The following is a 72,089-nucleotide window of genomic DNA, read 5'->3' as shown; positions in this document are numbered from 1 at the left end:
TTATAGTCAAGTCATATAGTCAAGTCAATGATTTTAAATGACATTTAAAAAGACTCTTTTGGCCAGTAAATGGTTAAAGTGATGTTTTTTAAATATGTAAAATCATATATTTAGTATGAGTTTGACTATGTAATATTAAACATATAATATATATATATATATATATACACACCTATCTGTACGAATAGCTAGCGTATAAATTGATATAAATAGGATGAGAAGGGAATATACCACAATGTTAATAGATATTATCTCTGAGTAGTAGAAAGACAGGTGATTTTTATTGGTACTGATCATTTTTTAATATTTATTTATTTGGCTGGATCGGGTCTTAGTTGCAGCATGCAGGAGCTTTTGTTGCAGCACGCGGGCTCTTCGTTGTGGCATGCAGGCTTCTCTAGTTGCAGTGTGCAGGCTTCTCTCTAGTTGTGGTGTGTGGGCTCCAGAGCGTGCAGGCTCAGTAGTTGTGGCGTGCGGTCTTAGTTGCCCCGCGGCATGTGGGATCTTAGTTCCCCGACCAGGGATCGATCCTTAGCATTGGAAGGTGGATTCTTAACCACTGGACAACCAGTAAAGTCCCTGGTACTGATTTTTTAATTATAGTAAAATATACAAAACATAAAATTTACCATTTGAATCATTTTTAAGTTTACTTTGGCATGACATACAATTCACATTGTTGTGTAGCCGTTTCTACCATTCTTTTCCAGAACTCTTTTATCTTCCCAAACTGAAGCTAACTCTGTACTCAGTAAATAGTAACTCCTCTTTCCCACTCCCCCCCACAGCCCCTGGCAACCATCACTCTATTTCTGTCTCTATGAATGTGACTGTTCTAAGATCCTCATCTAAGTGGACTCATACAATATCTGTTCTTTTCTGTCTGGCTTATTTCACACTTTCACTACCTCTGTCTTCAAGTGTTCTTCTGAACCCTCTTCTCAACTAGGACCTTTACCTTGGTCCCTATCCTTGCTGGTCCTGCATCATCCAGTTTTTGCAAGAATTCTGTTAAGTCAGTTTAGCAAGAAGCCCCCTAACCTTAACATCTCCTCTTAGGAATTTCCCATCCACTGATCCCCTCACCCTGCTTGTTGGTTGTAAATCCCCAGCTGACTTTGTCATATCTGGAGTTGAGCCCTCTCTCTCTCCCCCATTGTGATAGTCTTAACACCAACTGCAACAATCTTGAAAAAGTACTTTTTACCATTTTAGCAAATGTCAGAATCATTTATCTTTAGCAGCCAAAATTGCACTCATTTTTAAGGCTGAATAGTATTCCGTTGTATGTATTGTTAAATTAATTAAACAAAGGGCCATTAGACTGAAGCGGCCCTAATCCATGGTAGCCTACATAAGCAAACCAAAATCTGAGCCCGTAAACGCCTCAAGGTTTTGAAATTGAAACCTAAGGACAGTCAGTCACAAACAACCAACTAGGCTTTAAGCTATAGCCAATCAAATAATTTCTTTGCTTTGCTTCCTCCTTTTCTCTATAAAAGCATTTCCCCTAGCTGCTGCTGGTAGAGCACTCCTAACCACTTAAAGTTCGGTGCTGCTTGATTTGAATCGACTTTTGCTCAAATAATCTCAAAAATTTTAATACGCCTCAGTTTATCTTTTAACAGTTCATACCACATTTTGTTTATCCATTCATCCATTGATGGCTACTTGCATCCTTTCCACCTTTTGGCTCTTGTAAGTAATGCTGCTATGAACAGGCGTGTACCAAATATCTGTGCAAGTGTCTGCCTTCGCTTCTTTTAGGTATAGTCCCAGAAGTGGAATTGCCGTATCGTATGGTAACTATATGTTTAATTTTTTTGAGAAACCAGCATACTGCTTTCCATAGCAGCTGCAATATTTTACATTCCCAATAGCAATGCAAAAAGATTCCAATTTCTCCCCATCCTCTCCAACGCTCGTAATTTTCTCCCTTTTTTTTTTTTTTGATAATAGTCACGCTAATAGCTGTGAAGTAGGATCTCATTGTTGTTTTGATTCGCATTTCCCTAATGATTAGTGACACTGAACATCTTTTCATGTGCTTCTTGGCCACTTGTGTATCTTCTTTGGAGAAATACCTATTCAAGTTCTTTGCCTATTTTTTAATTGGGTTTTTTATATTATTATTGTTGTTGAATTGCAGAAATTCTTTAATGTATTCTAGGTATCAATCCCAGATAGTTGACTTGCAAATATTTTCTCCCATTCTGTGGGCTGCCTTTTCACTTTGTTGCTAGTGTCCTTTGGCACACAAAATAAATGTTTTTGTGTATTCCTAAGTTTCCACAATAAACATGTAATATTTTCAAAATAGAGAGAAGAACTTTAAAAACTCTCTATGATGCTTATAAAGAGTTTTCAGGGCTTCCTTGGTGGCGCAGTGGTTGAGAATCTGCCTGCCAATGCAGGGGACATGGGTTCGAGCCCTGGTCTGGGAAGATCCCACATGCCACAGAGCAACTAGGCCCGTGAGCCACAACTACTGAGCCTGTGCATCTAGAGCCTGTGCTCCTCAACTAGAGAGGCCGCAATAGCGAGAGGCCCGCACACTGTGATGAAGAGTGGCCCCCACTTGCCACAACTAGAGAAAGCCCTCGCACAGAAACGAAGACCCAACACAGCCAAAAAATAAATTAATTAATTAATTAAAAAAAAAAATTAAAAAAAAAAGAGTTTTCAGTGATATGAATAAATATATATGTAATATAATATTGCTAATTAAGACACAAGAAACTCAATTATAAATATAATCAGATATCAATAATTAATAACTATATATATATATATATATATATATATACCCAGTACAAAAAGGATCAGGAAAAATATCCATGATTTTGTTGTTTTCTCTGGGTCTTGAGATTATGGGTGAGATTTGTATTCTTTTTACTTTTCTGTGTTTTTCTAACTCCCTATTATAAATATGCATCACTTTTAAACATAGAGGAAGAAAAAAATGACATTTAAGAGGTGACAAAAAAAACCCTGAACACTCAAGTATCAGATAAACTTTTCAAAAGCACAAAGAAAAGCAAAAATGATTTTTGGTCCCTTCTTTTTGTCCTTAGGGTCCCAGCCCTTCTTTTTGCAACTGACAGCTGAGTTCCCTTACCTGGGCACTGGGAGTGAGGGAGAGAAGCACGTCTAAACGTCCCTCTCCCTCAGAAGCCGGGTCTTCAATATGTATTTCCATCTCGTGCTAGCAAGACAGAAAGAGCAGCAAATTCTTGTAAGAGATGAAAGTTTACAGTTCTATTTCTGAAGAGAATTGTGACTGAAAACTGCTACTGCCTTTATATAAAAGAGGACTTGCAGATGACAGACATTTTCTTTTACTGAGTTTTTCATTAGCTCACCTCAAGGTATGAAACTCAGCAAACACTTTCATATGCTAATCTCCAGGATGAAAGAGTAGATATAAACCACTGATCTTAAGAAAAGAACTGTAAACAACAGGGTCTTAATTCACGATTTCACTACCTCCCCTGTCACTGCTTGGGCAGCAGCCAGAATTTACCTAAGGTGTGTGTACCTATGTACTTTGCAGTAGAATTCATCACATGCTCTTTACTGAATAATTAGGGGACTCTAGGCTGCATCTGACTACTGGACCGCAGGCTTCCTTGAAGGCAAGAGCAGTATTTTAAACCAGGTGGAACAGGTTACATTCTTGAGGCCAGAGCAGTTCCCCAGATCAGCCACAATCAGCTTGTATAGTCCTGGGAAAGTCACTTCATTTTTCTGTGGTTCAGTTTCCAGAGAGGAGTCCAGAAGCAGGGCTCCTCCTGACACAAGTGCCTGGCTGATTCTCTCACCCTGTTCAGGTCTCTGTGCTCAGAGTCACCTTCTTTCTACCAACGCTTCTATCTCAACCATCCCAGCCTGATTTCGTCCTTCCTGGCGCTATCACTTCCTGACGCTATCCTACATGTTTATTTGCTTATTTTTTTATGCTCGTCTCTCCTGTAGAGTGCAAGTCCAATGTCGACAGGTCTTTGTTGTGTTTATTACCCACTCCCGTGTCTAGCGGCATATGGTAGACGCCCAGGAAGTATTTATTGCATGATGTCATGAGTCAACAATCATTCAACAAATCAATCACTAAAATAAGTTAGCTTCTACCTCCTTCATGTTCTGAAGACAACATGAGACTATTTTTGTGAACTTTAAAATTCTATATCATTTTCAAAGATTGTTCATTTTGTATGCCCCCAGTGTCTAACTCAGTACTCTGCATATAGTTGGAGATTAATAAATCTGGTGAATGGATGAATAAACTAGCACATAATGTACTTACAGTCATTCAACTTCCAATTATCTGCATTAACAAACAGGAGGCAGGCAACAGATAATTTGAAACAGAAGCTAATCTGAAGATGAGTCCCATTGGCTGGAGCGTGTGCCGTATTATTCACAGCTCGGTCTACCAATAATCACAGTCGGTCTGTGAGCCAGCGGCTGCTCTGAGCTCAGCGTACCTGATGACTCACCCTCCAGACATTTCAAGTCCCCTTTGCCATGTGTTCCAATAATGTATTCATTTCCTGCTGTCTTTTGAATACTGGCCTGGCCTGAGTTTCTCCATCCCATCCCTTCAGCTCTGATTTACAAGCCGTTTCTCAAAGCCAGAGGCATCCAAATGCGGCCAGAGCTGGGGCAGGCCCTGCAGAAAGGCTGCAGCAGAACTTGGGGGAGGCTGGGAGGGTGACTCCAGCACAGTACGTTCTCTTCAGCAAGACTTTGGCTTTTCCCCGGGACATCAAATGTCTCCTGCAGAGCAGCAGACTTCCTGGAACCCTTTGCTTTCTTCTTCTCTACTTATTACAAGTGCAGCCAACAGCTATCATTTATTTCTTGAAGCTGCTTTTGCCTTGTTCATGAATTATCTCATTTAAAGCTCAGAGCAGCCCTTGAGGATCCATAGAGACAGTCTTTCTTCTCTGACAGATGAGGAAGTGAGGTTCAGAGAGGTGAGATTCCCACCCAGGGTCACACAGCTGGACGGTGATACAGGATTGGCCACTTCACCGCTTCTGCCCCCGTACATCATCTCAATAATCTGATGTTACCTTTAACTGGACGTTTCTCCCAAAAGCACTGGATTCTTTAAGGAGGTTTTATTAGCACTTAGGAGCCCATTTCCAATGTAGTAGTGAAGACTGATGAGAAAATAAGTTCAGGACACCAAAATTTGGTAGGAAGTTAGATGACAGACTTACTGCTTTGGTTATGTTTTGCTCAGGCCAATATTGTTAGTTTGTGCATATAATCAATAAATATTTATTGAGAGCCCACTCTGTACCCAGCAGTGTTTTAGGCTCTTGGGAGGTACAACAGTGAACAAAACTGATAAATATCCACCTATGTGGATTTTACATTCTAGTTGAGGGACACAGAGAATAGAGGTAATAGACAGGGGAAAGATAGGGTAGGTTAGCTGGCAATACAAAAAAATGCAGTAAGGAAGGGGGGTGGCGAGCCTAGGCTTGGTGGGGTATATTCAAACAAGGACTCATGAGAAGATGGTATTTAAGGAAAAATCTGGAAGAAGCAAAGGAGTGAACCATAAGGATATTGGCAAAAAGAGCAGTCCAGGTAGAGACAACAGCAGACTCAAAGGTCCTGGGGCAGAAATGTGCCTGAAGTGTTGAAGAAACAGCAACGAGGCCAGTGTGCTAGAGAAGAGTGAGAGAGGGGCGAGTAGGTGAGGGACGAGGTCTGAGAAGCTAAAAGCAGAGGGTTAGATCATATTGGGCAGGGTCCACAGAGAGCACTCAGTGTGTCCACGAACTGGGCTGGGAAAAGAATCACAGCTGCATCTTCACATCTAACAGGACATGTATGGTAGTCTTGCCAGAGACCAACAAGGGTTGAAGGTTCTTATTCAAGTTAGGCCACTATAACCTTCACCCTAATGTGTCTTTCAAAAATTAACTTTTTGATATTTTTTAAAGTATTTTTATTATATACTGCATTAATAATGAAGTGCATATATCACTATCTCCGATTTTGCTGTTTAATAGTTTGATACCTCTGTTCCACTACAATTGATGTTATGGACTAAAGGTTATGTCCTCCTAAAATTCCTATATTAAAGCCCTAAGCCCCAGTGTGACAGTATTTGGAGATAGGGGGGCCCCTTGGGAGCTAATTAGGTCATGAGGATGGGACCCTCATGGTGAAATCAGTACCCTTAGCAGAAGAGGAAGAGAGAGATTTCCAAGGAAAGGCTATGTGAGGACACAGCGAGAAGGAGGCCATCTGAAACCCTGGAAGAGGGCCTGACCATCCTGATCTCAGACTTCCACCCTCCCGAACTGTGAGAAATACATTTCTGTTGTTTAAGCCACCGAGCCTAGGGTATGTTGTTATAGCAGCCCAAGAAGACTATGACAGCTGGTTTCATTTGAAGTCCTGTTTATTTTATTTTATGCATTTAAAAACATCCCAAGAAGGGATCTGTAGGCTCCATTATGCTTCCAGAGGGTTCCAGGGCATAACAAAGTTTAAGAATCCCTCCCATGGGATCTTTTGAGTCATTACAAGAACATGGACTTTTTTTCCAGTTGGGAGAGGAGGTCATTGGTGAGGTGAATGGATGTGTTACTTGAGCTGACATATGTTTAGGGATCAGAGTGATTTCATAGTTGAGAGTATATTTTGGGCAAAAGCAAGGATACCAATTAGCAAGCTACTGCAATAATCCAAGAAAGAGATGACGATGGCTTAGACTAAGGTAGTTATTTTTATTTTTTCTTAGGTCAAACAGTAACTACTGAATGAGAAGCAGACAAGGCCAAGACTGAGAAATGGCCAAGGCATTGAAGCCTACGGAGATCATTGAGAGGTGACTACAGAGTGTAGCCTGGAAGGAGACAGCAATTATAGCAGAGTAGCTGAGTACTTGTTTCTATAAACAGCATCCTTTCATCATTAAAACATTACAAAAAGCCATTTATGGGGCAGCCTAATGCAGACAAATGAGACAGTAGAATTAGCAGTAATTAATCCCAGTTAAATCCAGTCTGAGTACCTGTGCACACCCGACTCCCAACTCCCCACCCTCTCTCTTCCTTCTTAAACCCCCCCCATCACTTGAGGTCAACTCTTCCTGATAAGATCGGGCTCTTTCAACATCAATTCAAATGGCATGAAACAGCAGCACACTCAGCTAGGGGCCCCAAGATGGAGGTCTGCTCCAAAAGGACTGGGCTCCAGGTGGGAAGCAAGGCATGCACTCAAGACCAGCAAAAGAGCTTAAGCAAGAACTATTGTGGGAATAAACGCCAAGCAGACAGGAAAGATTCCAGGAGCTCAGGGCAGGGAGGATGTGCTATTGGGTAGGGGGGACCTGGGGATCTTCACTGTCAGGAGGGGCTTGGCCTGACCCTGGAGGGATGAACCATTTGGGAGCTTCCTTCAAGCCAGGAACACGTCTTAATCACCTTTATAACTTCCATGCCTAGCTTGCACCTGTTGCCCAGTGAATGGAGGCCATGGAAGAGAGTAGACCCTCCAGGTAGGAGTCACGTGTGAGCAGAGACAGTGAAGAAGGGACACAGGGACATTCAGATGACCAGGCCACTACACGGTTTATGTCAGGGTCAGCCAACCCGCAGCCTGTGGACTCAATCCAGCCTGCTGCCTGTTATACAGCCCGCAAGCTAGAATGGGTTTTACATTTTTCAAGGGTCGAAAAAATATCAAAAGATGATTCATCTTAATTGTTTTAATTTTAATTTTGAAATTCAAATTCAGTGTCCGTAAAGTTTTGTTGGAACATCGCCATGCCCATTCATTTACATATTGTCTGCGGTTGCTTTGGTGTGACAATGGCAGAACTGAGTAGTTGTGACAGAGACCATCTGGCCCACAAAACCTAAAATACTTACAATCTGGCCCTTGACAGAAAGTTTGCCAAACCCTGCTGTGCGTGAATGGCTCGCCCTAGAATTATGCAGTGCACAACCTATATCACCAGACGTGCAGCCCTGGCCTGAGATCTTAGTACTGACTCCAGGTTGGTTTCCACCTTGTGCATCCTTTAACTTAGGCCGACCCCTTACCACTCTGCTCCACTCATATGCCTTCTTGCACATCAGAGATTTTGCACACACTGCTGAGACTGCCAGGAAGTCTCCTACCGGGTCATCACATGCCAGAATGCCCCCTTATCATTCAGGACTCTGTTCAGATGCCTTCTCCACAGAGGAGCTTTCCCTCACCATCCACTTAGGGCTCTGACTTCTCTTCTTCCCACCATTTATTGTTCTCTGAAATGGCCTCTGTGCGCATTTGTAAACTTGCTTACGTCCATCTTCCCCACCAGAATACAATCACCTGCAGAGGAAACCCTGGGTCTTGTCACTGCTGTGTCTCCAGCTCCTGTCATGTAACAGGAGCTCGAGGACTGTCTCTCAAATGAATTTAAGAATTCCATGCTGGGCTTCCCTGGTGGCGCAGTGGTTGAGAGTCCGCCTGCCGATGCAGGGGACACGGGTTCGTGCCCCAGTCCGGGAAGATCCCACATGCCCACATGCCGCAGAGCGGCTGGGGCCCGTGAGCCATGGCCGCTGAGCCTGCGCGCCGCGACAGGAGGGGCCACAGCAGTGAGAGGCCCGCGTACCGCAAAAAAAAAAAAAAAAAAAAAAATTCCGTGCTAATAGAAATCTTTAAAATACCCAGGGACACAAGAGTTTATGATGTTATTCTATGTTTTTAAGTGTCCTAAGCTGTAATCCAGAATGAAGAGGCTCAGCAATTATATTTTATTTGTAAAATAACGGCTACTGAGGAAATTGCCCATTTCATCATTTGGTATCCATCCCATAAAATGTTCTGTGAGAAAGACCTTACAAAATGTAATGCTAAGAAAGTAAAAATTGTTGACACTTCTTACCGACACCTACTCTTCCTGACTATAAGACTAAGAGAGCCGTCACATTTCCCGTTCTGAATTGGCTTCCAGGAAGCTGAGATGTTATTCTATTTTTATATATGTTTGAAATTTTACTTAAGAAAAAGTAAAAAAAAAAAAAATTGCATAGAGCCAACCTACCATTCAGGTGTAAAAGCAAAATGAAAACATTTTAAACAAAAAGCAAACAAAAGCCACAAGGAGACACCACGGCAAATTACAAGACTCGTGCCATTCCCGTTCTGCCGTCTTCTGCCAAAACTGGGTTTTGGGTCTAAGAAATAAAGACCATCTCACAGAAAAACAGTGTGATACCCAGGACTCTTTCAGTTGCAAGTGTCAAAATCTAAATTCAGACTCATTTAAGAGAAACAAAACAGAATGTAGGGCTCAGAAAGCCGGAAAGTCCAAGGGGCATACTCCCTTCAGGCACAGCGGGATTTAGGGATCTGATGGCTGTCTCTGGGTCACGGCCTCTCTCAGAGCCGCTTGGCTGGCCTCACTTCACTCTCAGAAAGCCTCTCTGCGTGGCTGCAGGATCTCATGGTCCTAAAGGGAAGGAACACATCCTTCATTCCTGCGAGGACTGTCAGGAAAGCTCTGGTGACTCTGACTGATCCAGCTTGGGTCACACGCCCTTCGGGAACCAATCACTGGGGCCGAGGAGGTGGAGTCCTCTGGCCAGCCTGGGCCACTGGGGCAGAGTGGCATGAATACTGTGGAACAGGAGAAGGAGGGTCCCCCCAAAGAAAGGGATGCTGGGCTACGCATAGGAAACATGGAATGGGGTTTGGTGCTAGGACCTGACTTTCGCAATAGACTGTAGAGGAACAGAGGTCAGGAAACTGACTCTGGGGGTAGAGCCAGGCAGGTGGGTACCCAGCCAAAGATTATGGAGCTCAGGAGCTGTTCCTTCTGTCAATCTTGGAAGTTACTAGGTGACTTAAGACAAGAAACAAGGCCACTCAGTGTACCATCCAAAACCAAGAAAACAATTCAGACCTGAGGATGAAGCCAGCACCAGGAGTACCGCAGGTGAGGCAAGAGCTTTGACGCAGGGTCAGCCCCAGAGCCCAGGGACTGTTCAAATTCAGGACTGCACGGACACTGAAGGAAGCAACAGACGGGGTGACCGACATGAGCGACTTCGCACCTGCCTGGGTCCAGGACGTAGAAGTCAGCCACCACACAGCCTCAGTCCATGCTGCACCATGTCCCTGGGGACAACGGAGGCAGCAGAAGCAGGAGCTTCACGCAGATGTGCGCAGTCAGAAAGGAAATGGCCAGGAGCCTTCAAACAGGAAAGGGAACAGGAGAGAAGCCATAAAAAGAAAAAGAATTGGAGCTCAAAATGACCCCCTGTCCTGCCTCCCCTCTCATGATTAGCTTCCCCATCTTCTATCCAACAGGCCTGCAGTTTTCTCACCTGCAGAAAAGGGAGAGTAACAGCATGTGCTTCGTGGGTTTCTTGAGTGGAATGAAAGACATAGTTGATGCAATGCAGTTAGCACAGTGCCTGACACAGAGTAAGCATTCAGTACATGCTTATTTTTCAGTATTTATAGTAGTAGTGATATTAGATGTGTACTGGGGGTGAATGAAGGAGCGGATGAATTCATTCGCAGGTAGCTACATGGCTCCCTTCAAAATGACATAGCCCCCCGATTTATACAAAGAGGAGTTCCTCTTATTATTTTTCTAGTTAACTGAAAAAAAATCCAATTTGTGCAAACTCTCCATCCGCCTCTTGTTGCATCCTGTGCAAACGGCTTCCTTAATTAAAAGATCTTAATCACAACACAGCTTTTCCCACAGAGCTTTCCGAGGGGAGGCAAGATCTGCCAGGGTGTGTCCTGCAAAACGTCGGAGTGAGGGAGTCACCTGCCTCTGCAGGCGCCTTGGGAACTCCATAGCATGGGGGTCCCTCTCCCCCAGTCTCAGTCCCCACTCCTACCTGGCATCACCCCTTTCCTCTCCTCCTAACAATCTTCATTCTCTTTGAGACTCTGTCTCTTCTTCGTTGCCCCTCTGTCTCAACCTATCTTGGTCACTAGGTCATCCTGACCTCTGTGTTCCCTCACTATCTCCCTTTTCCAGGTTCTTCATGTTGAGGCTGGTGACAGGTGCTGCTTCCACAGCCTTTGGACTTGGTTACTATGGAAACTCCTCTAGAAACCAACACATTGTTCAGTTGATGATGCATCATTGCATAGCTTCCACCTGGGGGCCTTTCCTCCAGTCCCTCCTTACATCTTGCTCAGACCCAAGTGTGTTCAATTTCCTCTTTTAAGATATAGATATACAGCCCCAGATTTCCCTCCTCCAAGAAGTTTCGATCATGGTCATGACGACGACGACAATGACGATGACGATGATGATTGCTAAGTCCTCCCAGCTTGTATAGAGCTCCCTCCAATCCCCAGCCTCTGAGGCCATCACTGGCATGGTACATTTAGCCCCAGCTGGCCCGTGACTGAGCCGCAGTCCTTAGAGAGACTCCACCACCATGAATCTGTCTGTATCTGCCCTCCCTGGGAGCAGTCAGGTAACCATTGAATAAAATGGGGTTAGCTTTCCATGGGGTCATACTTGAAGAGAGTCTATCACAGCTTCATTTGACATACTTTAGGCCAAAGTTGTGACCCAATCATAGTTTATAAAAAGAGGTGGTTTGGTCCAGATGTCCAGGAGAATGTAGATTCTGGGGAGTCTGAGGCAAGGGTTAAAGTTAAAGTCAGGGAACTTGTTGTTGAGCTCCGGGCACTGAGAGGGTGGGAGGACCCTCATGTCCAGGGAGGCCAGTGGGACCTGCAGATCATCTTCTGGATGGATATCAATGGTGGATGGGCCACCAGGGAGTGTGAGTCAGGAGGAGTGGGGAAGGAAAGGACAATATTTTCAACTTAAAGAGGACCATAGAGATCTCCTATTCCATGATTTTTCATGTAGTTTTTGAGCCTCAGAGCCTTCTTCAAACAAAATATTTTGCAAAAGCCCCAAACAGATGTTGTCTGATTTACTTCATCATCTAGTTCAGAGAAGCCTTGCCTAGCTTATAGAAATCATCGTTTTGTAGGTCAAAGTTGGTAGAATATTGACAATTTCATGTAGTTCAAACGAACAGAAATGCTTCAGGATACATTTTTATCAATATTTACCAGCGCTGGCAGCCTCACCACTCACTTTTACTCTAAGTCTAAGGAACCACAAAGTTTGCCCTGGATTCTCTATGCTTTTCCTTCTGTGAACATCAAACAAACTGTCAGCCTTGGTTCGGATGGTGGTTTTCCAATCATTACCAGAACATGATAGAAGGATCAAACACAGGCTATGCTATGGAACATGAGTAGGTGCTTTGAGAATCCACATTGTCCCAGAGACAAACAGGGGAAACGTGTGTATTCACGCAGCTGTCATTTCTTCCCCACATGCAACTATTTTCACGGGATGAAATTCATGCAAGTGAATGTTTTATAACCCAAGGAATACTCTCTCCATGGCAGCAGAGGCAGACAGAGTGACTATACATTGTTTCTTTATTACTAAACTTATATTACTAATTACAAATGTAATAAAAATCCATTATATAATACAACAGAGATAATACAGATTTAAAAAAAGAAAAAGATGTGTTTCGACCACCAACAATCCTCTTCTTTAGAGAGAGCTGTTGTTAATAATTTGATACATTTCCTTCCAATCTTTTTTTCAAAAAAATAGAAATACACTGCAAATATAAGTAAACATTGGGTGGCCTATCTTTTTAACAAAAGTAGAGTCACACATACTTATTGATTATAACTTTTTTTCACTCAGTATCATACTGTGACCATGTGTTTATATCAGCAAATATGCCCCTACATCAATATTCTCAATGACTGTGTGGTGATACATTGTACAGTATAAATGATGAACTATTTAGCCGTATGCTAATTGATGTACATTAAGAGTCTTTTTTCCTTTTTATTATAAACATCACGTTGATAAAAGTGCTTGTACACATATCTCTGTTTATTTGCCCAATTATTTTCTTTGAAAAGGAAAGTAGCATCATTGGACCAAAACAGTACACACTAGTGTGGACACTGTTGGTTAGCTGACCAAGCCCCCATCCAGAGCACCAATCCCTAGTCACATTGTGCACTGACCACGGCTTTTATTTTCTGTATCTGATGACATCTGGGGCCTTGCTGACTTTGGAGAGACAGCCTCCCCACCTCCTTCCAGGGTGAGCTACTTCTTAATGATAGTAAAAGACTTCTTACTATCATTAAGGCACTTTTCAAATAGGAACCAACCAGCCCAGAGCGCACACCCCACCACCTCCTTTATTGGGCTCTCACACTTGGGGTCGCTCCCCACCTACCCTAATACCTCAGGGCCAGGTATCAGGCAACTTGGGACAGCCCCTGGGCCCCAGAGCCCACTGAGCTTATTCAAACTAGCCAATCAAAGCCTGCTGACCCTTCCTCAGCCGTTCCTTCCCATGCAAATCACAATGTCGCTCACATCTTCCCCTTTGTCCCTCTGACTCCTGACTGACCCTGGTGCTTCCCCACGTGGCACGTCCCTTTCTCCTGGAACCCATGAGTTACAAACAATCTGTTCAATGGCACTCATCTCCAGTTCCTGTTGGCCTTACTGTACCTCGAATTTTCTATTAACACACTACACGGGCAGGGGGTGGGACAGAGGCCTGTCCACCTCTCTTTCTTTTTTGACTGCTGCAGAGCCTGCACACGGAAAGTATTGGGCTGGCCAAAAAGTTCACTCGGGTTTTGCCAGAAGACGTTATGAACGAAATTTTTGGCCAACCCAGGATGTTGGCATGGCATGCTCTGTGTTTCAGAGTGACTGTTCTCTGTTAACAGGAGGAGGGCTTGGGCCCAGCATTGACCACTAACAGAACAGGCTCATCAACAGCCCCACACCTACCACCTTCTCTCGTTACATCTCCATCTGCCGCTCCCTCGAAGGGAAGCTGTATGACATCCTCTCCTGCCACATCTTGCCAGCTGGCTTCCCATAAACGGGTATGAACCCCTGGTGGGCAGGCTTCTTGAACCTGTACCTTGATGCAGTTCCAAATGCATGGCTTAGCTCTATGGGCGAGGACAGAAGTCAGAAAGTGAAGGGAGCAAAAAGAATGCATTAGACCAAACAAGTTGGTACTATTGGAAGCGGTGCAGAAAACAGTTTAAATCATAGGTGTTGGAGTTAGACAACCTGAATTAGAGTCCAGTTCCATTATTTGTTGTTTTGTGAGTTTTGGAAAATTTCTGAGATTCATTGAAGGTCAATTCCTTCATCTCTAAAATGGAAAAAAAATATTCTGTCTTATAAGGCTGCTATTAGAATTAAATGAAATCATACATGTAAAACACTCTATTAAAATTCTTTCAGTTGCAAGTGACATAAATTAAGGCCCAAAACATATATTAGGTCATATAACCTGGAAGTCCAGAGTGGTTAATTTCAGGCAGTGCTGGATCCAGGGGCTCTAAGGGCATGACCAGGCCTCAGTCTTTCTCTCTGTTGCCCTTGGCTTACGGTCCTTTGCAGAGAGACTTTCTGCATGTAGTACCTAACCGGCCCCTGGAGACCCCAAGCCCACCTTGTCCCTATGGCTTGTGATCCCAGTAGAGCAAGGGTGATTGACCTAGCTGGGTTCCGGTAGGAATCCCAGGAAGGTCTCCGATTGGTCCAGCTTGACTCACGTGTCAGCCCTCAACCAATCATCTCTGCGGTCAAGACCAGCCATCTGGAGAGTAACACCAGGAGTGGACTGGGTGGTTGCCTAAAGGTGGGGATGCTGAGACCAGCACCTCTTGTCCATTACAAGTTTTGGCAGAAATTGGAGCTGAGTTTACAAACTGGTACCCTTTGGGGAAACTCTGACCAGCAGACATGTTCTGTGTGGCTCGCAGTGTTCTCAGCAATGGACATTAATTGACCACATTAAATATTGCTATGGGGAGTGTAATTTATCACAACTCTCATGAAGGGCAATGCAGCAATAACTATCTAAATTAAAAATATACAGTAAGTCCCCTGCCTACGAACGAGTTCCGTTCTGAGAGCACGTTCATAAGTCCAATTTGTTCGTAAGTCCAACAAAGTTAGCCTAGGTACCTAACTAGCACAATCGGCTCTATAGTACTATACTGTAATAGGTTTATAACACTTTTCACACAAATAATACATAGAAAACAAACGCAAAGAATAAAGAAAACATTGTTAAGCTTACAGTACAGTACCTTGAAAAGTACAGTAGTGCAGTACAACAGCTGTCATCCAGGGGCTGGCATCGCGTGAACAGGCAAGAAGAGTTACTGACTGGAGGAGGGAGAGGAGGTGGGAGATGGTAGAGCTGAAGGGTCGTCAGCAATAGGAGACGGAGGGCAAGCTGCAATGTCACTCACGCCTGACGTGGATGGCACAGGATCTGGTTCCTTGCTGGATTCACTTCTATCTACCCTCTTGAAAAAACGATCCAGTGATGTTTGGGTATTAGCTCTTTTTTTCTCGGCATACCCTCATGACAGGGTAGCACTGGATTGCATTCTGAACGGCTGCTGCAAACTTCGTGTACCGTTCTACATTCAGGTCCTGTACCTCAAAAACTAACAGTGCCTCCTCAAATAAAGAAAATCCCCTTGCTATTTCCTGTGTCATGAACCTCTTCAGTTCTTCAGCAGTACCAGCTACATCGCTGCTGCTTTTACGCTTGCTTCCAGACATCCTGGGCTTGAAATAAAGATACTGTACTACTGTACTCTATACAGTATTGTACAGTAAAGTACACAAAAGCACAACCACTTGTAGAGGATGCACACACCTGACAATATATGCCAGACACGTGAACTAACTTATGTGATTGGACATATGAAGGCATGTCCACATCTTTGAAAGTTTGCAACTTGAAGGTTCGTATGTAGGGGACTTACCTGTATGCTTTTGACCCAGGAATTCCACTTCTAGGAATTTATCCTACAATTCATTCACACATATATATTAATAGTTCCAGGAAATGACTGCATAGAAAGTTGCATACAGTTTATAAGAGCAAAAGACTGGAAACCACCTAAATGCCCATCAACGGAAGATGAGTTGAAGGAAGCAGGATAGACTGATTCAAAGGAATTTTAGAAATGAGAAAACATGACAAAAATTATCTTGAGGACCTGATATTGACCAATCCGTAAAATATTTATTTTGTTGGGAGAAAAAGCAAAGTGCAGCACAGGGCGTATAGCATGACGCATTTGTTTAAGAACTGGGGAACTCTGTGTGTGTGTGTGTGTGTGTGTGTGTGTGTGTGTGTGTGTGTGCGTGCTTTCATGTGCCGGGAAGGATTCAGGAGAAATCGGTAACACTGGTTATCTGCTGGGGAGAGGGGTAGGTCTGGAGGATAGATTGAAATGTCAACTTTCCCCTGAATATTGTATTTGATTAGCTTCTACTTACGTTATATTTTTGAACCATGTGAATATATTACCTATATTAAAATAAAGTAAAAATATCATTAACCAAATAATATAATGTTAAGTACTTTGTAGGGCTGAGGTTTATATTTGGAGTTCAAAACACAGCCTGGAATCTCAAAGGAAAAAGACCTCAACACATTAACTTCTTCATCTCTTCCTCCACATCGCTGAACATCTAGGTGTTTAAGAAACACATAGGGTTGGTTTCTGTGGGGTGAAGTGAATCAGGGTAGGCTTCCTGATCGAAAATTCCAACAGGCACTTGAAAGATGAAGAAGAGCTCAACGTGTGCAAAAGGAGAAGGGTTTCCAGGCCAAGGGAACAGCACAGACTAAAGCCTATGCATTTGCAGAAAACATTATGAAGGGACCAGGCTAAATTCCAAGAAGGTGGAGGAGGCTGTGTGCTGGGAGCAGGCAAGACTAGGGAGGTCGGCTGAGTCAGGTCACTACGAAGCGCTCAGGCTCTACCCCACAGGCAACATGAGGCAGGGCAGTGTTCCATGCCACGTTCAGCAGGGATGAAGGGAGCCAGGCCTGACCAAACCACAGCCCCAGGGGCTAATGAAAAGGCCCAGCACCCGGGGACCAAAAATGCCCCCTCTTTGTTGGCTTGGTTTTCACAGGCCGTGTTTGCGGTCTTCCAGTTATAGCATTCTGCCTTAGAAAGGAAGAAGCCAATTACCCCTGCCCCTTGGAGCCAGCTGTATTTATCTCTCCTCCTTCCAAGTCCCCATCTGCAGTGGGTGGTGCAGGGTGCCTCCCAGGGCAGGGCCAGCCCAGCCCACACCTTCCTGTTTGTGACCCACAGCATCTTCTGTTTCTGGAAGGCACCACACTGTGTAGCAAAGCTGTAAAGAAGCCAGCCATCCTGGAACCTCACCCTCAGGCCCCAAGGCTCTCCTTGCCCTCCTCCACCTCCCCTCCCAGACCTCTCTTCTCACAGTTTCTGTCTGCTCTTCCCATCATATCTTGTCCCAGACATGAATTATCCCTGTCCACAAGGATGACTGGGTCGACCAGATGACCTGTCTGCCCTGCTGTCTCACCAAGGGGCCATAGACTGAAAACACCTGTGGGAGGTGCTCTGTTCCAGGAAAGTGTCCTGAGGTGGGGCAGCATGAGGAGGGAGCGGGGATTTGAAAGGGCCTCAGGCCCCCTGAAAGCCCACCTCCCATGCTGGCTCCCGCTCAGCCCAGAGCAAGCCCAGCCGGCCATTGGGGACTTTGATGTTCTACAGGTTCAATCTGAAAGAAAGACTCAACAAAATAACACTTTCTCACTTTTAGAAAATTACACATGTAATTCCTATTGATTATTTTTTTTAAATCAGAACATAGAAATCAGCAAAAGAGAGAGAGGGAATATAAAACAACCCGTGAACCAACTATCCTAAAACACTGATGCTTATTGTTTTGGTATATATCCCTAAGGTTGTTTTTTATTTTTTTTCAAAAGTAGAATCATACTGTGTATTTTGCTTTATAACCTGATTTTCCACTTACCAAATCATAGCCATCTTTCTACAATTTTAGATATTCTTCTACAATATCATCTTTAATCAGCTTCGTAGGACCCCACTATTTAGATGCACCACAGTGTATATAACCAGCAGCCCTCCCTTACTACTTTATTCCAATTTTTTGCTCTTGAAATCAGTGTTCCAGTGAATATTCATATACTGGTACCCTTTATGCTTGCTCAGTTATTTCCTTTATGATCAACTTATAGGAGGAAAACTTCTGGCGGAAGGGCTTGTGCTCTTTTAGGCATTTGAGTTATTCTTCCAAATGATAAACAATAAAATTTCTCCACAGAATGATATCCCATCCCAGCAGCTTGTCAAAGGTATGGTCCCCTCGATTGACCATACCTACCCTGGGGATGGGAGGTGACCATGACCAGCAGAGCAGCCTCAAGGAGGGACGGAGAGCCACAGGGAGCACATGAATTAAGCTGTGGAAGGAACCCAACCCGCTAGGTCAACAGCTTCATTTTCATCATGGTGATACTTATGTGCTAAAGCACTGCCTCAGTCCTCATAAGTCCCCAAGGAGGTAGAAGCTCTGTTTCCAGCTGAGGAAACTGAGACTCAGACCGGTTTGCATGCCTGCTCAGTGTCACGTAGCTGGCAGGAGTAGCTGCCTGCTCCAAAGGAAACCATCTGGTCCTGCCACGTCCTGAAAAGAGGAGGGTGCTGACTGCAGGGCAACTGGGAGAGCCCTCTTCTTGTCCCCTACCTACTGGGCCCCAGGTCACTGGCATAAACACAGGCCACTCAGAGCCAAGGGCAAGTTCCCAGGTGACTTCCTTACAGCAGCTTTCCAGGAAAGGCTGGCAGGAAGGGCTGGAATTCAAATTCAAACCATTTTCCTGTGCAGTTGGTGGTGAGAGACAGTGCTGACGTTTGGGTCATTCGACTCACAGATCCCTGTCGTGTGCCCAGCACGTGCCTAGACCACCCCACTAGAGACAGTGGCAGATGTAGAAGAACTTTAACACTCAGGTTTCCTACAGAGGCTGGAAGGAATGACTGAAGGCCACGAGTTGTGGGCTGCTCCTCTCACCCTTGGACAAGAATCAGTGTTGGTTTTGATATTATGATTGGAAGCAGCTAGATAAACAACAGTATCTGCAAAGCCAACATCCACTTCTTCCCTGCCCTTCTCATCTTAAGAATCTGATCCCCATGTAGAAACATAGCTTCTATCGTTGAATGGTTGTGCCACCTGAGATGTAGCTTCCAGCTACAGGCAGAAAGGCACTGGCAGACTCTGCCTAGGAGAAATATTCCTGTCACATAAGAATCCCCCTATTAATCAAAAATCACATTGTGGCTTCGAGAATGAAGTTTCCTTGACTACTCTTTAATAATAAGCCCGAGATAAGATAAAGTTGGTAATTGCGCGTTCTCTTCTGATGGGAGATAATACAAAAGTGGTATAGAAATTTGGCTTGACTTAAAAGAGTACATTCACTTGGCTAATAGGCTTCCATTATGTGGTCTTTACTTATTCATGCATTACGATTTTTGCCACATCTGGAAAACTTTAATTGGAAGTTACTTATTACATTGTTCCTGAGTGTTGGCCGCAGAGGAAAGTTTTCGATAATCAAAGACGGTTGAATGCGGTAGAAGCCCGAGATTTTCTAGACAGTGAACCCTGAGGAAGTAGACCACCTGCACCAAGCACGGGAGAGGGTTTCTCCTCAACAGATGACCTTCAGATCAGAGATTAAGAACGAATTTCAGGTTGACAAAACTCAAATTTTTTTCAGCGGAAGAAAGTGCAATAAACGGATTCTAAATACTATGTTGACATGCGCATTTTATTTCTTTTATAATCCATGTTGCAGAGGGCAGCTGACCCTCAGCTACTGTCCACAGGCAAGGGAGAACAATCAGATTCAAGGAAATCCTTCCGTTTATAGGTTTGTGAGATTTTTCCAGCTTTCAGGTTATGCCTTAATCACCAGTCATTAACGCCATTGATCAATCAAATCATATTTACATTGCTGACACCAGCGTGCCGAACTCAAGTAGCACTTTCACGAGGGAATATTCCTGGTTGAGATGCAAAGCCCAACAAACACCTAACATAATTTGTGTAATTGAAATAGGAAGTGCAGCTCGACAGGCATTCAGTGGTTCCCATCAGCGCCACCTGGGGTTTGGTCCTGCCCTGGAACTCATCTCACAGGTGTGGACTGACTCAGCATTAGGTTATATCTGTGTTCCAGAGAGCTCTGTGAAAGCGTTTCCCTGGACCTCACTTACGTTGCAGAACAGAAGAGTTAGAAGCAGATTTGTCTGTCCAGGTCATTCTTCAGCTTTGATTTTAACCATAAAATGAGAATGTGTTCATTTGCATCTGGAAGTATATGTGAGCCATACTCAATCCAGATGGCAGATCTACGAGAAAGGCTGGCAGAGGTTTACCATCGCCATCGTTATCACCATCACTGTCTGAGAGATGCCAAAGCCAGAGGATTCTGCTCGTGCCCAGCACCGCCCAGCTGGTAAGTGGTAGAGCATGTCAGGAGCCCAGCCTCCTGACTCCTCCTACCCTGCCCCAGAGGTGCCAACTGCGTCGGAGGGACCCAGGGGTAAAGTCCTCTCTACACAAGCAGATGGTCCACTTTGGGCTAAACGGAAATCTGTAAATCAACTCTTCCCTTCAGATTTGGCATGCAACATATTTATAGAGCTTGGATCCTTCCTCAGAGAAGCGTCTTGTGAAAACTACTTTCTGTAGCTAAGCTTGAGTCTAAGTTCTGCCTGCCCTTAGAGGTCTCTTGAATGAAATCTCAGGAGACTGATAAAATGAGATGGCAGCCACCCCTGCATACATTTTTATGGTGGCTCGTCCATCTCTCCTTTCCAAAATCGCCACCATTAATTAAGAGCACACGAGAACAGTACCTAGTCTTGGCACAGACTGGTGAAAAACTGCACCAAAATAGAGAAAGCATCTCACTGCACGTCCGCAAGGCATGATTCCCAGGAGCTTGTGTGGGGAAATCTAGCAGAAAGCAAACGGAATATGCTGTGGAGGGCCTTCCAGCTGCTACCAGAAGCAATGGAAATCAACACACCCCAGCTAGAGCTCCTGGGATACTCTGGCCTCTGTCACTTATTCACTCAACAAACAGTGTTGAATATCCCCCTTGCACCAATCAAAGAGACCGCCATCACACCCCTAAATGAGCTCACAGTCTGGGGTTGGGGGGAGGAGTTGGCAGAAAAGTCACTACAAGATTATTGAATAATCAGCTTTGGGGGTCACAGTCCAAATGGGATAAGAAGAGACCCCAGAAGGGCAGACCTCACCCAGACTGGGGGGCAGGGAGGTGGGAAAGCCTTATCCATGGAGGCAGTGCTTGAGCTGATTCTTGAATGATGGGTAGAGGCTATCCAGATGGTCACACGAAGGAAGGCCATTCTAGCAGGGCCACAGCACGTGCAAATGCACGGAAGCTAGAGGAACGTGAGGCAGGCACCATGGGGGTGCTGAGGAACTGAAAAACCTGCCCGAGTTCTTTAGCAACTCCAGGAGCCCATCCTCCCATCGGTGGAATACTCTAGGACTCATGAATGTTTACTGAACATGACCAGCCATCACCAGAGCCCTGGGCACTCAGATGCTGGGCAGCTAGAGCCTGGTTCAGCATCTGACACCAGAGGAAGGTCAGTGTGGAGCCCATACCGGCCCATGTCACACTAGAGGTCCCTGGAGAACTTCCTTGAATTCTCTCTTCCTCGGTTTCCTCATCTTGCAAATTGGATTAATAACACCTTCTCCGAAGTTTTTCCGAGCATTTAAAATAATGCCTATGACACACCTGGAGCAAAGGTAACAGGAGCCCCATATACGATTGTTTCATTGCTGTTGTTATGATGGGGCATCTTGGCTGGATCTGGGATGATCCTGGAGCCACAAAGACAATGCCATCCATCCCACACTCACCTGCTGATTTTGAGTTAATGGCAGGCTTATGGGATGGCAGTGTTCATATTTCCAGAGACCTGAAAGCTGTACTCTGCCTTGTCATGAGGCTTACCTCTCCTTCAAAGCCCACAGAATCCAGACACCACCATTTTTCTCCCCTGGGCCTTCTGCCCATGGTTCCCTGTGATTTAAAAGAATGCACCCTCCCTTTATTATTAGTTGGAGCCAAAAAAGAATTGCAAAGGTTAAGTCTGTCGGAGGGAAGAACAATGTCACATTCTCAAGACAAATAGAAATGTTGTTGGAGAGTCTACCGTTTGGATTGATGGTACCACCTCCCTGCTGCCCTAAGATTTGAATCAGTAGTTTTTCTTCTCCAGCTTTCTTTCTCCCTCAGGTGCTTCCTCTTTTACCAATCAATTTTAGTGGGTCTTTTGAGGTAAGAAAATTAACTTTATTTATGACAGGGATGGCTGTTCTTGCCCACTTTCACTAACTCTCCACTGCTACCCAATAGATCCTGCCATTAACTCAAAATCAGCACTGAGGGTCCCGCATCCCAGGAAAGCCCTCAGCCCCAGGCAGCCTGGGACCATTGGGCAGCCTTGCTTGGGTACCAAGCAGTCCTTATGAATCTCAAGTCCACCGTGTATTGTGACCTTGGGCAAGTTACTGACTCTCAACCTTCATTTCTCATCTGTAAAATACTGATACTATACCCATCACACAGTGGTGAATGCTTGTCACATAGTAGACAATAACTAAAGGACAACTGTTTTCTTTATTTAGTATCATTGTTCTCTCCCTTTCTGACTCTGAAGGGATGTCCTATTGCTGAGGACTTTCGCCATCCCCATGAAGAGCCCATGCAGGTTCTAACTCCTAAGCATTTGTTGACTCCAGTCTCCCTTACGGGAATAGCAGCCTTCTATTCTACATCTCTATCAACCTACTGTGTCTCTCCTCCAAAACCCTGGGCAAGAGACACCCTCCTTCAGGAAGCCTTCCTAGATTGACTCTTCCTGGGTCCAGTCACGTTCTTTTTTGGTCTCCCAGCAGGAAAGAGAAAGCACACTCAGATGAGATCCCAAGGAGAATTTTAACAGAAGGACCATGTACAGAAATATGATCCACCATGGGAAACCAAAGCCCCAGAGATCAGCAACAACAGAAAGCTGTATCCACCCCTTGGCCTGAAGGGAACTGTGTTCTCGGAGCCTGGTGAGAGCTGGAGCCAGGCTGGAATTGGCCAGACCCAGAAGCCAGAGCAGCCAAGGGGGCCTGGGTGATGCAGTGCATGCAGGTCAGCTGGGGCCCCAGAGCACAGGACAGGGGTCTGGGGTGGGGGCATGAATGAAATGCCCATCGACAGATGAATGGATAAAGAAGATGTGGTACATGTGTATAGTGGAATAGTACTCAGCCGTAAAAAGAAATGAAACTGGGTCATTCGTAGAGATGTGGATGGACCTAGAGTCTGTCATGCAGAGTGAACTAAGTCAGAAAGAGAAAAACAAATATCGTATATTAATGCATACGGGTAGAATCTAGAAAAATGGTACAGCTGAACCTATTTGCAGGGCAGGAATAGAAAGGCAGACGTAGAGAACGCACGTGTGGACACAGTGGGGAAGGGGAGGGTGGGATGAATTGAGAGATTAGGTTTGACATAAAAACACTACCATGTGTAAAATACGTAGCTAGCGGGAACCTGCTGTATAGCCCAGGGAGCTCAGCTAGGTGCTATGTGATGGCCTAGTTGGGTGGGATCGGGGGAGGAAGGGAGGGGATGTGTATATGCATGTGGCTGCTTCACTTCGCTGTGTGGCAGAAACTAACAAAATACCGTAAAGCCATTACACTCCAATTAAAAAATAAAAGACTAAAGCACACCCCTGTTAGTCCAGCTCCTCCATTAGGCTCTGCAAACAGGATAACGGGGGAGGAATCTGCTATTTGTGAGACACACATTTTCCATTTGAGGATCCGTGGTGGAGGCTATGGTGTCACATCCCACGATGTCCCCATAAACCTTAAACCATGTCTTCGTCTCCCTCTAGATTTCCCACTAGCTGGCAGAGAGCTTGTCACTTATTGAGCACCTACTATATGCCATGCACTGAGCCTCATTTGATCTGCACAACAATCCTGTAAGGGCTCCTGGTTTACAGATGAGGAAACTGAGGCTCGGAGAAGCTGAGTCTTGCCCAAGATCACTCAGCTAGACCTGCATCCAGCTCTGGCTGTGAAACCATCAATTTGTGTCACAAGACTCCATGGTTTTCATGAAAGAGCACCAGTCCTAGCTCCCTCCACCCTGGCCGGCTGCCCACAGGCCTTGTTCAGGCCTTTACTCTTTATCTACGTGCACAGGGCTGGTTGATGGGATCTACTCAGCCTCCAAACCTGAACCCAATGTTAGGTGCACCCACACAGATGGGCACTCTGTGTGGTATTTGTCCTGTTATCACCTCCTGAATGGTGTTGGATAGAACCAACCACACGATGCACGTCCTTCACCTGGAACTTACCTTCCACGGGTGAGACACCGGAATGAAGCCAAGACAAGCTTCGTCCACAGCATGGGAGTCCAGTGGTCTAGCCTGGAAAGGGACCCAACTTCTCAGCCTCAGAAATGAGAGGAAGGGAATTCTCTGGCAGTCCAGTTGTTAGGACTCGGTGCTCCTACTGCCGGGGGGCCGGAGTTTGATCGCTGGTCATTAAGATCCCGAAAGCCCTGTGATATGGCCCAAAAAAAAAAAAAAAAAAGAGAGAGAGAGAGGAAGAGAGGAAGGTTCTGCCACTCTCTGTGATCCACACCATGAGGAACTCCTATACAAGAAATGGGACTAAGTAGAGTGGTCAAAACAGAAGGAAGACTGACAGATGTCCACTACTCGGTAAAGTCTTTTAAAAATAAACAAGATTCTCACTCCATGGAGGCTTTTGGACATGGTTCTGCCTGAACTGGGGAGAGAAGAGGAGATGGGCTGACGTCCGCCCCAGCTTTCTTTCTGAGTTCCGCGGTGAGCAAGCTCCGGGTCAGCGTGAAGCGGTGGTGGCTTTGCTATTTTCGACAGGAGCACAGAACAGACCTTGGAAAGCTGTGTGGTCCATCTCCCTGCTTCTGAACGCAGCCAAAGGGTCTTCCTGGTCGCCATGCCAAGGCCCTTGCCCGTCTCACATTCTTCTTTCCATCTAGCCTCCATCTCTCCTGCTGCAGTAGGGCAGCCCATTTCCTCTCTTCCCAACCTTGTGGAGATGGAGAACAGCTGGGCCCTGATCCTCCAGAAAATAACTTTTCAGAGATTTGTTTTAGTGGAAACACCAGGGTCCTGAAGAATTTTCCCCTTTGTTTGAAAACAAATGACTTCCTCCTAGGGCCGCTCTGAGGGGTTTCCACCTGAGCTGTGGTAACTTCAAAGGCACCCCACATTTCTGTTGCAGAGGCCGGGGGGCTGTCTGGGACCTCCTCCAGCTGCTTCTGCCCGAGGCTCTGCAGCCTCTGCCTCAAACCTACCCCTTGGCAGCCGGGGGCAGGGTCCCGTGCACACGTGTGATGGACTAGGTGTCTGCATTTGCACAGATGTGTATAAAGGCTTGTGTTTGAGAGTGCGTGTGGGTATCCAAAACGCACTGCTCCCTTTGCATTGTTAAGAGCTGGCCTCGGAAAGCAAAGAGACACGAGGGGAGACAGCATTCAGCGGAGTTTCTTCACTTTCAGTCTGTCATAAGTATTTATGACCAAGTTACAACAAGTCCTGAAAAAAGAAGCTTTTAATGGAGACACAGATACTTACTGTTGTGTTAATTACAGGCCTCTGCCGGCCCTTCCAATATACGCTCCATGTTCATTTTTTAACGCTTTCCAGGGACCCTCTTCTTCCTTTTTTAAAAACCGTGCCCAGTGAGCAGCTGCTTTCTATATGCAGCTGGGCCCTGCAACAAACAACCGTTTCTCTTTTAGCAACTTTGTCGAGCTTATTGTGAGATTCATCTGACTGCAGGTGCCAGGTAAGAACAGAACTCTGTTCGCAAAGACCAAGGACCCTGCAGAGGGTGGGGAGGGAGGTCCAGAAACCAGAGTGCATGTCGGTGAGAACTCAGGAAGGAAGCTCAAGGACCTGCTGGGCCTGGGCTGGCTGGGTCCACCCTCACCTGGCTGCAGGACGGTACCACCTTTCCATCGGGACTCCACACCTGGGTCCCAGAGGAAGAGGCTTTGTGGGCAGAAGAGCAGAGCCTTTCCATTGCCATGTCCCCAGTGACATAAAATCTCACAAACAACCTCCATAAATCACACGCTGACAGCTACCGGGCTTGTCCAACGCTAAACACAAGTGGACTCTCCTTTTAAGTCAAGTCTTAAGTTGTAGGCAGCACCATCACCCTTCAGCAAACATCTGTAGTTCATCTTATCGTTTGAAGAAATATATGAGTTTCACTGTCATTTTTTTTTTTTCTTTAAGCCTTTTGCAGCTTCTGCTGCTTGATTTCTTTGAAGACCATCTGCTCCATATAAAATTGGGGGTGGTGGGCATGCTGTGCACAAGGAACATTTGGGAGATAGCTGTATAGGCTGCTAGAAAACGCAAATCCCGTGAAAGCTGTGTCAGCGATGCTGGCCAGGCCACTTGCCCTCCTGAACCCCCGCCCCTCCATGAGTGTTGAACTTGGGACACTGCTGGCTCTGGCCGCAGCGTGTTCTGGTTCTGCCTCGTGGCCATGACTCTACCGCTCAGAACAAGAGTCCCAGCGTTGGTGATTCTGAGAAATCTCAAAGTTGGAAGATACAGTGCTGGGGTTGACGTCCCACACTCCCCTAAAGATACCCCGTGGACTGCAGGATGCAAAGGGGGACCCGGGGGCCTTTGGTGATGTTTCTCACAAGCGTGGCAACAAAGGCCCTGGTCTCGGGAGTGTATGTCATGGCACGAAGTTACCACAGGGGGGTAGAAGTCCTGTACTCAGGCCTTCTTCTCTAAGAAGCAGAGGGGAAAAGAAACCAAACTCTCTGATGCAAAGAATGACAGCCGGCAGCCAGAGGCTTCCTGCCCCTCCTGCCCCAGTGGAGGTGTCGGAGCTGAAGCTGGCTTCATGGAAGCACCAGATGTTGAAACATTTGACCCCTGAGATCATCGCCACCCCCAGCCATGCCCGGCTGGGTTTCCTCGGCCCTAACATGGCCCAGGCAGCCTGCATTGCTCAAGTTCCAAGAGTACCGCTCCACTTGCCAGGAAATGAATTTAAAGGATGCTTTAGGCAGCCAGGGTGGTGGCTGTTTAGCCACGAAAGTAAAGCTAAAACAGTGATGCTGACGGAGATTTCATTACAATCCCAGCTCTTCCTGCACCCTGGAAGTTTCTGTCCTTCTTACGTTGACCAAAGAGGTCCTTATAAATTCCAAAGCTTCCAACATCCAGTTTCATTTTGCCATCTGTCCCACGAACTCCAAAATGCTTTAGTAAAACAGACTAAAGCATTTACGGTTATAATCCTTATTATTAGCAGTACCAGTTTTACCACTAGAATTTACAGAAAAGTTTTGTGAAGTTCCAGCTCAGTCCTTTGTGGGACCCCCCTACTTTTCTTTCTCCTGCAGGGCTCTGGTACACGGCCACAGAAAAAGATTTTAAGCAATGCACTGAGCCACAGGTTTTGAAGTCTCATTTGAGCCTTTGCCCCTGAAAAGATCAACGCAAACGTCGTCAGTATTGCTGTGGTTTGTAACAGAAGGCCCTTCTCTGGCTGTGTCCAGCTGGGTACTCCAGCCAGGTCTGGCCTTGCCCACGCTTCGAAGGCAGCGTGGGACCACAGTGGGCCACGTTCATGTAGCAAGGAGCTGTCACTGTCCCCACCCCTCTTCCCAACAAGGCCAGTGGAAAACCCAAAGCGCGAAGATTCCTTTGAACAACAGCAGATTTACCCAACTCTGTCAAGTCTGAAGATTTATGGGACAGAGGAAACTTTACCCGAAGGAACCAAAAAAAAAAACTTCTTGTGTCAATCACCTCCTACAGGCCGAGAAAATAAACTTGCTTGCAGTTGTTAGCTGCTTGGTGGAGAGTTGCAGAGAAGCTTCTTTGAAAAGCGGATTCAGCGGCAACATGGACGGGTTGGAGTTACAGTAAGCCTCCCTCGCTGCCAGAGTCACCTTTTCTCTGTAGCTGCCTGGGAACCCCTCGTGTTGCTCTGCGATTACAGCCGTGATTTGTTGGTGCTCTTTTATGTGGAAGCGCCTGCATCTGAGGTCTGCAGCGCTACCTCCTCGACAGTTCCAGATGTTGTGAAGATGAAATACCTCCTGCTTGAGGAACTGTGCAACTAGGAGCCCCAAAAGGTGTTCTGAATGCAGTTTAAAAAGGCATCTGTCTTAACGTAATTTCAACATCTTACTCACCTATTTATAAGCCCTGTCAGGTGGTTTTTTGGACCCTCTCAGAGTATTTTAAGAGGCTCAATTTTACATCAACATAGTTTAACCGATGAAGCTTCAAACCTTTGCCCCGTTTCTCTCTCCGCCTGGGACCACCCATTCAACCTGCCTTCCAACACTGTGAATATCTTTCTACATCAAGCTTGAGGCAGAAGGGCCTCCCGTCCTTCCCTTGGGCCCATCACCACCAACAGGGCTCAGCGTTGGGAGGAAGGTGGAACAGTCCTGGCCATGACTGATTCAAGATTCATTGGTGAGGGGGCCACAAAAAGCCCCACTTCTCCCTCAGACCTCAGTTATGACTCACCACACTGTCGACCTCTGCAAATAGGAACGAGACCTGACCTTTAGCAGGACTTTGGAGTCCTGTCTGAGCTGGAGTTTCCCTAGGTGAAAAACTGCTCTCGAGACCACCCTTTAGAAGACCTGTCTCGCTAGTCCTGTTGCAGAGTAATGTTATTCTTGGGTCATTTAACTTCACTCTCAGGAAGAGTCAAGAACGGTGCTAAATTGAAAATCGCTGCCCTCTGGAATGGATTTGTGCCAGAATGGACCGAGCTGAGCATTCCTGCCTTGCTGGACCATGGTAAAGGGACTACGGTATGTAAAATTCAGCTAAACATAGCTGTGTTGACTTCCTACATTCTTGGTTGTCTGTCTCACTATAAAAGTTTAAGACCTAGGAGGGAAACGGCATCCGTGCTGTGGAATCGCTCTCACTCCAGGGCTACGCGGGCCTCTCACTGTTGTGGCCTCTCCCGCTGCGGAGCACAGGCTCCGGACGCGCAGGCTCAGCGGCCATGGCTCACGGGCCCAGCCGCTCCGCGGCATGTGGGGTCCTCCCGGACCGGGCCACGAACCTGCGTCCCCTGCATCGGCAGGCGAACTCCAACCACTGCGCCACCAGGGAAGCCCACCCTGGGGTGGTTTTAACTGGTCCCTCTCACGACGCTACCAAAACAGAAGGCAGCAAACCCCGAAGCCGGCTTGTGGTAACCTGAACTTGTAAATCACTCTTCACATGTTTGCCACTCACGTGGTTGAAATTAGCCTTCCCTTTTCCCTGATGTCATTAGATGAGTCCTAAAACTGCAGTGATGTCATCTTAGCTGATCTACTTTCCCTACTGGGGGCTCTTCCCCAAATCCTTCAACCCATGTGGATAATAGTTTCTCAAGCTGCAGTCTCTTGACATTTCATCTTTTGGTCCCAATATCCAATTAAAAAACAAAAAAAAGATGTTCTCACCTCTTCTTACTCATTGGACCACATATGTCCACCAGCCTGCTGGAAGAGGGGGGTTCTAGAGATGAGAAATAGAATACACACTGTCAGCATGACTGTCTTTAAACCACTGGAAGCCCTCTTGCTTTTGGGAATGTGAGTTTCCAGAGTTGCTTCCCTGAAGGAACGTGGCAGATGGTGGCTGGGCTGCAGAAGCAGGTCAGCAGGTGAGAAGGCCAGGATGCCATGACGGAGGGGCCTACACCCCAATCCTGTGTGCACAGAGAGGAGAGGGACTGCCAGCATGGTCAGACATGAGCAAAGACATCTGCAAATGAACAAATCCCAGCCTCTAGGGCTATGTCTTGCTGAATGAGGTAGAACCAGAAAGTAATTTTGATTAGCGTTCGTCCAAGCTGTTTATGATAGGAAATTACACAACTGCACTGGAGGCTAGAATTTTTACTCACCTATTGCTGCCTGCACTGCTGTGATTTCACAGCAGAAGGCAGGCGTGTCAGATGGCAAGGTCCCCTTTGCTGAACCTCTGCGCCGTAAGAGTCAATGTATAAGGAAACCTGAAAGAAGATATTTTTAAATTACAAGCTCAAGAAAACAAACCAGAGTAAAGACAGTCCCTCTTTCATTTTTTCCCCACATTAAAGGAGCAAAAAGTAAATGTGTCCCTTCTTGTTGCGGAACCAATCCACCAGCAGTCCTAACTGAGAGTGAAATTTCCTCTGTGTAAGACATGAAAGAAATACTTGCATCAAAATGTTTACTAAGGGTGATGGGATCTTTATTAAGACTGATTTTCCATAAAGGGAAATAGCTCTAGATAAAAGGAGCATTCTAAAAGTGGCATTTATAGGAATTTGTAAATCTGGGCCTGAATATCTTCATACGCATCCATGCAATTTTGCAAACAATTCATTTTTTTCTCTATTTGTGCTGCCACCGATATAGCGCTTTCTTAGTTATATGCAGCAATGACGTTTGCAGCCTGCTGAATTTTCTGGGACCTGTAGAGAGGATAGGAAATGCTCAAGAGTGCCATTTAAAACATGCAACGCACTTTTGAAATCGGTAAAGTCAGACCAACAAATCACCGGCAGCTTCTCTTCTTATCTACCAGCCTTTGTTAGAAAAAGAGTGCCCACAGGGTCTAGAACTGGAAACACTTAGAGAGATTGTGTCTTTTCTGTCTTCGAGATTTCTCTTTGTCTCCTTGCCTCCGTCCAGTGGATGAGTTTGCAGCGCAAGGGAGATAGGCAGGGAGGTCTCAGCCCAGAACTGGGGGAAGGGCCCAGCCCCCTGGTCCTCCAGAGAGCAGGGCTCCCAGGACCTGGCGAGGACAGACAACTTGATGAAGCTAACGAAGGACAAAAATACCTACAGCTAGGCAAGGGGAAGAACTCATTTCTTATCATTTTAGCCATCTCGATTGGCTGCCGAAAGAGAAGCTATCATTCCAGTTTTCCAGAATGGCTGTGCAGACGGGGCTAAATCAGAGCTCTCCAAACCCTGCCATCTGGCTAAAACCTGAAAAACTCACTCTGCAAAGTGCATGATTTCCCAATCCTTCCAAGTCATTCTTCATTTATTTGAAAATATCTGAATTTCTCGCCACTCGTACATAGATGTTTGATGTCATTCTGAGGAAAGCCTAGATGGATATTGATTGGATATGTTACAAACTTCTGAAGGATAAAGAAGGCTCCTTTAGCCACAAGAAATCCAAATGTCTTTTTGGCCACAGCAACCCAGGAATCTTTGCAAACATCTGGAAGCATACAGTCTGCTCTGCTTCTCCCCCCCCACCAGATCTTTGGTTTTGTCAATGCAGTGTCCAGCTACGCGTGCAGCCTTAGGACTCAACCTGTACCCCCGTCAGCGTGAGGAGGAAAGAGGTCGTGGTGCCTAGCCCAGCCCTGGCCCATGGTTCACACTTAATCAGTCCTCAGCGATGTGGTGCTGGTGGAAGATCAGTGTTAGCACGCAGATGGCAGCTTCCCAGGGACCGTGCTTGGGGCTTGATGTGCCCTGTTTGGTTCGAGCGGAGCAGCTGCTTCCCTGAGCCTGGGGATTTCTCACTCGGTGAAGGAAATCCTTTAAGTATTTACAACCACTTAACAACTGCCTATATCCTGACAGTTTTACCTCCCAAATTTCTCTTGATGCATGCCTCTCGGCCTCCGTGCCACCCCCACCTCTGACCTCTGCCTGCACTGATCTCCCTGCTTCCGGCCCAGCCCCATGGAGGTCCCTGCTCCAAGCAGCAGCCGGGGCCATCTCTTTACAATGCAGATCTGCTAAAAAAAAAAAAAAAAAAAAAAAAAAAAAAAAAAAACCTGTAGTGGCTTCCCACTGCATTCAGAATCAAGACCCAAAACCTTACGGAAACTTCTAGGCCCTGCCTGACAAAGCCCTTGCCTCATCCCAGCCACCGTCTCTGGACCCCACCCGTACTGGCTTTCTTGCGTTTGCTCAGAGCCTTTGCACATCCTGTTCCCTCTTCTTGGGGTGTGCCCCCCTCCCAACCCAGCCTTCGCCCCGAGAGCTCCTGCTGGCCGTTCCTCTCACAGCTCCAGTGCCATGTCCTCGGGGGGGTGGTCTTCCTGACAGCCCTTGACCAGGTCAGAGCTCTACTCTCCCCCCACCACACACACACACACACACACACACCCCTAGAGCAACCCCTATGGTGCCCTTCAAAGCGTTGCCCCTTTTGTGAAATCATTTGATTATTAGGGGTTTTCCTTCTAGACTGTAAGTCCCATGAGGGAGGGACAATGACAGCTTTGCTCAGTCTTGTATCTCCAGTGCCTAACACAGTGCCTGAAGAAGCTGGTGTATAGTAGGTTCTCAATAAAAATGGACTGAGTGAAGGAAAACTTGGCCGACAGACAGGAGGAAAGAGGGAAAGGAGGAAGAATGAGAGGGAGGGAGGGAGAGAGGGAGGGAGGGTGGGGAGGGAGGCTGGCTACAAACAGTAACAACCAACTCCAACACTACATGAATTCCTCACCATTTCTAAATCCCCAAATCCCTGAATCCTATACATATCACTTCTCTTCTCTTCACACACTTTTAAGTGACTCAAGAATGCAGTGCTACAAAGAGGAGAAGGAAATGAGAAGAATGGCTGGTTCTCGTGATGACTGGCCCATTCATTCTTTCCACAGCTCGCCACGCAAAGGGCCCTGTGCTCAATGCCGAGGAGAAGCGTGTGGCACAAGGGTGGGAGCTGGGGGATCTCAGCTGAGTCCACCTTACCCAGGACCTTGACCAAGTCACCCACCCGCTCTGAGCCCCAGTTTCCCCCTTTGTAAAGTGAGGAGGTTGGTGACTCCTAACGACACTTCCAAAGCTAGTGTTCTATTGCCCCACACTGGATAATGATAATAATAATAATAACAAAAGTATTATTAACTGAGTGCTTAGTCGGTGCAAGACACTGGAGTTTCCCTACATGACCTCATTTGATTCCCAGCTACCCTGTGAGAGAAGTACAGTTATGCGTGACTATTTTAGAACTATGGGAAACTGAGGCAAAAGCGGTTGGCTGACTTGCCAGTGGACAACAAGCTAGGCAATGACAGGGTTGAGATGTAAAGAAACATCCCCGACTCTCCTTTGCTACACAACCTCAAATTGCACAATGCCCTCCAACAAGTCTAGAGGTGGCCAGTCTCAGGGTCACCGTGCGAGACGACAAGGCACATTCAGTTCTGCGTTTAAAGCAGGAGACTGTCTCCACGTGGGGTGACCGCCTCCCGTTGGTGCCTGGGAGACGTCTTATCCAGATGTGCGACTGCTTAACTGGACTTCGAGCTCACAGGTGCAAAGTGATGGCATCAGGCAGCACGCTCTCACCTGACCAATGTTCGCAGCTGCTGCGGGCATCGTCCGGGAGCTAGTTTCCCCCACTAGACAACTTCCTGACCCAAACCTTCCCTGGTTGTCTCCTGCCTCCATCTGAGGTCATGAGCTGGGGGCTCTCAAGCCAGATATGATTGCAAATAAATTTTATTTGGCCTCACAACATCTGAAAATTGGAAGATTTTACATAAAATTCCAGATGTGACTTCGCTTGAAAAACCAAAAGATCTGGCTACAATCCCACATGGCAACAATCAGCTGGAGCTGAGCAGGAACTGCCCCTTTAGATAGACAGGCTCTCTTCTCTCTGGCTGACCTCAGAAGCCACCACACCTTATTGTCTCGCAAGGACCCTTGCAGGCCTTTGAGTTTGGCAGCCCTGGACCTCAGGACAAAAGCCAAAGACTTTAGCCTGGCATCCAAAGCCCTTTGCAACCCGGACCCTAATTTCTCTTTCCAGCCAACGTAAAACCCTTCTCCCCATCTTTCTGGAGTGGGCCTGCCTTGTAGGCTTATTTTATTTTATTTATTTTATTTATTTATTTATTTTTTGCGGTACACGGGCCTCTCACTGCTGTGACCTCTCCCGTTGCGGAGCACAGGCTCCGGACGCGCAGGCTCAGCGGCCATGGCTCACGGGCCCAACCACTACGCGGCATGTGGGATCCTCCCGGACCAGGGCACGAACCCGTGTCCCCTGCATCGGCAGGCGGACTCTCAACCACTGCGCCACCGGGGAAGCCCCTGCAGGCTTATTTTAATCACACCTCATCCTATGGGTCTTCCCTCTCTTCCCAGAGAGGGTAGGTAACTGCCCCTACCCCCAGTTACATTTGCTTCTGTAACCTCGGTTGTCTTTCCATTTGCATGTGGCCTAACTGCTCAGCTGGACAAAGAACAAAAGGGGTGAGGACCCTGTCTTTTTCGGGTCTCTGCACGGGAGAGCTACTGAAGGAGGGCCTGTTGCCTGATTCCTTGCTGCTAATCAACTTGTGATCCACGGCCCAGCCACTTTGGCATTGCCTGGGAGCTCAGTAGAAAGGCAGAATCTCAGGCTCCGCCCCACAGTACTACATCCAAATTTGCATTTTAACAAGATCTCCCAGGTGGACAGTGTCACGATAAAGTCTGAGGGGCCAGGGCCAAGTCAAAGCCAGGCTCAGCTGCAGGTCCGGGCTTCGCCCTTAAGCCCACCCCTTATCTCTTCTCCAGGCTTTTCAGCTTTTCCTGCGTCCCAACAGCAGACTCAGCGCATGGCCAGTCTCTGAAGAGGGCAGAACAAAGGGGCTCAGGGCCCCAGGAGCAAAGGCCCTGCACAGGGTGAGCGCTAACCCTGTATGAAGGCCTAGAAGGTGGCCCCCAGGTCTCCCCAACCCCGCTGGGGTTCCGCCCCTGTGTAACCCCCTTCCCTTCAGTGTGGGTCACACCTGGTGACTGGCTTCTAACAAACAGGAATATGGCAAAAGCACTAACACGTCACATCTGAAATTAGATCACAAAACGCTGATTTCCGACTCTCTCTCTCTCCCCCCTCTCTGGCCTCACTGTGGAAGAAGAAAGCTGCCGGGTGGGAGGAGCCCTATAGGCCCATGTGGCAAAGACCTGATGTCTCCGGCCAACAGCCAGCGAGGCCCTGAGGCCACCTACAGCCCTGTGAGTGAACTTGGAAACAGACCATCCACAGTGGAGCCCTGAGATGCCCGCAGCCCCAGACGCACTTTGACCATATTCTCGTGAGAGATTTGGACGAGGGGCACCCAAAAGCAATGCCCATATTTCTGGTCCACAGAAACGGTGGCATTAGAAGTGTCTGTTATCTTAAGCCACTAAATTTTGGGTAATTTTTTTAAAATAAAAGACAATACATTATATAGGCAGGTACTATGATGCATCCGTTTTATCTATGATAACACTGGAGCACAGGGAGGTAAATTAACCTGTCCCAGGATGCAGAGCAAGTAATCGTCAGAGCCAGGGTTTGAATCACAGCAGTCTGGCTTCCAGAGCCCATTGACTGAGGACCACATGATGCTTCCATAAATGATCGCATTTGATAAAGTATCTATTTGTACATCTGCTTCTCTCATCAGACTGTGCTCTCCGTTTTAGTTCTTCGTGCCTGGCCCCTGGTCAGCACCCAGCACACACAGAAAGCACTCAGCAATAATTGGCCAAATGGAGCCAGGAGGGTGGCAGTGAGCAGTGCAGGCTGCCCAGTGACTGTGGCTTTGCACCAGAGATGGGAGATGCAGTAGGGGTGGGGAGAAATGTCCCCGGAGTCCTCATCAGCCCCAGGTCCCCTGCGTGGAGATGGAAGCCGATTTTTCGCTGAGACATACAGCTCCAAGCAAAGCATGCTAGATTCGGCCCAAGTTTTATATCCTTGATATGATCTCCTAATCTTTTTCAGGTGCATCTCACATTCAGGAATCTTTATTTGGCTTCCAAACAGCAAGTTGTCTCTTGTACCAAAAAATATGTGACTTGTATCTGTTTATCTTAAGTAACCACTGAAAGATATGTTTATAACTTTATGGGAATGTCCTACAAGCCTGTTAAACAACATCTGTTATTGTTGTGTGTACACTTTCGGATCATATATTTTTTAAGATGAACGGTTAGGGAGAATTTTTTTTTTCACTTTTCTGGGGCTAAGTAAATGTGAACTCATGTCTCCCAAGCGTGTAGCTTTGCCCGAGAGGGTGGGAAAGTCCAGGGAGCAGACCCTGGGCGGGGGTGGGGTCAGGTGAAGATTGAGCTGGCCTTGGGGCGGGGCTCCAGGGCCAGGAGGCAGGAGGTGCAAGGAGGGGATGCACGAGGCAGGAGGGACAGGGGTGGGGTGGAGATGGGGTGGGGTTGCCTCTCCACCCAGCTCAACAGATCTGTGTGATGATGAGAGCATGCCATTAGCACCAGGTTGAATTCTCCCGCTGCCGCTTCTGCTGTGGACTTTGTCTCTGGGCCTCAGTTTACGGATCTACAAAATGGGAGTCTTAATAAACCCCTAGACAATACAAGTAGGGGTTTGCCTCGAATACATTCTCTCAAAGTGACACCTTTTCCACACTGTTTAGGTAATAGATGAAAAGGTATTAAAGGAACCTGCTTGAGAACAAAATGTGCAATGCTGAGAAGGGGACTAAAGGGGCACCTTTTTCTGTGCTAGTCCCCCCACCCCCTGGCTTGCCCTCCTTAGGTGGAACCTGTCTCCCTCACTGGAGGTAGGTCAGGAAGGCTTTTCTGGAAGCCTGCAGTGTCCTTGGCTCTATGAAACAGATGCAAGTAAAAGAAGAATTTGGTACTGCCTGGGGGTGCTGAGTCCGTTCCCTAGTGTCTTGCAATTCCAGGCGTACCTACATATGCATGCTTTTTTTTTTAATTAATGGGCTTTTTGAGCAGTTTTGGATTTACAGAAAAAAACTGAGTGAAAATACAAATTCCCATATACCCCTTCACACACTCCGATTTCCCGTATTTTTAACATCTTGCACTAGTGTCGTACATTTGTTACAATTGATGAGCCAATACTGATGCATTATGATTAACTAAAATCCACAGTTTACATTAAAGTTCATGCTCTGTACTATACATTCTGTGGGTTTTGATAAACGTTATAGTATCATATAGAAAAATAGCTTCATTGCCCTGAAAATCCCCGGTCCTCCACCTATTAATCCCGCCTTTTCTCCTCAACCCCCAGCACTCGCAGCCATTGATCTTTCTCCATCTCCATAAGTTTGCCTTTTCCTGTATGTTCTATGGTTGGAATCATATAGTATGTAGCCTTTTCAGATTGGTTTCTTTCACTTAGCTATATTCATTTAAGGTTCCTCCATGTCTTTCTGTGGCTTGAATGCTCACCTCTTTTTATCACTAATATTCCATTGTACGGATGCACTGTAGTTTCCTTATCCGTTCATCTACTGAAGGACATCTTAATTGCTTCCAAGTTTTGGCAGTTATGAATAAAGCTACTACAAACATTTGGATGCTGTTTTTTTATAAACAAAATTTTCATCTCGTTTGGTTAAATACCAAGGAGCACAACTGCTGGATCAAATGGTAAGAGTATGTTTAGTTTTGTAAGAAACTACCAGACTGTCTTCCAAAGTCGTTTTACCATTTTGTATTTCCCCCAGCAATGAATAAGAATTCCTTCAAAAAGAGTCATGTACCAAAATGTTCATTGCAGCTCTATTTACAATAGCCAGGAGATGGAAACAACATAAGTTTCCATCATCGGATGAATGGATAAAGAAGATGTGGCACATATATACAATGGAATAATATTCAGCCATAAAAAGGAACAAAACTGAGTTATTTGTAGTGAGGTGGGTGGACCTAAACCCTGTCATACAGAGTGAAGTAAGTCAGAAAGAGAAGGACAAATACCGTATGCTAACACATATATATGGAATCTAAGAAAAAAAAATGTCGTGAGGAACCTAGGAGTAAGACGGGAATAAAGACACAGACCTACTAGAGAATGGACTTGAGGATATGGGGAGGGGGAAGGGTAAGCTGTGACAAAGTGAGAGAGTGGCATGGACATATATACACTACCAAACGTAAAATCGATAGCTAGTGGGAAGCAGCTGCATAGCACAGGGAGATCAACTTGGTGCTTTGTGACCACCTAGAGGGGTGGGATAGGGAGGGTGGGAGGGAGGGAGACGCAAGAGGGAGGAGATATGGGAACGTGTATATGTATAACTGATTCATTTTGTTATAAGGCAGAAACTAACACACCATTGTAAAGCAATTATACTCCAATAAAGATGTTAAAAAATAAATAAATAAATAAATAATATCTCAATAAAGCTGTAAAAATATTATTACCCAAAAAAAAAAAAAAAAGAATTCCTATTATTCCACATCCTTACCAACATTTGGTGTTGTCAGTGTTTTGGATTTCAGCTCTTTTAATAGGTGCGTAGTGATATCTTGTTGTTTTAATTTGCAATTCCCTAATGACATGTGATAATGAGCATCACATCCATCATTTTATTTTTTTAATTTAATTTAATTTATTTATTTTTTATACAGCAGGTTCTTATTACTTATCTACTTTATACATATTAGCATATATATGTCCATCGCAGTCTCCCAATTCATCCCACCGCCACCACCACCGCCCCCGCTTTCCACCTTGGTGTCCATACGTTTGTTCTCTACATTTGTGTCTCTATTTCTGCCCTGCAGAAATCTCTACCATTTTTCTACATTCATCTGTACCATTTTTCTAGATTCCACATTTATGCATTAATATACGGTATTTGTTTTTCTCTTTCTGACTTACTTCACTCTGTATGACAGTCTCTAGGTCCATCCATGTCTCTACAAATGACCCAATCTCGTTCCTTTTTATGGCTAATATTCCATTGTATATATGTACCAGATCTTCTTTATCCATTCGTCTGTCGATGGGCATTTAGGTGGCTTCCATGACCTGGCTATTGTAAATAGAGCTGCAGTGAACATTGTGGTGCATGTGTCTTTTTGAATTATAGTTTTCTCTGGGTATATGCCCAGCAGTGGGATTGCTGGGTCATGGTAATTCCATTTTTAGTTTTTTAAGGAAACTCCATACTGTTCTCCATAGTGGCTGTATCAATTTACATTCCCACCAACAGTGCAAGACATCCATCATTTTAAATAATGAAATAAAGGAAATAAGTAAAAACATAATCTGCCTGCTCTAAAATGTGTGCTATGCAATTGTGTATTAGTGTACAAATACCACTGAGGATCACAGGAGATAATTGTTCAGGCCTCCTTGTCAAGAAAGCTAGGCTTCTCTTAATGATCAACCTGCTCATTTTCATAATCAGTCATACGCTTTGTTTACTTTTTTCTTTGGCTACCAGGAATCTCAAAATGATCCCTAAAATTGACACCAGATTTATTGTAGGTATTTCTGCACACCAACTTTATCCCTTATTTTATCTTATAGTCTATCTCTATTTTTAAAATTTCCTAATTTATTTGGAGCTGAGGAATGGACGAGGAACTAAAGTAATAAATATATACACACAGGCTTCTATTGTGTTGGACCACATGTTGAACAGGCTTGAGCTGCCAGCTCCCTCCCTGGGTCCAACCTAGAAGAGAGGAAGAGACTAGTGACCCCAGAATCTATCACAGAAACTGTGGGAACTCCTTGAGAAAACAAAAAGAAAACAAAAAAAATGCACTCCTGAAGCTGTGGCCCTGGGGGTGGCCACTGATGAGTGATGGGAAATGAGAACTAATCATAAAATAAATGAAATAAATAAGATAAAATGAGAGGAAATTTGCATGAAGAAATTATGCTCGCCATGACATGCCATGAATTGCTCAACACAATTTTGTACACCTCAGTGCCAAATAACAGAAAAATGAAAAGACCTATCAAAATAATAAATGCAATCATGCTAAACTATAAAGCACGTTTATGAGCATTGGTTGTTACTATCATGTACTGATTTGATTCTTATTTGAAGCCTTTTAAAGTAAGTAGGTTGTGCATCATTATTTCCATTTTACTGATAAGAAAATTGAGACCCATTATTGTTAAATTTAAGAGGCCATTTAAATCTACCTGAGGATTCAGGCCCAACTACCTGACCTAGGATCTAGGGAGCAAAGGCTGGGTGGGCCTGTTTCCTAAGAAAAGACAAGAGGAAAGTTTCTGAGAGTCAGCCCCAGGACCAAAGGTGAGTTGCTGTAAGAATTTGCAATACCTTTGACGTGAATTTGGGGCTTTCTCTGCATTTTTTACTGCTAGCATTAATTGGTGTTATGGGTTGAATTGCATCACCCCCAGAAAAGATATGTTGAAGTCCTAAACCCCAGTACCACACGATGTAACCTTATTTGAAAATAAGATGGTTACAGTTGTAATTAGTTAAATTAAGATGGGCTCATACTGGAGTAGGATGTGCCTTTAAGCCAAGATGACTGGTGTCCTTACAAAAGGAGGAGAGAGACAAAGAGGGAAGATGGCCATGTGAAGACACAGAGATACAAGAAGTCACCATATGAAGATGGAGGCAGAGATTGGAATGCTGCATTTACAAGCCAAGGAAAGGCAAAGATTGCCGGCCATCAGCACAAGCCAGGCGGAAGGCACGGACCAGATTCTCCCTCACAGCCCTCAGAAGGAAGCAACACTGTCAACCTCTTGATTTCAGACTTCTAGCCTTCAGAACTGTGAGAGGACAAATTTCTGTTGTTTTAAGCCACCAGTTTGTAGAATTTTGTTATGGCAGCCCTAGGAAATGAACACAGTTGGGGTAAGCTAAGCAGCTGTAACCAACACACCCAAGATGTATCATGGCCCAAACACAACGTTAAGTTTACAGTAATGGTCCAGGGCCGAGTTCCATATTAGTGGGTAGATCTACTGCACACAGTCATTCAGTGATCCAGGCTGACAGAGGCTTTGCCATCTTTGACGAGTGGTTTCCAAGGCTGCCCTGGTCCTCACCATTCCAGCCAATGGGAACAGAGAAAGAGCATGAGAGGTTTGATGGGTCAGGAAGAAATGGCCATATCACTTCTGCTCACATTCCACTGGAGGGAACTTAATCCCATGGCTCTACCCAACTGTAATGGGGGGGACAGGGAATACGATGCAGCTGGAGATCCAGCCTCAATGATTAGAGCTCCTATTTGAAAAATAGTCCACACACTTATTCCCAGGAAGGCTAAAACTGGGGTCTAGGGAAACAATGTCCAAGTCTTTGGCTAGTCTTGAGGGTAATGAAATTTGAGATGGATCAGATCAACACTTCTGGGAAAAGAATAGGAAACTAGAGACAATCAAGGAAGTGGCCCATAGGGTAGAACCATTAGAAAACCCATGAGAATGCCCCATGATTTCATCCAGTCTAAGGAAGCATGAGAGGAACTCTTCCCACTGTCCCCATGACTTTGCTATAGGTCTGGTGACGTATTTCTGTACTTCCTAACAGTAATCTCTCACTTGAATTCCCCTGCAGCCATCATCGGGTGAGGGACCCTCAGCCTAACCTGGAGGAGTTCCCGTGGGCCTCACTGCCTCAAGCTGACATTTGAGAATAGGCATGAACACTGAGCAGAGTCATCCTGCTTCCAGCCACAGAGAACTTGAGAGAGGATAAAGTCAACATGGCATGGCCAGAACTGAACTCCTAGGAAGACTGCTGTAAAGTAGACATCAAGGGCCACGAGGTTCACCAGAGAAGATTCAGCTTGTTAGTTGCTTGTGTGTTGGTTTGAACCTTTGCTTTGGTGGTAAAGTGTCAAGAGTGTATGTTTGGGAGTCAGATAGAGCCGGATTTAAATCCTCCTCTGTGACCTTGAGCAAGTTATACATCCTCTCTGGGCAACAGTTTCCTCTTCTGCAAAAGGGAGGTAGCAAAAACCAACTTGCAGGGCCACGGTGCAGAGTAAATGAAACAAAGTTCAGCCTGATAAATAGTTATCTTCCTTTTCTCCCTCTCCCTCAATTTTGGAATCAGTGTGTAGACCCCATGTTGTCTTCTTATAGCAAAGTGTACTCATGGGGAGACAGTAGAATCTGTAGTGAGGTCACCTGCCATCACATTACACATGTTCATGTGATGGAAATGTACATAGTTTATTTCAGGTTTTGCTCACACCCTGCACCTATAATGACCTCCTCACTCTTTTCCACCCACCAGAATTCCTTCCATATTCCAAGGCCAAGGTCACAGCCAGCTCTATGGTGAAGCCCACTCAAGCGTTCGAGTAGGATTCGATGTCCCCAACCTGAGTGTAAACACCCTGAGGGCAGGGTTTATGTCTATCTTGTTCACTGCTATATCCCCAACACTTGGGAGAGTGCCTAGCATACAATAGGTACTCAATATCAGTTAAATGAATTTATTAATTAATTAAACATTCCCCTCTCTAACACCTACAGCCCTACTCATCCCATCACCGTTCATTCGTTCTCTCATCTGTCAGCAAATACGATGAGCCTATTACACAAGGCATTGTGGGAAATGCTAAAATGACTGGGGACACAGACTGACCTTAGCAGAAAGGACTGCCCTCTAGGAGGTCATGGCCAAGGAGAGGAGGTAGGCATGTACTGTGTATACACACACACACACACACACACACACACACACACACACACACATACATATACATATATACACATACATATAATAAGAATAATATCAGGTAAGTGTAGTACTGTGGCACAGGGTTTGTTCAGAGGACAGGAAAGCTGCCTTCCACTGGAGCAATGGAATGGAGAGAGCATTATCAGATAGAGGGTTCTGATTTTAACATATCTCTCACTGCACATCTTGTTACTTATTTTCATACCTGACCGCTCCAATGACCCACAACTCACTGGAGACATAGTCACCCCCTCATCTTCTGGGTCCCTCAGCCTACTTGGAGGGTTCACCCTCCTTCCTGCTCCTGGCACACAAAAGTGGCTTGAATACATGCTGTTTTATTTATTTATTATTATTATTTTTTAATTTTGGCTGTGTTGGGTCTTCTCTAGTTGCGGCAAGTGGGGGCTACTCTTCGTTGCGGTGCACGGGCTTCTCATTGCGGTGGCATCTCTTGTTGCAGAGCACGGGCTCTAGGCGTGGGCTTCAGTAGTTGTGGCTCACAGGCTCTAGAGCGCAGGCTCAGTAGTTGTGGCGCACGGGCTTAGCTGCTCCGTGGCACATGGGATCTTCCTGGACCAGGGCTCGAACCGGTGTCCCCTGCATTGGCAGGTGGATTCTTAACCACTGCGCCACCAGGGCAGTCCTACATGCTGTTTTAGAATGCAGGTATTGCTGGGCAGCAATTGCTCAGGTAGAGCCTGTCTGAGCCACAGGAAGAAATGTGTCTTTACGTCTCTCCTTTTTAGACGGTGAGTAAATCGGGAAACAGTGCCAGCTCAACACAGGTCCTCATTTTCCCACTGAGTTAGTTTGAGGGGTTTTGCTCCAATTCTGCTCCCAGAGCAAGAGGCTGATCTCGAGGCTTGACATTTGATTCCTTCAAGTATCATTTTTTAATTTGCAATAAAAATACAGACATTCTCACTCTTAACTGGGCTGGAAGTACATACATGGATGAATATGGACCCAGGTATGTGGAGTCTTAAGAGAACAGACTTTTATCTACAGCCTCTTGCCTGTCACCTTCTTGTCAATGGCAAATCATTCTGTAAAATCTGGCCCACATCCTGTTAAGCCACCCCTTGCCCCAAATTCACCTGTGCTAATGGCCCTTCATGAAGGCAGGGGTCATCTGCTAAATAACATACCATTATAACATGAACAAGACGTCTCAGCTTAAAAATATCCATCAATTTTCTCGTCTCTAAAAATGTTAGCCTTCATAAACCCAGCAAGCACCATGTATAGAAAAGGCAATGAACCAGGAGCAAGGACATCAGTGCCAGGTCTAGGCCCAACTTAAGTCATACCTCTTCCAGAACACTGTTCTGACAGCTCTATCCCTCACCAATCTATCCTTTCTTGGAATTTTTGTTTCATTAATGATCTGTTTCAAACGATTTACATAATGTGCTTAGCACATGCTTGATAGATAGTTGGCCCAGCAAATGTTCACTCTCATCATTATCACGGGTACTACACAGTCCATCCCTGAATATATTCCATCTTAAATTATGCTCTCAAAATGTCCTGTGTAAACATTCTGTATAATCAAAAAATCTTAACGTTTGAGAACAGGAACTTAGATCTGTACTCCCCTGGGTATACAGTAAATATTTAATACTATTATTTTTGTTTTTCAAGTTTGAAACCACAAGAGAATAAGCATGCAAGTAATCTGTAAGTACAGGAAGAAAATGTGGGAGAATCCTCTGTAACATCTAACATCAGTGGCCCATATTGCTGGCATGGCTATAATCTTCAAGATTCAATTCAACAGGAAAAGAAGTCTGTTAAGCAGACTTCTTTAAAAAACAAAATCAATCCAGACTCAGGATAAAGAAATAATAGGTAAAGAATCTATACAACAAGGGCACACACAAGAAAAGCAGAGAACCATAGTGGACCACAAAGCATATACAAATACATTGCAAGTCATTTGGGTCGGGCTATTTTTAATGGAAGGGACTGCCTGGGAGTGGAGAGAAAGTTGCATAGTGCTTGTTCTAGGATAAAACAGAGCCACTTAATCAGGATTGCTTTGAACTATCACAATTCAAGAATGATGTGGGAAATATGGAAAAGATTTAGAATAAGTTCGCAAACAGGTCCTAGGAAGAAAGGCAAAACCCTCAAGTGAATTGTTACTCTTGAGCCTGAAGAAAAGGATAAAGACTGAAGTTGTGGCAGTCTTCATCTGTGACCAGGTAGGACAGAGGAAGAATGGTGAGCAGCTGTTCCTCGCTCCACTGAGTCCGGAATGGAGGAAACAGTCAACAAGCAGAATTTAGGTTAAACGTCAGAATTAATTTCCTGACCATGAGGGTTGTTAAATGCTAAAGTGGTTGACCCACAGTTGTTAAGGACTCTCCTTCGTTGACACTCATTAAAAGGAAAAATGAATGAAAACGACACTTCTGTCTTGCACAACTTAGGTGAAGACTACCTCCAAGCAGATGGATACAGCAGACGGCTTGTGAAACCTCAGGCCCACGTATATATGTGTTATTTTATACATGTCTGTGAGATGGGAGGTATTCAAGAAATAACTGCTACACACTCAGAAGATAATACTCTGTCCAAGTGCACGCTTCTCCCTGCGACGATGCTTGAGGATGAGAGTGAGTCCAGCATCACCAATTACCGCCATTACCAAAATAAGCATCTTTAGGAACACACTCCGGATCCGCCAAGCTCAACACGCCCAGCAATGATGCTCTATAGCCATCCCCAGAGATGGTCCTCTTCTCTTAAGCTGAGTAGGTAAATGGAGCAAGAACAAGCTGAAGCTGTCCAACCTGGGCTGAGTCTGCCTGTTTGGTGACATGACCAGTCTTGCTTTGCAGAGGTGGGAGGGGTGCACTGTGCTCAGAGGCAGGGGCCTCAGATCCTGTCCTGTGTTGGAGACCAATCTGCTGTGTGGCACCAGACAGACCTCACAGCTTCCCCGATACAGTCTGTGTTCCCATTTGTGAGGTGGACTGCCAACAAGAACTGTTGCCAAAGTGAGTTTCTCCAAAGGAACCCTCTGCTAAAGAAAAGGCTGCTGAGTAATAGTCTATTGTATACATGTACCACATCTTCTTTATCCATTCCTCTGTTGATGGATGAAATTGGGTCATTTGTAGAGACATGGATGGACCTAGAGAGTGTCATACAGAGTGAAGTAAGTCAGAAAGAGAAAAACAAATATCGTGTATTAACGTATATATGTGGAATCTAGAAAAATGGTATAGGTGACATTTGCAAAGCCGAAATAGAAACACAGATGTAGAAAACAAATGTATGGATACCAAGGGGGAGGGGAAAGGGGTGGGGTGAGAGGAACTGGGAGACTCCGATTGACACATAGACACTATTGATACTATGTATAAAATAGACAACTGATGGGAACGTACTGTATAGCACAGGGAACTCTACTTAATACACTGTGATGTCCTAAGTGGGAGGGAGATCCAAAAGGGAGGGGATATATGTATATGTGTGGCTGATTCATTTCGCTGTGCAGTAGAAGCTAACACAACATTGTAAAGCAACTATACTGCAATAAAAATTAATTAATAAAAAATAATAAAGTTGAGATGAAATATTTTTTAAAAAGGAGAGAAGAGGCTGCTGATTTGGGCTGAGCTGGACTGAGCTGGTAGTTCCTGAAAGCAGCGTTCAGAGCCGGCAGAAGGGAAGACCAGGACAAGTCCTTAGTTTTCCAAATGCAATTAGCTGCCCTGGGGGATCAGCCAGCTGTTGGGGAACTGTGAGTCACAGCTCCCTCTTTCAGCTTCACACGCTCACATGTTTCAGACCAAAGGTCAATTTAAAGATCCTACCCTGTTTAGCAATTGGCGGATCACTCTTCAGAGAAAATGATTTCTGGATGGAACCTGGACAGGGTAACAATGAAGAGAAGCATTAATGACCCAAATTTCCAGTAAGTCAAAATAAAATCACTTCCTCATGAGGATGTGCAGCTGTGTTGGAGATCCTGTGATTCTTTCTTATAATTATGATTGTTTATGAAAAAACCTTCAGGGCCATTTCCAGTTGTAGATTCCCAACCTGTGGAAGTAATACTAGAAAATGCCCTTCCCCTTCTCCTGTCACCTTCCCTAAGGACACTCTTCAGCCTGCCTGGTGCCCCAGATTTGGTAGCAGAAAATCATGAGGGTGAAGGTGAATTCACCAAAGTTGGACTTAAAGAAGCCTGGGAGGCCATCAGTGAAACGAATTGTCCATTAAGGCGGAGCAGGAACCCTTGATGTGGAGAAGAAGACAAGCTGGCGCTCGCTGGCAGGTGATGAGCAATTCATTAGTGCATCTTTTGCACTTCTTTTTTCAGAGTGATGTAGGTGAAGCAGCATGGTTTGGTACACAAAGCAAAGGACTCGGAGATAAGAAAACACAGTTCTAATGCTGGGACTACCATGACCTGAATTAGAGGCCTCAGCAAGTCTTCTCTGGGCTTCAGTTTCTCCACCTACACATAAAAGAAATTGGACTAGATCAGCGAGGGCAGACAGAGTTTCCCTTGCACGTCCCCTCCAGTTGACTGACAGTGGTTGCTGGGACACTACATTGAAAGAGATTCCAAGGCTGTATCCTGGCTCACTAAGAAAAAGTGTTGTGATCCATTAATGATGCCTGCCATGGGCACAAATAACAGTTGTGGCACGTGTGCCATGGATTTGCTATCCCTGAGGTGAATGAGCTCGGGGTTGCGTTCCACGGTGGTGGGATTCTGCGAAGCCTTTACAGAGTTAATCAGAGCCCAGAGAGAAATCATCCTTCCCTTCTACGAATCAACTTGAAGGTTCTTCAAGTTTTAACTGCTCACCTCCCCACGCATGTCCAAATTGCTGGATCTGAAATGCCTTCTGCAGTCCCACATTGTCCCACATGTCCCAACACACACCTCACTCAGTCATAATCTTGCCCTGTCATTTAACATGGTGGGAGATGACACCCAGAAAAGAGGTGAATAGGAGCTGAAATATTTTTTCATAAAATCATATGACAAGGCCAAATCACATGACTAAAGGTAGCTAATGCGACATAAAGAGAAATGAGCCGTTGAATCAGGAGTCCTGGATTGTAGCTCCAGACTTGCCATCAACCTGAAGGCTCAGACACACCCCACTCCTCTGAAGGACCCCAAGTCCCCCCTCTTCCACCCCTTGTGGGTGATGTCCTCACTTGCTCCCTCTTCACTTGTTACTACTCTGAGATTGTGAACGTTCCCTGAACTTTTTTATGGGAATTAATTACCCCTACAACTTCAGAGCTGAAATGGAGCTCAACCTCTTCCCTTGGATAAGGAAACCAAGGCCTCAAGCAGAATGAGGCTTCTCCCAGAGACCTGAAACTGGGATAAAGTCGCTGGGCACCCAGGTGAGGAGGCCAGAGGTATTGTCCCCCCTGTGACACCCAGTCCCATCCCTATCTTACTCTCTCCTTGGATAATAGCCGCTCTTCCCACCTGGACTGGAGGTTCCTATGGGCGGGCAGCATTGTGCAAACAGCAACAAGATGTCATGGAAAGTGTACAGATTAGCATCTGTCTCCTGTCAGTGTTGCCACCCTCCCAGCTGGACTCAGCACACCTGCCACCCCCTTTATCAAGCCATCTCCAAACCCTCATCCACAAGACAGAACGATATACTCCCTCCTGGACCTTATCCATCCTTCCTAACTCACAAATCACCCGGCATATGGTAATTTACGACTTGTCTATAGTCCTACTAGTCTGCATCTCCTGGGAAGTTTCTTCTTCATGTTTCCTGTCCCCTAGTCTCCAGAGCCAACTGGAGTAAGGTCATGTCTTCAAACCTCAGTTTCCTCATCCCAACTAAAACAAACAAACAAAAAACACTAAACTAAACTAAAACAAGAATAGCAACACACATCGAGGGCTGGGCGATCTCTCGTCTGCTGGCTCCATCACTATTTCCATTTCACCAGTGGAGCAACGGAGGCTTAGGGAGATTGAGCAACTTGCCTAAAGTTTCTCAACAAGTAAAAGCTGAAGCTGGGAGGGGACCCCCGGCAGGTGGAAGCCAGGGTCCCCTAATCACCACAATGCAGGCCAGGCCACCTCTGCCAGAACCCCCGACTGTGCCCACCCTGACAGATGGCTGTGGGAACACATGTGACCCCACCCCTCCCTCCCCCATCCAGGCCAGACATCACCACCCCACCCCCCACCCCCGCTGCCCAGCATGTCCCTGTAGGATTCATCTGAGTCCTTCTCAACTCTGACTTTGTCCCATCACAGTCCAAACTCAAAGGCTCCAGAGAGATGCAGGAGGAGATTTTTTAAGGGGCTGGCACCTTTGGGCACTTCAGGTCCCCTTTCCACACTGCCGTCTAAAAGGAGGGATGTCCTAAAGGGTAAGACCCTTTGTTTCAAGGCAACGGGGACCACACGACCCCCCAGGGAAGCATAGGCTGGAACTAGAAGATGCTTTGTAAAGGGTCTGAAGAAACTCAGAGCATGCTTGCCTGTAGTGAGAGGTCAAGGCTGGCAGTGCCCCAACCAGCCTACAGCTCCCCATGCACCTAGGTCCCCCTGCCCAGAGCAGTTCCCAACGAGCACATCTGTCATCCTGATGGGAGAGGAAGAGGCAAGGAGGAGTGATAGGCAGGTGCCTGCTACATGCCAGGTGCTGGCTAGAGTTCATGTGTGTCCTCAAAGTTAGGACCACCCTTGAGGTGGGTGTTGTTGGACCCATTTCACAGATGAAAACAGAGAGGCTCAGAGGTGAAGTGACTTCCCCAATGACTCTCCCAGAGGACAAAGGCGTCCTAGGGTCATACCCCCTGTTCACCTCTTTCCAAGCATGGGGACAGTTTGGGGTAGCGGCAGGGTAATGGTCAAGAAGGCTGGTGTGACGAGAATATGCCCATTCTAACTGGGCAGAAAGTGATCCTTCCCTGCAGCCTTCTTCTCTCTCCCTCTCCCACCCCCTCTCCTCTTAGGTACGGCTTGGCTGTAGATGTACAGGCAAGTGAGAAGCACGTCTAAATAAAAAGTGACCCCAACAGACCCTCTGATCCCGAGGCCTCGAGGCGAGAGGAACAAGTGGGCTGCAGCGGCGACCACATTCAAGGAGGGGCAGCCAGAGGCAGGCCAGGACTGAGGAGGAGGTGAACTTGGATTCCGAGCTTCGGCCAGGAGCTTCTGAAGCCGCCCCGGGCTAACTGCCACGTGCCTGAGTGAAGTTAATAAAGTTGCATCCTAATAGCCTCCGAGGTCTCCTGGGCTGAAGTCCCCGAGGGGTCCAGGCATCACGAGGTGCTTTGTTCATTTATTTTGGCAATTTTAGCTCTGTGTGCTTCTCACTGCCCTTCCCCGTCTTTCGCAAGCTTAATAAAGTCTTCGTAATGAGGCTCTCCTTCAGTGAGGCTGTGCAGAAGCCACTGAGAAACGGGGCAAGAGTGACAGGTTTTTTCTTTTTCTTTTTTGAAAAAGAATTATTGTGTTTGCAACAGAGAGAAGTAAGGACTAATGAACTTCTACTCCATTTAGAGGCTACAGTCCCCGTTTCTATAATGTATCTCTTCTAGGGGCAACCCATTTCTACTCGATTATTTCCAGGTCTAGCTCTTACACAGTCACTCTCAGGAAGTGGGGCTCGGGAAGTAAAGACATGACATCCCCGAGAGCTGGGCAGAGGCTTTGATATCCACTCAAGGGTAACACCTGCTCCGTCTGTGTGGCTAGCCCTATGCTAGATGCTGGTGAAAACCACGAAAGAAAGAGAGGGGGCAGAGGTGGAGACCATGGCTTGGCCCTCCCAGGATGGGTGGCAGAAGGTGAGGTCCATGTACCTCGGGGAACAGCGCACAAAGCCTACACTCAAGGCTGGCCTGATGGTGTAGTCAGTAAGGGCAGCTGTGACTCACTGCAGGGAAAGGACTTTGGAGCTAATGTTCCTCAGGGAAAGCTTCCTGGAGGAGGGTTCTGACTTTGGTCCTGAAGGAAAGGGGAAAAGAATGAGAACTACTATTTGCTGAACATCACGTTAGGTATATTACCTTATCCACCCACCCTATGAGGGAAGTATTGAGATTATCTCGATTTTCACAGATGAGGAAAATGAAGCCCAGAGAGTTTAAGCAACTTGCCCAAGGACCCACAGCAGCATCAGAACTTAAGCCCACAACTGTCTGACTCTAAAGCCCACACCTTTCCACTCTTCCTCATGGTCCTGGGGAAATTTAGGTTTTGGATTAGCAAGAGAGATTTAGGGAGAAGTTCACAGAGAGAAAAAGGTTTAAAAAAAAAAAACATGAAAAAAAGTTGAATGTTCAATCTCAAAGGATGAAGGTCAGTGTGCCTGCAAACCAATTATAAATTCTAAAAAGAGAACCCAGCTGAAGCTCAAAGAAAATTTCTTCCATCAAAGACAGCTCTACTTTACCTGTTGCATTAATTTCCTCAGGTTCTCATAACAAAGTACCACATCAGAGTGGTTAAGACTACAGTAATGTATTTTCTCATAGTTCCGGAGGCCAGAGTCTGAAATCAAGGTGTTAGCAGGGCCATGTTCCCTCCAGAGGCTCTAGGGGATAATCCTTCCTTGCTTCTTCCAGGTTCTGGTAGCTCCTGACATTCCTTGGCTTGTGGCAACATCACTCTGATCTCTGCTTCCATCTTCACATGGCCTTTCTCCTATGTCTCTCTGGGTCTCCTCATGTTCTATCTTTTATAAGAAAACGTGGTCATTGGATTGAGGGCCCACTCCAATTCAAGGTGGTCTCATCTCAAGATCATACCTATATCATAATTACATAATTATTATGTAAGATCATAATTATGTAAGATCATACTTACATCTGCAAACACCCTATTTCCAAACACAGTTCCATTCACGTACCAGGAATTAGGATTTGGACATATCTTTGGGGGAACACAGTTCAACCTACTACACTTGCCATGTTGAAAATTTAACTGAATCCATTTCACCCAGTGAGTGTACAGTAACCAGACCTATAAAGCAGTTTAATAAGGGATTAGTGAACTCCTGGTAGAAGGTATGGAATACCTCCTCCCCAGAGGAGAGCAGAACATATGGGGCAACGTCCATGACCTCCCCTCCCTCCGTTGGAACCACAGTCAAGGGGTGTTGTGACTGGTCTTACGGGTACTGGACATACTTTTCCTTCCATCCTCTGTAATGTCTTTCAGATGTATACCTTCCAGGCAGCATGGCAGGACAAAAAGAATGAGCCTCAGAGTTAGATGAGCTGGGTTCAAATCCCACGTCTGCCAGTTACTAGCTCTGTGATCTTGTAAGTCATCTACCTGCTTTAGCTTCAGTTTCTCCAGCTATAATGCAGAGAAATAACAGAACCTTTCTCATCAGGATGTCATAAGGGTTGACAAGGCAACCCTCGCAAACTTTCTGCACCTATTCTATACCTATTGGACCTTTATCTTATATATCCCTGCAGCTCTAGCACCTAGTACTGAGCTCTGCCCATCCGGAGCAATGGCAGGTGATTCCTGAAGGATGTACGCATAAACTGAATCAGCTGCAGCCCTAGAATCGTGAAAGGTGGTGGACGCTATGGGTTGGTTTCTCAACTTCCTTTGCTCCCTACTTCTTTACTTCTTAAACTGCAGAGGATGGAAAGCTAAGAAATACACTTCCAGAGTGCTTGACCGCTGGTGTACTGGATGTAATTTGGGTTCTGTCAAGATTTGGAAGGCTCCTTTCAATGTTTTCCCCCTTCCCCTTCCCTTTCCCCCAAACCAACAAGGAAAATCATGGAGAACAAGGAAATTATACAGCAGGGTTCCAGAGTCTCCTTTTCAGTTTCCTGAGTATCAAGAGACATGTCAGGTGGAGGCAGCTTCCTGATTCCTGATTCCTGACACCAGGATCACGGGGACTCCATGGTGGTCGAGACAGTCCCTCCCCTGGGGGTGGGGGTGGGGCAGTTTGATAGTGCGGTGTTCCAGGACTCATTCCTGGAGGCCCAACCTAGACCCTACTCCTCCTGCCTTTCCCGTGATTATGTAAGCATCTAATTCCTTCTATGAGATTCTTCCTGCTCAAAACATAGATATGTGTATTCTTTAGCTTAATACCACACTGACTCGATTACTGTAGCTTTATAGGAAATCTTGAAATCGAGTGCTGTGAATCCTCCAAGTTCATTCTTCTTTCCAAAAACCATTTGGCCAGTGCGTGTGCTTTGTTATTCCACACGTAAATTTTAGAATCAGCTGGTCAGTTTCTACAAAAAAAAAAAAAAAAAAGCCTCTTGCCATTTTGAATGGGATCATATTGACACTTCCTGAAAATATCTAGAGTTGATTTTGCTTCCTGTTCTCTATCCAGTCTGACAAAGGCTCTTCCCTGGACCTTAATTCTGGGCTGCCCCCTCCATTCAGTTCACCTGGGGTCCCTGTTCAACTAATGACAAAGATATGAGCTCTTTTAGCCTCTCCCCAAGTCCTGAGCCATTGGCTCCAATGGGCAGCTACTGAAATACACCTCTCCATTTATTCTTAGTGATGTATGCCTCATCCCCCATCCCCCTCTCCCATTGCCTGACACTCCATTTTTCTTCCCTCGCCTGGCATCCTCCCTCTTCTGAGCCCCTAATGCCACCTATCACCTCAGCTTAAGGTTAAAAGACCTTTATGCAGATTTATTTTTGCACAAGGAAGTACAGCTCTATCCATTACCCTCATTTCCCTCTCCCTCCACCCACCCACCACACTGCCAACCCAGTTCCCTGCCCCAATACACAAAGCCACAAACACTCTCCCCCAGTCCTAGAGAAAGAGATGACCAAATCCTTCCTCTTCTAGCCTCCAATTGCAGGCTTCCACAGTTGGGGAAATTATAAGGTGTGAGGCCTTAGAAATTTCATAAATTTTATGCAGATTGGTTTTAGTCTGGTTTAAATTAGGCAACAAAATAGAATTTGCAGATGTTCTATTTGGAATTAACTTGGCTACAGAGGAAAGGCTACTAGGAGGAGTTGGTAATGGGGCTATTTTTACATCCCAGAAAGGGAGTCACAAAAAGCATATGGGCTTGATTAGAAGAGAAGAACCTGCTGGCTGGCGCATTAAGAAGACTGTTCTCATTTATTCTGGTTGAGGACACACAAAGGTGCCATGAAACATTCTCAAGCCACTGGGAAGATAAAGGGCCAGGGCAATGGTGTTTTGTTCCCAGCAGTCAGCTAAAAGCAGCGCGAGGATTTGGGGCAGATGTAAGGAATTCTTTGAATATAAGTCTGATGCTTCTCAAGCTTTAATGTGTGTTTAATGAATCCAGAGTAGATCTTATTAAATGCAGACTGCGATGAGTAGATGATGCCATAGCTGCTGGTCCACAGGCCACGTGTCATGGAGCAAGGCATTAGGGGGCTAAAATGGAGCTAGAAAAGAAGATCCACTTACACCAGTGTTTCTTAAGGACCTTCCATGGATCAGACCCATATCCAAAGGCTGGAGTGGGGGAGACCAAGAGGGAACATGTGAAAATTGGACATTAGCAGAATCTCCAGTGAAAGTGAAGTATGGATAAATGACTAAACAAAATTCAATAAATGGGTCATAGATCTTTGACTCAAAGTGCTACAGGGACCCTGAAGAGGGAGCAGCTAATTCCGTGGGAACAAAAGGAGGTTCAAACAAGCCAGGTCTTGGAGATGATGGTGTGTCAGGGAAGAAAGGGAAGGGCATTCTTTGTGAGAGGAAGAGAATGTGCAAAGTCCCAGAAGCCACGAAAAAGCCACAACATGTTTAGGAAACAGTGAAGTGGGTGGAGCACATGGTGGATGAGAGAAGGGCTAGAAAAATATAAGGAAGCCAAACTGGAAAGTCCTTAGAGCCTTGCTAAGAAATCTGAAGTTAGGGCAAAAAAAGTGTAGCTTGGGTTTATGTCAAGGGTGAAAACTGCAGAGGAGGGGATGAGATGCCTTCATCCTTGATTAAGATGAGATTCTTAAACAGGATTATTGCTGAAAACAGAAAGCCCTGATTTCTAGACTTTGCTAATTTCTGTGGTGTAAATATGTCCCCTCAGCTCATTTCAAGATACCAAATGACATCGTTGAACTGAGTTGGGCAGAAATGCTAACAATAGGCTCTTGTGAGTGGATAAGAGTCAGATCCCTCACACCACTACATGGAAGGCCTCCAGGCCTGACTACGGTCTGTGCGTGGGTATTTCTGATAGTGTTGTTGGCTTCCTGGGTTGTATTGTCAATGTCTCTTTCTCCCATTTTATTCTAAGATCCTCTACTATCTTACTCTAAGCCACCATTATCAATGGTGTAACTCCTTCAGCAGCCTCCTGTCTGTTCTTACACTTTCTTCTCTTGTTCCCACCCAGATAGGGTAACTTCTTAACACACAATCTTACCAGGTCAGTCCCTGGGTTTAAAACTTTCAGTGGTTTTCCATTTCTATTAGGATAAAGTCCAAACTCATCACCACTGCCCACAAGGCTAGTTTTGACTTGGCCCCTGCCTGCCTCTCCAGCTCCATCAGGACCACTCCTGGTTCAGCCACACTGACCAGCTTTGGGGTGTTGGCTGAGCCAAGTTCCTCTTCAACTCTGGGGCCTTGCAGTGCTTTGCCTCTGTCTGCAAGGCTCTTCCTCCCCCACTGTCTCCTTAGGTAACCCCTACTCATCCTTCAGGCCTCACTCAAAGATTTCTTCCTCAGAGATACCTTCAGTGCCCACCCCATCACCACTATTGCTGTCTACCATAGAACCCAGACTTTTATTTTGAAGTGCTGATCCTGTTTGTAATCATACATTTATATGTGTGGTCCTTTGTCTAACATCAGCTTCCCACAATGGACTGTAAACTGATGGAGAACAGAACCATGTCAGTCTTACTCCCCATCAGATATTCAGCATTTAGCCTAGAGCCAAGCACGTGGTAGAAAATAAATGTTTCTTTTTAATTGAATTAATGGTCTATAAGCCCAAAGAGATAAGCAATATCTTCATGATGGCCATTCCCAACATTAATCTTTCCAGAAAGAGGAGGAACCCCAGAGAGAAAACTAGAAGTAGGAGGGCAGGCATGAGACCACAAGGGAGGCACGTGTCTTTCCCTACATCTAGGGCTTCCCTGTCTTGAACTTGGACTTTGAGGAATCAAGGAGTCTAGACACATGTCCTGGGTGTGGGTGCTGAGGAGGTGTGCACCCGTGAAGACGGTCACACCTATAATTCAGGTCCCCTAAAGGCCCTGGTTTATTCCCTGGACTTGGAAAGAGTGGATGCATTTAAGCTGGTTAAGCGGAAATCAGGAAGCCTTGAACCTAGCATCTTCTACGTTTGTGATGGGATCAGGAAAGGAACGTATTTTCTGTCTATGTTTTGGTCAAAGGGTAAAAAAGGAAGCAGCAGTCGTCCTTAAGGTACTACTAAGTGGTGGTGTGGGGAATTAGCAGGAGAACCCAGGAGGATGCTGAATCTCAGGACCAGGACAAGACGTAGAGCTCTTGGTCTCACGACGGCCAGCCAAGTGCAGACTCCCTCCAGGCCCAACCTTGAAGGATCTGGTCCTGGTTTTGATGAGGCATAACAGGAAATGTCTTTATGGTCCCGTGGCCTACGGTCTCTGATCCTCCAGAGTAAGGGCTGAAGGAACTATGCACTGGCCTAGCCAGGGTGGCTGGATTGTTCCTGGGAAACAAGGAAACTAGGACCCATCAGGAGCTCGCATGCAGTGATGGCAAGGCAAAGACGGACATGGATGGTCCTGGAGAGCGGCAGGCAGATAGGCCAGACCCTGTGGCTCTGCTAGGAATCAGAGGACCATGAACTCCGACTCCCCACGCCCATCACACAGCTCTGGCTCCCCCTCTGTCCGGGGAGGTGGGCTGTCAGTCCCTGCAGGGAAGGAGAGACCAAAAGGGAGCCCACGCCTTCCCAGAGGCTGCCCAGAGGTCCTGCCATAGGGACCCTAATCAGCTCCTCTCTCACTTCCAAATCACTTCACTCATCCGATGCTGACATTCCAGCCCACTTTTCTTAAAGTCTACACCACATAACTCTGCAATGTATATCATTTCTGGATTTGTCTCCAATCCGTTCACCTCCAGAGTAGGATGTATGAAGAAAGAATAGGAAATTCTACTTGTGTTTTTATCTGGCTAAAGAGTAACAAAACCTTTGCAAATAGCTAATTCAGGATTTGGCATTGTTGCCCCTCACTGGTTCATTAAGTCAGACCCTCAGGCTCACAGTATGGTGGGAATGATGATAACTCCCTCGCTCCTCTGATTGTTTCAGCATCTTGTGACATTACACAGTATATGTGGAAGTTATGGATTACATCAGCTTAAGTAGTAGAATATTTACAACACTTTGTAATAAGATGTGGAGTGACCATGAATATCTTTTGTACCCTAAGAGGAGTGTAGGTTATCTCTTGGCAAAGTATTTTGTTAAAAATAATCGATTTTAACATGAGTTATATAGTCTTCTTTTGCAAAAAAAAATTGTTCTAAATTTGCTGGACTTTTTTGTTACGAAACTGGCTCTCATACTGTAACAGCTGGAATATTCTTTTTTTTTTTTTTTTTTTTTTTTGCAGTGCGCAGGCCTCTCACTGCTGTGGCCTTTCCTGTTGCAGAGCACAGGCTCCGGATGCGCAGGCTAAGCAGCCATGGCTCACAGACCCCAGCCGCTCTGCAGCATGTGGGCATGTGGGATCTTCCCGGACCGGGGCACGAACCCGCGTCCCCTGCATCGGCAGGCGGACTCTCAACCACTGCGCCATCAGGGAAGCTCTGGAATATTCTTAATTAAAAAAAAAATCTATCTTTTCCAGGTAAAAGTAATATTTTAACAAGGAGTGATAAATAACTTGTTTTGCCAAAGTAACGTATGCTATAGCAAAAGTACTTTGAGCACAGATGTTTGGAGATGTATCCATTATTGTGTAATTTTCTTCTTCAAGATAATATATGTAATACTTTTTCCTTAAAATGCTCTAGTATTTGCATACCTAAAAAAAACTTGGAAACAAGTTTCTAACCTATTTAAAAATTCTCTGAAAGGAGAGCTTCAGTAGATCTTGAACCCATTTGTTAAAAATACAACTTTTGATTAGCTTACAAGAATTGACATTAAGGAAGATGGAAACTGACTAGCTGACTAGATGAATTTCAATAAAAACCTTTGCATAATTGCTGGATGGGATTTTTTTTAAATGAGTATCTTGGTTTAGTAAGCATAGCCAACATTGCATTTCTTCCATTTGGATTTCTATGTCTTTATAAAGATTCTTTTTTCAGCTCTGACAACCATTAAAACTAAGTATTTTTTTAAAAGCTAAACTTAGGACCAGAACTTTGAATCCAATGGTCTATCACAAAGGGTTAAACCAACATTAAAACATATGCAAATACATTTTTCTAAAACTAATAATAATTTTGAAAGAGAACAAAATGTCTTTTGCCATTAATAAATAAAAATAACTTTTTCAATACTAAAAAGTATTACTTAATGCACCTTTATTGCATCCCCTTTTGTTTCTATAAGTATTTAGTTTCCTTTGCATTTATTTCTTTTTATATTTAGTTCCTTTTGTCACATTGATAAATACAATCTTTTAAAATTTTATTATAAGTATTGACACTCCTTACTTTGTTTTTAGCTCACTCTCATTAGTCTCTAACTTTGTGTATGTTTTATCCTGAATATAACACTAGTGTAGAAAGAGATACATATGGTTTATAAATAAGTAATCATAATGGGGGACTGACGGGGCTGTATGATCAAAAGTGTATAGTGATCACTCTTGTTTCATGTGAATGCCTGCTTCACCAATAGACTGAAGGCTCCCTGGTGACAGGGAGAGTGACATAATTCTTCCACCACTTCTCTATCCCACCCAACACCTGGCCACTGCTGGTCAGGAAACATTTGTTGAATGGAGGGATGACAGATCAGTACAGTCAGCAAAGGATGAATACAATTGTCGAGGAGGCTTGGAAGATGCCCTCCCCTCCTTGGAATTCCACTTGCCTGGGAGTCAGAAGACCTGTGCTCAAGGCATAGCTTTGCCACCAACTTCTTTAGTGACTTTGGTAAGGGTATTACTAATTTTTTTCCTTAGCTACAAAATTAAGTTTCTCAAACTTCAGGCCTTTATGTACCGAAAGGATTTTTGCCATTTTCTCATAATCCTTAGCCTCTGATTAACCTAATACTTCTCTTTTTTAAAAACTCACTTTTTCACAAGCCTTACCTCAAACAATAGCCTGAAATCATGGGATTAATGAAATAATTATTTTTGTCTACTACATATTAAAATAAGTATGTAACTATTAAAATATAAAATGTTCATAGCCTTGTTAGCCAGAATGTATGCACCATTCTTTGGAAAACGTGGAGCCAGATGGTATTTCTAAGGTCCATTCAGCTCTGAGCCTTGTGAGTCCGTAATTCTATGAATGGGGAGATCCCCGGCTTCCTTGGGGCTCTACAAGTCTGGGCACCAAGTTGGGACTGAGTCTCCCACCTTACTTCCAAAACTCAGGAAACACTTCCTGTTTTCCATCTGGATCATGACTTCAGACAAACTCTTGAGGATAAAAGTAGGATCACTTTTATTTCAATAGGACAAGCTCTGTCACATTGAACCACTCCAAACCAGAGCAATATGATACTCTATTCGTGAATCTCTGATGATTTCTTCTTAAATTCCAACTTTTAATGCAAATCTTCCTTTCCACCCACAAGCACTGAAGCAACAGTCAAAGTAGTATTGCCAAGACTGTGGACTCTATATGCGAAGTGACGAGGGGACTGGTTTAGAATCAGGGGACTGGTTTCTGGGTCCAATTTTCTAGCAACTTTTCAGCACTGTCACAATGGGCAAATCACCTAAAGTACCTCAGACGTGAGTGGATCTGTGACTGGTCCCATCCCTTGCGCAAAGGATGGAGACACATATGACTATTTGAGCGTGTGCACACACTGCTGCTGTTACTCATACGACAAACATTGCTGTGCTCCAGGGCCTGCGCTGAGCATGGGGGACACAGCAGCCGTCAAAACAAAGAGCTCTGCCCCCATGGAACTTACATTCTACTAGGAGGAGTCAGACAATGAAGACACTATGTCATCAAACAGTGGGGAATTTTAGGAGGTGGAGAAAAATAAAGTAGGGTGGGGGGATGGGGGATACTTGACAAGAATCAGAGACTCATTCTTCCCTGGACTGCAATTCTCCTGCATAACCTTCCTATCAGCTCCCTTGCTTCTCCCCCCACACTCTCCCCCAATTCCTAAGCCCCCCATGAGTCAGGCCCCATTACTCAGTTCACAAGTAGTAGCATGAACTTTCCACCAGCCCCCAGACCCAGACATTGTGATGTTCCCCATCTGGTCCTTGTCAGACAAGCTATTAGCCTGGCCCTGAACTAAACCAAACTAAACTAAACTAAACCAAACTAAACTAAACCAAACCAAAACTAAACTAAACTAAACTAGACCTGGAACCTCAAATCTAACCACAGCTAAAGCAGAAGCCCAAGCAGCCTGCTTGTAGGACCTGGGTAAGTCACTCGGCTTCTCTGGGATGTCAGGTCTCCTTTTCTGTGAAATACAGAGGTGGGACTAGGTTATTTCTAAAGGCCTTTCTAGTACTAAAATTCCTCAAGTGTAATTATCCACCACAAATAATAATGCAAAAAATATTGAGAGAAGTGGATTATACCCAAACCCTGATGATGCTCCTAAGACCCTATAATGACATTAACCCTGAAATGGGGGCAGAAAATGGAATTGATATAGCCCCCAAAGCCATCGCTGACCTAAGAGATCTTGGGAAAATATTCCCTGTAGGACGTACAACACGACAACACTGAATTCCTGTCATCTGCCAAGCACTGTGCTAGATATTCATTTAATGGTCCCCAGGGTCCTACGAGAGCTGGCTTAGACCTTCACAGCACTTTATACGAGATGAAGGTCCAAGTAGATTCTGCCAGCTCCTGCCATTCCCGGCTCCACAGTGCCTCCTGCCTGTCCAGAAGAGGGCAGAGTTTCTGGGCCAGAGGTCATACACTGGAGGCCTGCATCTGGCCCACAGACATTTGACTTGACCCACACGTGCAGTTCACCTGTACCGTATTTTCAAAAACTATTAAATTGTAAACAGCTAATTTCACACTAAAAAAAAAAAAGACTTTTTTTTTTTGCAAAAATCTGAGACTTTAGCCCACACTTATATCTGGCACTGGCTGGATATGGGCCAAAATAGCCCCATGAGACAAGGCATGTGCATTTGCCACAGACTCCACCACTCTCTATTGCCTCTGGGTCAGCCCCCTTCACTCATTGAAAATACTTACCTGGACTAGTTCCAGACTCCTCTCCTCTGTTCCAGACTTCTGTCATGCCAGGATCCAATGAGTAATGGGACTCTGAAAGGTTCTTGGCCAAGTGAGCTGTAGTGAATGTACATTAGATTTATGTAGAAGTCAGAAATGAAAGTAATAATAGCTACCCTCCATGGAGTGCCCACCCCACCACAAGCCTGTGCAAAGTGCTCTCTCACTGGTCATTTCATCTTGTCCTCATGGCAACCCTTAGTAAACTTCGTTTCCAAAAAAAGGACATAGAAATTTAAGAGAGGTTAAGTGACTCGTCCAAGGTCACACTTTTGATATTTCGAGCATAGACCAACCCTACTCTGCCTTAAGCCAGACTTCCCCTCATCCCCACACCTTGCATTTGTCTAGTCCTTTTGACTTTTCCAAGATGTGACCTCTGGCTCCATTATCAAACTCAGGATGTTGTTCTAAACTAAATGATGTTTGAAGGGGTCAACCAGATATATTTACTCTCTTGTACTGATGGCGAGGGCAGAGGCAGGGCTAGAGGCAGACGGAGATCGCCTGGCAACAGTTGAGCCATGTCAAATTTGGGAGTGTTTGTGAGACCCATTAACAAGCAGGCCTGTGTCTTTTGCAAGACTTCAGACATTCCAGGCCACCAGGCTGATCAAACCAATTTAACGGGGCTAGAGGTGAGGGTGAGCCCAGATTTGCTCAATGTTAGGCTGTGTCAGCACCACTGCAGCAAGGAGAGAATTAAAGAAAACTGCAAAATGAAAACTGCACATGTTGCTGGTGTTAGATTATCCTGCTGTTTCCTGGTTTGTTTTTGTGACAGATGATCCTCTAGAACCGGCTCTCGGCCCCGATCACAATGGGAGAGTCGTCCTTTGATTCAGCCCATCCTTACTGAGGGTCGTTCTGTGCGGGGTATGTGCAGCAGACGACTCAGACGTGATGCCTGCCCTAGGAGAGACTCCCGTGCCACTGGGGACAGACAGACGTGGAAGCAAAGCGTTCTGGGCGCCCCTCTAAAACTCTGAATGAGGAATTGGGTCACTTGGCCATGAGTTTTGTGACCACTCCAGGGCTCACTTTTCCTCTCTCCACAAGGATGACAATGTAATACCTACCCCACAAGTTCATTGTGAGAATGACCTTACTGGGCACCAACAAATCTTAGCTCTTCTCTTCCCGATCAAAAGGGAAATTGGAGGGCGAATACTTCCTTTGTCCTCTCACCTCACCCCAATGAAGCTTGACACCTTGGTAGATGTCCCTGGGGCACTCAGAAAATCCTCAGGCCTTGGGATCTAAGGAAAGATGCTACGACCCAAGATCTCAGCATCTTGAAGAAGAGACTCTGAAGTCTGAAGAACAAAAGAGGAAGGTCCTAAAAATAGCTAAGGGGAAAAAAAGAGGTGAGGGGGTTCAGGGGCCTTTTGCAAAAAATATCCAGAAGGGCAGATGTCGATTTCAATTCTGTTACACATCTAGCTTTTAAGGGCGTGCCTCCTCAGCTATCAGGGTGGGAGTCACAAAGACGAATCACAGCCCTCCCCCTCTCCAAGCGGTTAGACTCTAGATTCGTGAGACCTCTGGGATCCGGCCCCTAGTCAGTCAACCTTGTGCCTTACTTACCATGCAGACGCCCAGTAAGGGTTTGATAAAGGTGTGACTAGACTCCTGGTACCTTCTCTGTGTTCTTCAAAGCCTACCCACTACTATATCCCTGCTCCATCATCACGCATGTCTCCCCAACCTGAAGCCACCCCGGGCCCTGCAAACCCCTCAGACTTCCTAGGATCACACTCTATACCAAGCACTTTGAGACCAAAGTTGATTCTGCCTGTACAGTACACGAATTTTCACTTGCCAGCACACAGTAGGAGCACAATGAAAATTAACGAATTAAAGCTCCTTGAGAGCAAGGACCGTGTATTTATCTACGTCCCAGGCCTATTTGGTATGTTAATACATTCTTGTAGCTGAGCTGTGCGGTTGCCACACACAGAGAACATGAAGCAGCCTGGGAGAAGGAGAAGACAATGTCAGTAAGTGGGCCTCGAGGCCAGAAGTGGCACTGGCCGTCCATCCCAGGGCGGACCCACGTGGTCACACACAATGGCTCAACAGCCAGAGTGCCTGTTAAAAAGACCAGCCCTCTGCCTCCTTCCGCAGCTCAGAACCCCAGGCTGTACCTGCCCGCAGTCTCAGCCGCTGCCCTGCCCAGTGAGTGCAGAGCAAACGTTCTGTTGGTGAACAATGCTGAAACCTGAACCTGCTATGGGCAAAAAGCCCCAAAGAGGGAAAATGGTTGTTTGCCAAGTGATGCTTTTCAAAGCACGCATTTGAAAAGTTTAGAAGAGATGGGTCACAACCCTTAGCCTTTCCCCTCTTAGGATCAGGACGATAGTAATTGAAGGATAGCTTTAGAATTTTTCCCAAATTCAGCGGCATTAATCTATTTAATTAATTAGACAGACTAAGTCAACATCTTTCTGGATTGCATATTTAAAGAAGAAATGTGAAACTGTTTAAATTTTCTGGAACTTGGCACTCATTATTTTCCAGTGAAGTGATAAGATGTATAGCTCCAAAACCAAATTCAAGCCGTTTAAGAAATTTCATGTCAAGCCCCTCAAGGCCAGGTTTGGTCTCACATAATTTTTCTGCTCAGGCTCAAGTCTAGGCGAGGAAGTGGCACAAGGACCACAAGAGGTCACAGACTTCTTAAGGCTGGATGGTCCTCCCACCCGGAAATTCTCTTCCGAAATGTAAGTAGCCGAGAACCTACCTACATTCTTAAATTCCAGTGAAAAAATATCTCATCCTGGTTGCGATGAATTTGATACTTTTGTGCTCTGTGCAATATGTGTGATATCTACTCCATATCAGGATTTCTAATCCTAAATGTCATATGCATCCTGGAAAGAGAGGAATGCTTTGCTAATCTTTTTGAATTTATTGCATTTTCTGTCTGGGAATACTCGATTCTAACGAATCCACTTCTGGCCTTAAAAATCGCTCGCCGTGCAGCCCTCGTGGCGCAGTGGTTGAGAGTCCGCCTGCCGAGGCAGGGGACACGGGTTCGTGCCCCGGTCCGGGAAGATCCCACATGCCGCGGAGCGGCTGGGCCCGTGAGCCATGGCCGCTGAGCCTGCGCGTCCGGAGCCTGTGCTCCGCAACGGGAGAGGCCACAGCAGTGAGAGGCCCGCGTAGCACCAAAAAAAAAAAAAAAAAAAAAAAAAAAAAAAAAATTCGCTCACTACATTGTTTGTCTATCTCGTAATGTTATCAATGGAGTCCGGTTATTTATTTGATGAAGAGCAAGGATTGTCCTCCGAGACCCCTTTCTCTGGTTCTTTAACAATTACAATAACTGAATCATTATGCAGGAAACTAAACTCCCATTCAAAATGAATTTTAGATTTTGTGCCTATGCTTTCTGCACACTGAATTGAAAGTTCATGAGTTTTATGACCCGATTGTGAGGGTGCAGACGAGTGCTAGGGAGGGGAGGGGGCATTCTCTTGGATTGTCATACAGAGAAATCACTGTATAAAATTTTAATTATCTATCTTGAAGTAATAATAAATGTTTGATGAGATAATAATGAGACACGCAGGGAAATGTTAATGAACGTGTGGAACATTAAGAGTTTAAATAAAGGAGGAAGCGGATCGCTCGGTAATCTGCTGTTACTATTCATGTGTTTGCGACAGTGTCCTGGAAGGACGCCTCGTGGTCTTCCTGAAGTCGGAATAATATTGTGTTTGTTTATGGTGGAAACAAAGATCTTTGCATATTTTTCCCCTGGCAAAACTGTTACCAAAATAACTCCTAGATTTCCCTGGGATCTGGAGCCCTGTCCTGAAGTTCCATTTCATGTTTTTCTCACTGGATCTCTGTGCTGGTTCCTACTTCCTTGTCGCTACCGTCCAGAGAGAACTTGCACAAGAATGAGGACGGTATCACAGTGTCGGAAGCCTCAGGTCGCTGACGTCATCAGCAATCGAGGTGCTGGGGAGGTTCCCAACTTAATTTCAGCAAAAAATCAGAAGGTGTTTTCTCTTTCGGTGGCGTTGTTTACTTGGAAAAACACCATATAATTAAAACCACTTTATGAGTTGTTGCAAGAAGAGAAGTGATGACTCACGCGGCAAGATTTGTGGTTGGCGGGGAGTAGGGGGAGAGTGGGGGGTGGGGATTCTACTCAAGTGAGAAATAGAAAGTTGTGGCCAGATGGGACATTTGCAAATAGTTTTAATTTTTCCCTTATGCTTAGCGGGGCCTTACCCCACCCAGGACTCCAGGAAGAGGCAGAACCAGAAATAAGTAGGATGTGCGAGAGCCTTTATCTGCTGCAGGACCAAACACCTCCTCGGCATCAATTCTGAAGCAAGATTTGAGCAACACAAATGCCCTCGAATGTGGTAGAAAGAGGATGGGGGGAGGGAAACATTCAGAACTGGCTCCACGCAGACTTTACATTTGACTCTTGCCGAAATACTTAAAGGACCAAAAGGACATTTTTTTTTTTTTTTTTTTTTTTTTTTTTTACAGTACGCGGGCCTCTCACTGTTGTGGCCTCTCCCGTGGCGGAGCACAGGCTCCGGACGCGCAGGCTCAGCAGCCATGGCTCACGGGCCCAGCCGCTCCGCGGCATGTGGGATCTTCCCGGACCGGGGCACGAACCCGTATCCCCTGCATCGGCAGGCGGACTCTCAACCACTGCGCCACCAGGGAAGCCCCAAAAGGACATTTTCATCCGATAACAGAGGGATGGCCAACACTCCAAGTCTTACAGCAGCAGAGGTAACTTTCGGTAGGTACTTACCATGTTCTAAGGCCTATATTAAGCACATCACAGGTATTAGCTCATCTGATCCTCAAAACCCCAAGACATAGGTACTCCTACACCCATTTTGCAGATTCCATAACTCAAGGGTGGAGAAATTAAGAATTTGCCTCTAATCACAATGCCAGTAAGTGAAAGAGCCAGGATCAAAATCTAGTCTCTCTTAAGTTGAAACCTGTGGGTTCTCTCTGTGTGAGGTGGCACTGCCCCTCCAAGCCCTTCCCCTGCACTATTGGGGTGACATATTCCATGCATCAGCATGGGGCACACCTCCAGCACCGACTGTGTTACCGGCCCTTCCAGACCCATATGTACTCGCTGCAGAGGTTGGGGACAGATGGCCATCTGAACCGTCAGAGGCCTCAGAGCGGAGTTTAGGGACCACCTTGGACAGACCCCTCACTTTGCAGACCAGGAAATGGGGAGGTCTCGTGTGGGTTGGGTGGGAGGGGGTAGGAGAGTGGAGATAGAAAAGATCTCCCACCTCACTGCCCACTTTTCAGGACCTAATTGTTCTGGTCAACTTCATAAAATCACCTCTCCCGGCACACAATGTGTCAGAAGGGCTCTGCCCTTTAGAGCATCCAAGTAGGAGCTTGATGGGAGGAAGGGGAGGAAGGAAGAGAATAAGAGGAACGAAGAAAGAAAAAGGGAAGAAAGTAAGAAAGAAAAAGCTGTGCCTGAATTCAAACAAACCATATTCCGTTGGGACTGAATTCCTTTTTGTTTGCATGTACCACCGACTCAGCATCTCAGAGGGCACACCAACGGCATTCTCACACAAAGCTAAGTCAGACTCAGAATCCACCATTACCACTTACTATATCCAGTATGTAATTTGTACTTAACGGAGAGATTTTTGGGGCCGTCTCCCCTCCCACTCCACCCTTCAGACTCCCAGCTCCACAGAGGGAGGTACGCCTCAACGCAACACGACCTTCGTTTTCAATCTTCTGATACCAGTGGCGGTTGGACGGCTGGAAAATTCCATCAGTCTCCTCCGAGGTCCTTGGGCCTGGACCCTGGTTCTCTGGCAAGAAAGCGGACACTCCTGGGTCCTGCTTCGCTGACATTCTGGAGCAAGGCCTAGAGCCCGGAGAGAAACGGGGAGCAGAGGACCCCAAGCCCTTCCTCCAGAGAGAGTTACCTCATCAAGGTTGGTGCCCTCCCTCCTCTCTGAAGTTAGAGACTAGCCTGGTGGACGCCGGCTCTGAAGGTGGCCACAGAGGCTGCTTTCCCTTCCGAGGCCCTCTCTGTACTGCCCACAGTGTATAGGCTGGTCCACGTAGCTGTTCACCAGGCCAGACAGGCAGGCTTTGCACACATGCCCCCCACCCAGGATCTGCAGAGCAAGCTGGGTGGTGAGGAGGACATAATTTAAACTGTTGCCTAGTGTTCTCCTAAGCCATGGCCTACTTTGGGGGGAGAAAAAGAACAACCAAGAAAAACCCTTCATCTTCAGGCAACAGCTGGAAGGCTTGCATGAATGGTGTGGCTTCAATGTGGAGGGTCACAGAGTACTGATCTAAGGGCTGCGAAGTCTTGTTCACCCAACTGTTGACACTCAGTAAACGAACGGGGGCAGGCGGGGCTGGTGTGGGCATCTGAGGAGGAAGGCGCCCACCCCACCCCCAGCCAGAGAAAGAATAGGAAGCGACTTCTATTCAGGCTTCCCAGGGGTCCCGGCCCCCCTCCGGCCCCTTCCAAAGCCCTGACCAGGCCCTATCCCTGCCTCCAAGTTACCTTGTATTATAACAGGATTAAAGTATATTTAGCTCCTCTATTAGCATACTTTAGCCCCATTTTGGCCTACTTAAGGCTTCCGGCTGGCTTTGATCACTTTTGCGTTCTACTGGCCAACAGGAGGGCCTGGCAGGCCAAAAACAAAAAGGTTGGGGGGAGGGGAAATCAGACTGTGAAATTATCCTAATGCTCTTCTCTTCTCTCCTTCTCTTGTTCCGAGTATTCTGTGGGCTTTCTTAAACGGCCCAGTTTACACCCAGAATGGGCAGGAAGAGAAGAGGGAGGTAGTAGGAACCAATAATAATTAGGTCTTAGTTGGAAGAGGAGAGAAAGGGTTTGAGCATCTCCTAAGAAAGGAGGGGGGGGAACCCTATAATTTCTACAGTGTCTGCCTTTTTATTGCTTGCATTTGCATATAAATTAAATCCATATTGTAGCTTTAAGGCAAGTCCGGGCTTAGAATTCCACACAGCTCGGGGTCCCATTGTCTTACAACCAGTTCTAGGCGGCAGGGAAATGAAAAGGGAGGGGACAGCAGAGGAAGGAGAAAGTCAGCTTTGTAACGGTTTTAATTGCCTGTTTGTTTTCTCCGCCAATTACGGGCAAATTAATATTTAAACTTTGGGAGGCTGTGAGGAAGTGCTTACAAAATAGGATTCAGCCTCCGAGGTGTGCGGCCGGCTGTTTTCAGCCATCCTATGGCTGAAATTTCGTGGTGGTGAAATAAAAAAATCATCATCGGAATGAAGGAACAGCGTGGACCTAGATCCTGTTTCAATTTCTTCTCTCATGGTGCCCAGGGTGCTGAGATGCCCCTGTGCTTCTGGAATGACCCAGGGTTGCCGGGAAGGATGCCGGCTGGGTGTCCCTCGCTTTCTTCAGGTTTCCTGTTGACCAGAGGTCTGGCCCAGTGACACTCAGCTGTGTGACAAGTGGCCTCAGGTTAAATTCTGATTCTGTGACGTGTCGCCAGGGAGCCTTCAGATGCTGGGTGAAGCCACTTTCAGAAACCCACGTGCCTTCCTAGCAAGCACCTCAGAACAGGAGTGATCTCGCAGGTCTGCGAGGAACATGGTGGGAAAGGGCCACCCTGCTCTCTTAAAACTATTCTGAAATACTGGGGAGGAGTGGGCTTCTCCCTTGATGTTCAGCCTGGTCCAGCCATGGAATGGAAGCACGTTCTAGGGAACCCCTGAATCAAAAAGTAATCATTTAGGGGCTTCCCTGGTGGCGCAGTGGTTGAGAGCCCGCCTGCTGATGCAGGGGACGCGGGTTCGTGCCCCGGTGCGGGAAGACCCCACATGCCAGGAAAAAAAAAAAAAGTAATCATTTACACAAGGTTCTAATAGGATGCCAAGGAGGCAAGAAGTCCCAGCTAGGCCCGTGTATCCTTTTTGTGGGATGTGTCATTTGGGTTTATTTCTTTAATTAATATAGGTACACTACACTGATCCCTCCTCCATCCCACTCCCCTCATCTCCCAAAACATTTCTTCTCCTTATTGCTGCTGTGGAGGTGTGTCATCTAATTTGGGAGGAGGGGTCAAGTGAGTTATTGTTGTTATTAAGTTCCTCTTATAAATCTCCGTTCTGACATTACTTCAATAAATGGTTCCATGGGGTGCTTGGCACCTATCTGGAATTATTTGCCTTTGCTAAACCCCCTCAAAGCCAGTTTCTCTAAGTTCTGTAACCGTTTACACTCTTGGAGTTGATCTGTCTAGAGGTTTTTTGCTCCCACCCGTTTCCTTTTTTTAATTTCCATAAAGTTTCTTTCCTGGAAAGAGAGCCAAAAATATTTCAGCTTCCCAAACACAGCCTCCCTTTTCCTTTGTACACAGAATCTCAGAAAAAATCCATAGTTTCCCCCCATGGACAGACACTGCTTCTCCCCTGCATTGAGGTCTTCTGAATCTCATTTTCCTTCTCTTCAAAGACTACTCCAAAGGTTCCGTGTTCCTCGCTGAACTGCACAGGATTTTTTATTTCTTTGAAACAAACCCTTCACGACTCCTCCCTGACCTGGTCCCACGTGGGCACTGACAGATGAGATGCAGTTTCCTGGGAAACAATGGTGAGTCTAACTGGGTACATTTTGCCCATTTGCCTGATCCGTATCTCTGGAAAACGTAAGCTGCCCACACGGGAGATGCCAATTCCAGCACGTCCCACTGTGTGTCCAAAAAAAGAAAAGTTCAACCTGGTAACCAAAATTTCTTAAGATCAGTCATTGACTGACTAGATGTTATCAAGTGGTTTCAAAATAATAAGAATGATAAGAATGGAAGCAAATATTCTTGATGGTTCACTCCAAGTCAGGCTAAATGTTAAGTGCTTTACGGCAGAACACGTATCTCATTTTTATCCTCACGACAACCCTAGATGAGCTACGTACTATTTTTTATCCCGATTTTACAGATTATATAACACAGAGAGGTCAAGTAACTTACCCTAAGTCCCACAGCCTACAACATGCACAGCCAGGATTCAGACCTAGGCCACCTGCCTAGAGCCCGTTAATTAACATAACCACCTGCCAACAAGGTCACTTCAGTGACACCAGGTAACGCGGGCATCTGGGAGGGGCTGAGACTCTGCACGCCACACCCCCATTCACATCGCCGAGTGACAGCCTGCAAGGTACATCCCCATTTCGCTGATCAGAAACTGAGGCTCAGGAAGGTTAAGGATCTTGCTCCTATCTGTTGTTAAAAGATCAACTGAGGCAGATTAAAATGTTTGAGTTTATTTGAGCAAACATTGATTGGAATCAGGCAACGCCAAGCCTGAAGTAATTAGGCACCCCCACCAGAGGAGCCAGGACAGACTTTATATAAAGAAAGCACAGAGGCAAAGAAAGGAAATTATTTGATTGGCTAAAGCTTAAAGCCTAGTTGGCTGTTTGTGATTGGTCATCCTTAGTGTTTTGATTTCATAGCTCTGAGGCATTTATAAGCTTAGATTTGGGCCGGCTTCCTTAGGTCACCACCAAGGCTCATCAGTCTAACGGCTTCCTTGCCTACATTTAGCACTATGTTCCTCATATGCATAGAGCCCACACTCAAACCCAAGGCAGCAGGGCTCCAAATGCCACCTTCTTCCCGCTGTACCACCTGCTCCCGGTAGAGACGACACCTGGGTGTAAACAGCCATGTTGGTAATACCCACCGACCCCCACAGCTAGCTGACTCCATCACCACCCTTGTAAGTACCTGAAGGTACGCATGCAGCACTGCTGGGGCAGGTCACACGGGTCATCACAGACTCTGCACAAAAGGCTACGTGACTGTCCCTGTCCTCACAGACCACACCCTCCGGGGTTGGGGGACAGAGGAAGTCAGACAGACACTGGGAAATGCGCCTGTGATTTGACCTAGCCATGTGTTTTCAAGATCACGGGCAATTCAAATGCTCTGTTTTGATTCCAGTGGACTTGAGGGTTCCTAGACCTTCTGAGCCAGCCCGGGTCCTCCCCACTCCCAGGCCTTCTCTGGCCCGCAGCTGAGCCAGTCCCAGACAGAGCCTCACTCCCAGGCCTGAGTCTCATCAAAGCCACTGTCACCCGGAGTGAGACTGTCACTAGGGGGTGAGATTGGCCTGGAGATCCTCCTCTCTGAATCTCAGATAGCTGAATTAAAAGACTTTAAAACCGGGAACATATGCACACGACACAAAATTCAAAAGGGACAAGAGAGCACACAGTGAAAAGTTCCCCTCCACCCAGATCCCTCAGCTATGCGGTCACCCAGTTCTCCTTCCCAGAGGCAACCACTGCCACTATTTTTATGCGTATATCCTTCCAAAGACTTTCTGTGCATGTGTAAGCAACTTCATATATATATGTCTATGTAGGTACATAAACACATATATATGTATATATATTTGTTGCTGTTTATAGAAATAGTAGCATTTGTTGTGCAATTATTCTTTTCACTTAACAATATATATGAAGGATTATTCTATATCCATATACAACGCTGTCTCATTCTTTTTAATGGTTATGTAATATTTTATTACATGGATATACCATAATTATACCATAATTTATCTAATAAGTCCTCTAAGTAGTTTCTTAATTACTTGACTCTTATTTGTTGTTCCCAGTGCTGTAGTGAAAATCTTTGTATATGATCACCTTGCAAGTGTGCTAACATATTTACAGGAAAAATTCCTGGACCTAAAAGGGAATGTGCATTTTTCTTTTTTTTTTTTGCGGTATGCGGCCTCTCACTGCCGTGGCCTCTCCCGTTGCGGAGCACAGGCTCCGGACGCGCAGGCTCAGCGGCCATGGCTCACGGGCTCAGCCGCTCTGCGGCATGTGGGATCTTCCCGGACCGGGGCATGAACCCGCGTCCCCTGCATCGGCAGGCGGACTCCCAACCACTGCGCCACCAGGGAAGCCCCATTTTTCATTTTGATAGTTGTTACCAAACTATTCTCTGCAGAGATTTTATCAGTTTATACTTCCAGCAACATTATATAAAAGTGCCTGTTTCCCCATAGCCTGGGGAGCACAAGGTGATAGGGAACTCTTTGCTCTTTTCCAGGCAGGTGAAAAGCATTATCTCATATTTTAACTGTGTATTTCTACTCTTATGAGTGAAGCTGAGCAACTCTGTAGATGCTTAAGAG

Source organism: Aethalodelphis obliquidens, unplaced genomic scaffold, assembly GCF_003676395.1.
Source record: "Aethalodelphis obliquidens isolate GAN/ISIS:26980383/991018 unplaced genomic scaffold, ASM367639v1 scaffold47, whole genome shotgun sequence".
NCBI lineage: Eukaryota > Metazoa > Chordata > Mammalia > Artiodactyla > Delphinidae > Aethalodelphis > Aethalodelphis obliquidens.
The sequence above is the reverse complement of the archived record's forward strand: the minus strand, read 5'-3'. Positions refer to the sequence as shown.